At 40.4% G+C, this 72,089-nt stretch overlaps 1 pseudogene; it reads left to right on the top strand.

Moving 5' to 3' along the window:
- The first annotated feature begins 41,108 nt into the window (after positions 1-41,108).
- On the top strand, positions 41,109-41,191 carry LOC132006269 (U4 spliceosomal RNA; annotated as a pseudogene).
- Positions 41,192-72,089: the final 30,898 nt, after the last annotated feature.

The raw sequence follows: 72,089 nt of genomic DNA, 5'->3' as shown, positions 1-72,089 counted from the left end.
AGGGAAGGAGGAGAGGAGAGGAAAGGAAGGAACTGAAGCCCATTTCTCTGTCAGATGATTAGATTTCCAGGAGTGACAGAAGCAATCATTGATTCTGCACACCCTGCATGTTCCCAGAAGGACTTGAGGACCAGAGTGCATCCAAAGTGATAAAAAGCAAATGACCTCCTCAGGACAACTGAGAGGGTTAATTTAAGGTTTTGCCTGGATTCCCCCATGCAGCAGGTGAGCACATAGCATGGACTAAGAATGACAGGTGCTTCTCTGTATGGTCATAATCACGTAAAGGCCAGAGGGGCCAGATGGCCTCTTCTGTGACCCCAGACTGGGCTTTCTGAAAAACCTGCCTAAGGAGAGCCTCTCCACAGACAGGGTGTGTTACAGACTGACAAGCATTGTTCTAGGAATTTTAAAGCCATGAGAAGTGACCTCCAAAAGGGAGAATGCCACTGAGTCTCCAAGTTGGTACAGCCCTCACCATTCATCCTTCACTTCCATTAAAAGCATCTGCATCCTCTGCCTGTGTCTGTTGATACCTCACTGTCAATCACGTTCTCCCTTGTGAACAACATGCAGAGACTCTCACAGACTCCTAAGTGGTAGATTTGGTGGTTCAGAAATTCCAATTGCATATCCAATACTCTTCTACTGCCTGCTTAATATTTAAAGGAATCCTCTAAGACAAACCTGCTAAATCACAGAACGGATCCCAAAGTTTATAATCAGAAATGAATAAATGCTCTAAAGTTGTTGGGGGAGTTCTGCCACTGATTAGAATGTGGAATGGTGCACAAGACCATCATTCCCATGGTAACAACGAAAAAAAAAAAAACAGTTTTCTATAAAGCTATCATAAAGCAGTGGATGAATGCAGGGGGTGGAAAAAAAGCTTTAATGAGCTAAATTCCAGAGAGAGACGACCAAAGAGCTGCAGATGCTTCCACACCTAGCGGCAAATTCCAACCCAACTGCAGATACAGGAAGAGTACGCTTGTCACGGAAGGAAGCAGGAGGTGTGGGGAGAAACCAGCCATGCTTTGGCAACAGTGAAGCCAGCAAAAGGAGGTGAAATCTGTAACAGCTCAAAGTGTGAAATCATTGTTGAGGCCAACATACTCCCCCACTCCCCATTCCCAGGACATTTTTCTGAGAAAGTTGCAGAAATCATTATGAGGACAGGGCTAAAAGACAAAATTTTAGCCATTTCATGGTACTCGGATCCCAGGGCCCCTGCAAAATTTGAATCCATATAGGAATTGTAACCAGCTAAGCTAAAAATCAAACCTCTTCAAGTTCAAATCCTGGGAGGATCAAAAGGTTTTATTTGTCCCTCGTTGTAGCAACAGTAGTAAAGAAAGTGGGGCATTGAGCTGAAGGACAAAGTTAAATCCCCTAAACCATATTTGAAATCAGACATAAACTAACCACAAGCTGCAGCGCAGCCCTGGCCCAGTTCGAAGTCAGTGGAATCAAAAGGGACAGGCGTGGCTGTCTGACTGAAGAAAGTTCTTGTACCCTCTGAGGAAAAAAAAGAAGAAGAAGAAGAAGAAGAAAGAACAAAGATCATATTTCAGTGTTCATCAATGGTATAGATGCTAGGATCACGACCTGAGCCGAAGGCAGAGGCTTTAACCCACTGAGCCACCCAGGCGCCCCTCATCAATGGTATAGAATAAAAATTCGCAATATATGTAAACAGTAGGAAAGTTTGACCTATAATGAATAAAAGGAAATTCAATTAAGACAGACCTACTAATGAATCCGCTATTGAAATCTGCAAGGATTTTATTATTTTTTTTTCTTTTAAGTAGGCTTCATTGCCAAAATGGATCCCAATGCAGGGCTTGAATTCATGACTCTGAGAGCAAGACCCAGAGATTGAGACCTGAGCTGAGATCAAGAGTTGTTCACCCAACCAGCTGAGCTACCCAGGTACCCCTGAAATCTACACAGATTTTAAAACAACTGTTTTAAATATACTGATTCAAAAAAAAAAAAAGATGAATAGGTCAACTGATGGTAGATTTTACAAGAGATGTGTAAACTAAAAAAATAAAGAAACTCAAATTATCAAACTGAAAAGAAATGAGGTTTTTAAAAAAGCAATTGAATCCTGCTGGAGGCTGAGTCGGTCTCTGCCTGGACTTCTCCATGGGGGTCTCTCCATAGTGCATGTGGGCTTCCTCACAGAAGGGTGGCTGGATGCCAAGAACAGCTGTCCCAAGAGACGGGAAGTAGAAGCTTCTGGTTTCTATTGTCAAGCAGCCACAGAACCCAACTTCAAATGTGGAGACAGGGGTGCGTGGATGGCTCAGACAGTTACGTGTCTGCCTTTAGCTCAGGTCATGATCCCGGGGTCCTGGGATCAAGTCAAACATTGGGCTCCATGCTCAGCAGGGAGCCTACTTCTCCCTCTCTGTCTGCCTGCAGTTCCCCTGCTTGAACTGTCTCTCTCTGTCAAATAAATAAAATCTTATAAGAGAAAAAATAAACAAACTGTGGTATATGGATAGATACAATGTATTTCTACTTTGCAATAAAAGGACAGGAGGATTAATACACACACCATGGATGTATTTCAAAAACATAATGTTCAGTGAAAGAAGCCGGACTCAAAGGAGGAGTAAACACTGAATCACCCTATCTAGATGAAGTTTAAGAACAATCAAAAATAAATCCATAAAATGACAGAAATCAGAACAGTGGCTGTCTCTGGAGGAGCAATGGACTGAAATGGGGTGCAGAGGAACTCTGGAAATGGAGAAATATTTTATGTCTTCATTTTCACGTTGCTTTCATAGGTTTATAAATGTGTCAAAACTCACTGAACTTAAACCTAGGATTTGTGCATTTTACTGTACATAAGCTAGACCAATATAGGAATGATCAAAACACAAATAAAAAAATCCTTGAAACACAAGCTATTGTGTAGTTCTGGATTGGATACTGATTTCGACAAATGAGCTATAAAAAACAAAATGAGGACATATGGAAATATTTTGTTGTGTTTATGGTATTAGGTGAGATCAAATTTATTGATCTATAAAGACCAAGATAGCTGAAAACAGCAGATTATAAAACAACGTGTCCACTATGGTATTGTAGCATCAAAAATATATTACAGGGTGCCTGGGTGGCTTAGTGGGTTCAGCCTCTGCCTTGGCTCGGATCGTGATCTCAGGGTCCTGGGATCGAGCCCCGCATTGGGCTCTCTCCTCAGTGGGGAGCCTGCTTCCCCCCCTCTCTATGCCTGCCTCTCTGCTACTTGTGATCTCTCTATCAAGTAAATAAATGAAATCTTTAAAATATATATATGTATATATACATATATGTATCAGAGGATTTTTAGGGCAGTGAAAATATTCCGTATGATACAGTCATGGTGGACCCACTTCGTCATACATTTGTCCAACCCACAGAGTGTGCACCAAGAGCGCACCCTCACATAAACTGCAGACTTCGGGTGATATGATGTGTCAGTGTAAGTTCATCATTTGTTACAAATGTTCACACTCCCAGGAGATGCTGATAGTGAAGGAAGGCATGCGTGTGCTGGGAGAGAGGGTACATGTGAAATCTTCGTATCTTCCTCTCAATCCTTCTGTGAACCTAAAACTGCTTGAAAATGTGAAGTCTTAAATATATATAGAATATTGCTCACATATCTTCCTAGGAAAAGTGCAGGTGGAAATGCTGCAGGGTGCTACCCTGGTAATATCTGTGTCATGGGAAAGTATGCTTTCATTCTGTATTTTTGCTTATATGCTATTTTCTAATCTTACACAATGCACAAGCACTGTTTCTACGATAAGAAACGTTTGTATGAATAATTTGCATTTTGTTTGTGAAAACAGTGCTGGAAAATCATTTCTGCCCCCCAAATATGCCATAGTCACCAAGTGTTCATTGAATTAAAATAATTAAAATGTATTATGTATAGTATCTAATAGAAGATTGAATAGAGCATAACAGCAGGAGAACTGTGGTCATTGCTGTGGTTCATGCCTGTGTTTAATTCTTACTACCTACAGGAAAGGAGCCGTTACAGACTGGGAGTCAGAGGCTCACCCCAGTCACTGAACTGGCAAAAGTCAGAGTCTCCACTTTTCCGTGGTCCTGACTATGTCATCCCTCATGGAGTTAATGCTGCACTTGCATCATCTCCTTCTTTCTCAAAGCACTTTTTTGAGATTGCAGAGGTACAAAAGGTCAAGCCGGGGAGCCAAAAAGAAACTTGCCCAGGATCACCAGCCAGCCGGGGGCACAGCCCAAGAGGAAAGCTGGTGTGTCTGCTCGAGAGCCACAAAGGCCACACTGAATCCCCAGCGCTACCAGCAACATTTCCCTTTGAAGCCCCAGCAGAGACTGTCGCCCCTGTGTCCACTGCACAATTAATTTATGAAAATACCCAGATAAGAGAAGTGATATTTAGGTAAGGGTTTTTTTTTTTTTAAGGTTTTTGTTTTTTTTTAATTTATTTGACATAGAGAGAGAGATCACAAGTAGGCAGAGAGACAGGGGGAAGCAGGCTCCCTGCTGAGCAGAGAGAACAATGCGGGGCTCGAGCCCAGGACCCTGAGATCATGACCTGAGCCAAAGGCAAAGGCTTAACCCACTGAGCCACCCAGGCACCCTAGGTAAGGTTTTTTGAAGGCAATGAGCTCCTCTATTTCTTTTAAATCTAGAGCGAAAGCCTCATCATCAGAACACGGCAGGTTTGGAACACAGTATGTTGGCTTTTTGAAGGATGAGCAGAGAAAACATGCCATGAGTCCCACAGATGTGTTTGCAGTGGAGAAACCCCTTGCCTCTCACTGACCTATCGACAAGGTGAAGCTCCCAGAGGAGAGCTAGCCTTTAATATTAGGTACGGGGGAGGGGTGGAGCGCCTGGCTGGCTCAGTCAGATGAGTTCTTGGGCGTCTGACTCTTGGTTTCCACTCAAGTCAGGGTCTCATGAGTTGTGGGATCGAGCCCCGCTTCTGGCTCCTCCCTCGGGGAAGGGTCTGTGTGAAGACTGTGTGAACGACTCTCTCCCTCCCCCCAACCCCCATCCCTACTTACGAGCTCTAAAATAAATGAATGAAAATAAATAAATAAATCTAATAAAAACAAATAAGTCTAATAAAAATAAATCATAAAGAAATAAATCTCTCTCTAAAAATAAATAAATAAATCTCTCTAAAAAGAAATGAATACATAAATAAAAATAGATTTTATTTCTCTCTCTCTAAAACCAAACAAATAAATCTGATAGATAAATAAATAAAATTAGGTGCTGGCTGAAACTTTACATTTCCTTGAGAAATTTCCTCGGTGTTTATTTTTTTATTTTAAAAACACTTAAACATGGGGCGCCTGGGTGGCTCAGTGGTTAAGCCGCTGCCTTCGGCTCAGGTCATGATCTCAGGGTCCTGGGATCGAGTCCCGCATCGGGCTCTCTGCTTGGCAGGGAGCCTGCTTCCTCCTCTCTCTCTCTGCCTGCCACTCTACCTACTTGTGATTTCTCTCTGTCAAATAAATAAATAAAATATTAAAAAAAAAAAAAAAAGATTTTAAAAAACACTTAAACAGGGCTTACTGGGTGCCAGCCACTGTTCTAAATGCTTTGCTAATACTGGCACTTCTGATTCAATCCTCACCACATGCCTGTATAAAGAAGCTGCTTCTATCATCCACATTGAACTTGGGAGGAAACTGAGCCACAGGGCATGACTCAGGTGCTCAAGGTCATATAGTTCATAACTAGCTTTCTTTCCCCCCTTCACTTACACTGTCCTCTTTGCCAGCGAATCTGTTTTCTTTCTTACAGAGCTTGCTAGGGGGTTCAAAGGCAGAATTTTTACCTGTCTCCAGCAGCTCTGGAAGATCCTTTCACCTGTAAATAGGCATTTTGATTTCCTTTGTAGCTCTGATGTCACAGTACATTTTGCATTCTCTTTGTCCCTGGATGGATGAATATAGGAATAGAAATAAGAGTGGAGCCAATGACTGCGGTCTAGATGAAACAGCAGTTACGTCTGCAGTGTCTGTGTTCTAGAACAAGTCCTCTGTAGCACTAACATCAGGGGAAAGAATGATTTCTGTAACTGATTAAAGTTTAAGCAAGAGTTCAAATTAAATCAGATCAAGAAACAAATATACAAATGAAGTTAACTTAAACAAGAGGCTGAATGCTTTTAGACACATGGGAGGAGAATGGAGGAAGTGGTTGAATCCGCTGAGCAAATGCACTGGGGTTGGAACACGAGGACCAGAGTCTGGGCAGGAGCTCGTCATGGCACTGCCCAGAGCTTCTCTCCTTAAAGTGATTTTTCTCCTAAGGATTCCAGAAAAGCAATATGCTTAACAACACCCCAAAAAGCATTCAGGAGCCCAGGTGCCTAAACCACCTGCTAGAACACAGGAATTCTAAGAAATACTTGTTCTTGGCTTTTGTTGCAGATAAGATCCTTCAACGGTGACAGATTTTCATTTGTAATCATTCACAGCCGATTCCAATTCAGGACTGAGGTGGGGGGGGCGGGGGTCTAGCTTTACAGCTGAACCAAAGCTGCTCCACACGGCAGAGTGTGTCTCAGCTTTCTTTCTGTAATATTCCTTGTCAGGAAATGATGAGAATTGCTCGTGGGCAATGGAGGGCTTCTGCGAAAATACACACTGTGTATTTGGGTGCTATTTCTTTATAAAGATGCTTATTCGTGGATCATTCTTCTGGAAGTCATGCGGAAGGGACTGCCTACATTATGACATCCACATGGGAGTTGAGAAGCCCAGGGAGCCTTTCCCTGCCCACCTGCACAGGGCAATGGCGTACCTTTGCCATTGGTAGTGGGCAATGGCGTACAGTGGGAAGGCAGCGGGACTCTGCCTCCAGGGCCACCTGGATGTTTTCATTTGCTTGGGCTACGATAATAAATAACCATGGACTGGATGGCTTAAACAGCAGATATTTATTTTCTCACAATCCTGGGGGCCAGATGTCCAAGATCTAGATATTGGCAGGTTTGGTTTCTTCTGAGGCCTTTCTCCTTGGCTTGCAAGGTGGCCTCTCCCGTGTCTTCATGTGGCCTTCCCTTCATTCACTCCTGTTTCCTAATTACCTCCAAGAGTCATATTGGATGAGGACCTACCCTAGTCACCTTGTTTTAACTTAATCACCTCTTTAAAGACCCTATTTCCAAATACAGTCACATTCTGAGATACTGGGGTTTGGGACTGCAGCGCGTGAATCTGGGGGGACATAACTCAGCTCATAGCATTGTATCCAGGCACTGACGCCTCCTCACAGCTCTCTACCGTGTTCTGAGAAGATTGGGTATTTTGGGAACGAGACATCAATCGCAGCCGCCCCGTTTCTCAGAAGCCACATCAATGACTTCAAAAGCTGATGATTTTCTGCCTAAAGACATTTGAACAGACTTAAGGAGAAAAGGATTTCAACTACAAAATAAATTAGGATCTCGGGTTTTTAAACTTTTGTGTGACATAAATGTGAATTGAGACTGTACCCCAGACTAGAATCAGAATAATGGGAATAAAACTGACATTTTCATTTCTGAGACCCTGTGTGGGCATTTAGCGAGAGCCAAAGGGGAAAAGGAGTTGAGAAGTGACAAAAGGAGACACGACTCCCCAAGAAAATTTAAAATATGGTGAAAATATACTATAACACAAACCTTCCATGGCAACATCCTCATCAGATCAGAAAATCAAGAGGAAATTGACAAGAGCAGATTATACACATACCTTCATGCGGGCTTTCTAACAGTCAGAGAAGGTACTCTGGGGGCGTTGACATGGTTTGTGAGTGAGCCAGAAGGCGGCTCATTGGCCCCCCCATACTGGCTGCATGCTCTGAACATTGAAGGTTTTCTCACTCTTTGCACAGTTTGATCCACAATAGCTCAATCTCCTGAAATATGAGCCATTGTTGCATTTCACTAAAGCCAAGCCTTTCTGGGGATCCCACAGCCTGTTAGAGCTGAAGAAGACAAACCCAGAGTTCACCAGGTGGCCCCTGCAGTGTTCATAGATGGCTCAGAACAGGGTTTGTCCAAAAGTTTGGGGTATCCACACTTTGCACTGTTAATTTGTTGCCGTAACTTGTTGAGACTCGTGTTGCTAAAATGTAGTTATAGTTTGGATATCCCAAAGAAGTTTGCAGTTTTATATAAATTGCTTGACCCCAGAAGCACTGTTATAAAGACGGTTCTTAGGGCATACACACCATGAGACACACAGATGTAGTCCAGCTGCCTCATTTTACAGACGAAGCAGAGACTCGTGACTGATGCTCCTTTTCCAGGGGCAGTGCTGAGACCAGGACATAAATATCCCAATTCCCAGACTCTTTTCTTGATGCCATTGAACTTCTTCCTAATGAGTACTGGTCTCTGGACTCGGAGAGAGAGCTGTGAAGGTATCTATTCAGAAAATCTGAATCTTCAAGTTGGAACGTAGCTTTTGATATAACTGACTAATCTAACCCTCAAAAAATATGCACCAAACACCATATAAAAATTTGGATTTGGCTTATAATTGGGATGTTCAAATAAAGAAGAGTCGTCTTATAAATTGAACAAGTTTAAATTCTCACGGTTAAAAAAATCACTTCCGCAAATTAACACTAGTTACTCTATATTATTATAGAAGCTCAGAAGTGTGAGGGCACACACAGACAAAGGAAACGCAAAGAAAACACAAAATTCTCAGCTATAATATCTATCTCCTTCTTTCCTAGCCACTTTACAAAATGTACAATTTTAATTTCATTTTCTTTCTTCCCCTAAGAATAGGAGTGCCAGGTCAAATAAAGGATGCCCAGTTAAATTTGAATATTAGATAAACAATCCATCAATTTTTAAAATGAGAAGCTCTCAAATACAGAATAAGGTGGACTGTATTTTTTTTTTTTAATCTGGCAATTCTGCCAACAAAGGATGCTCACACTTAGTGAAAAAGCATTAAGGTCAGCAGTACATGAAAAGTTTTTTATGAAGCCAAGGAAAGGGTGGTCATTATTCAAGAATGGAAGATCAATTCTAAAACATAAACTTGAGATGCCTGGGTGGCCCAGTCGATTAAGCATTTGCCTTTGGCTCAGGTCATGATACTGGGGTCCTGAGATCGAGTCCCGCATCAGGCTCCTTGCTCAATGGGGAGTCTGCTGCTCCCTCTGCCTGCCTCTTTCCCTTATTTGTGATCTCTCTCTCTCTCTCTCTCTCTCTGTCTGATAAGAAAAATAAAATAAAATCTTTAAAAGCAAATGTAAACTCAAGTTGAGGAGATGAGAAACTAAGGGATAATTCTATAGATTAAATTACATGCCCTAGGGGCGCCTGGGTGGCTCAGTGGGTTAGGCCACTGCCTTCGGCTCAGGTCATGATCTCAGGGTCCTGGGATCAAGTCCCGCATCGGGCTCTCTGCTCAGCGGGGAGCCCGCTTCCCTCTCTCTCTCTGCCTGCCTCTCTGTCTACTTGTGATTTCTCTCTGTCAAATAAATAAAATCTTTAAAAAAAAAAAAATTACATGCCCTATATTCTCAACCAGAGCCTCAATGAAAACTACCCTATGTAAGCCTGTGTTTTAAAAGGTAAGTCGAGGGGCACCAGTGGCTGTGACTGATATGAACTTGCATATACCTAGCAGTCATAGTAACAAGAAAAATAAAGTTAAATCTGAATGTCGTGATAAAATAAGTAGGGAAATTTATTTTATTAAAATGAATATGAGGGGCGCCTGGGTGGCTCAGTGGGTTAAAGCCTCTGCCTTTGGCTCAGGTCATGATCCCAGAATCCTGAGATCAAGCCCCGAATCGGGCTCTCTGCTCATCGGGGAGCCTGCTTCCCCCTCTCTCTCTGCCAGCCTCTCTGCCTACTTGTGATCTCTCTCTGTCAAATAAATAAAATCTTTTTTTAAAAAGGTTTTATTTATTTATTTGACAGAGAGAGATCACAAGTAGGCAGGAGCGGAGAACAGGCTCCCCGCTGAGCAGAGAGCCCGATGCAGGGCTCGATCCCAGGACCCTGAGATCATGACCCAAGCCGAAAGCAGAGGCTTCAACCACTGAGCCACCCAGGTGCCCCTAAATAAAATCTTTTAAAAAATAAAATAAAATGAAATGAAAATAATAGGGGCACGTGCATGGCTCCGTCATTGAGCATCTGCCTTGGGCTTGGGTCATGATTCCGGGGTCCTGGAATGGAGTCCCAAGTTGGTCTCCTGGCTCTGTGGGAAGCCTGCTTCTCCCTCTTCCACTCCCCCTGCTTGTGTTCCCTCTCTCGCTGTGTCTCTCCCTGTCAAACAAATAAATAAAATCTTCAATAAAATAAATACATAAAATGAAAATGATATTAAGAAATATAGTCATAGAAAATACACATTAGCAACATCTCTATACTTATTCAAACTCATTTAGGCATGTTTGGTGTGATTATTCGCTCTGTGGAAATAAAACCTACTGAAATGGTAGAAATAGACGTGGCTCAGTACATCGTGGAAATACAGACATGAGAAAGAGGAAGAGAACGTATACTCTGGCAATCTTGAGGCCCAAAAAAGAGGGAGGAGATGGGGTGAAGCTTAGAAAGTGTTTGTGTAGGGGATCACGGATGGAATCATATAGAGAACACTTTGGCTCCAGGAGGAGGAGAATGTGTTCAACCAGAGAACATGAGTATGTCTCAGAGTCGGTGGTACAGGGCTGCTCTTTCTCCCACAGGTGAAGTTGTAACCGCTCTGAACAAGTCAGGGTATATTAAAGTAGGTTGTCTTGCTCAGTTCCTATTGGCCAGCACTGTTTCATGGTTGGGGCTGGGTGTAGAGGAGATATGGGCAGAGGTAGAGCTCACTCTCCAGGAAGCTTTCCCACAATGCCATGGGTTGTCAGGCAGCACAAACCACTCTCCCTGCCCCATACCCACCGCCACTGAGGGCTAGGCCCACCTCGAAAGGTGTGAAATCAATTGGATGGGGATTATTTGAAAAATAGTAAGAAATACATGGCTAAAATAAGTTGAAAACAAGTAGCAATCCTCACTCCAGAAATAGGTACCTGAAATAGTTATCTGAACTATTTTGTTATAAGCCTTCCCTGATGAGTAATTAGATAGGAAACTTGTAGGTACCGTATCATTCAAGACGGACTTTTGTAGCAGCAATGTCCACAATAGCCAAACTATGGAAAGAACCTAGATGTCCATCAACAGATGAATGGATCAAGAAGATGTGGTATGTATACACAATGGAATACTATGCAGCCATCAAAAGAAATGAAATCTTGCCATTTGCGACAATATGGATGGAACTAGAGTGTATCATGCTTAGTGAAATAAATCAAGCATATGATCTCCCTGATAGGAGGAAGTGGTGATGCAACATGGGGGCTTAAGTGGGTAGGAGAAGAATCAATGAAACAAGATGGGATTGGGAGGGAGACAAACCATAAGTGACTCTTAATCTCACAAAACAAACTGAGGGTTGCTGGGGGGAGGGGGGTTGGGAGTAGGGGGTGGGGTCATGGGCATTGGGGAGGGTATGTGCTTTGGTGAGTACTGTGAAGTGTGTAAACCTGGCGATTCACAGACCTGTACCCCTGGGGATAAAAATATATGTTTATAAAACATATAAAAATATATAAATATAAAACATATATTTTCTTGTGATCCAAGAAAAAATCCCACCCAATCAAAAAGCAACAAATTCCAAACACCGCAGTAAGAATTAACTGTATGCATAAATTCAAAGCCAAGTTTCAGTGTGCCCTGGCTAGTAGGGTACATCTAGGTACCCAAGAATCAGACCTTCTTTGAGAACGTGGCATTGTAATTCACTCTTTACTGACTTAACCCCCTTCCTACTTTCTTTTTTTGTTTTTGTTTTGTTTTCTTTGTTTTATTACATCAGGACCATATAGTCATTCTCCATGTAATTTAGAACCAGCTAAATCAGGCAATAGCAGACAAGATTTACACTTAACCTAGATTGTCTTTTTTTAATGAATTTGATATGTAACATTATGTAAGTCTAAGGTTAAGCATGTTACTTTGATATCTTTATTGAAATGGAAAAACAAAAGACCCAGTGCAAGCCGATTGAGTGTAGGGATGTCCTCAACCAATTTTTTTTTTTTTTTGAGGTAGAGAGAGCACATGAACCAGCATGAGCAGTGGGGAGGGACAGATAGAAAGAGGGAGATAGAGAATCTTAAGCAGGCTCCACACCCCATATGGGGCTCAATCTCACCATCCTGAGATCATGATCTGAGCAGAAATCAAGAGTCCGATGTTTAACCGACTGCCCCACCCAGGCACCCCACCCAGGCATGGTGGCATGCCTGTCAATTCGAGCCTCCCCAGAAGCAGAAACCAAGTCAGGGTTAGGCATGAGGGACAAGCCTGTGGTGGATAAAGAGGAAGGGAGCAGCAAAAGGGAGGGAAGGCCTTCAGACTGGGCTGCGGAATGACACCTGCAAAAGAAAAAAGAGGAGGAAGGGGTGGGGCGGGAGAGTCCTCATGTACAGCACGGTTTGAGAAAACTTCAACCAAGCCAATGGCGCATCCCTGATTAAAAGTCGCTTGTTAAAGGGCTCTTGCGTTAAGCCTATAGCACAGTCTCCACGGTGCTCAGTCTAGACTGAAGGCAGCCCAGGGAAAGCCTGATTTCAGCGTGAATGCCAGGGAGAAACCACGGTGGTGGCAGCTGGTGCCATCAATCAACTATGCTCTCAGCAGCAGGTTCGCTTCCTTTTCATTTTTTTATTGAAGTATAATTGTCATACAATATTATACTCGTTTCAGGTGTACAGCGCAGTGATTGACATTTGTATACATTGCGAAATGATCACCTCGCTCAGTCTAGTTACCATCTGTCACCACATGAAGTTACAAAATGTCTATCTCGTGATGAAAACTTTCAAGGTTTTCTTTCTTAGCAACTTCCAAATCTGCGATACAGTATTGTTGACTCTAGCCATCATGCTACACATTAGAGCCCCATGACTTATTTATGGGATAACTAGAAGGTTGTACCTCTTGATGCCCTTCCCCTGCCCCATTTCACCCACCTTCTCCTCTGGCAAATACCCATCTACTCTCTGGTTCCATGAGTTTACATCTTTGGATGCCATGTGTAAGTGAGATCACACAGGATTTGTCTTTCTGGGTATGGCTTATTTCACTTAGCGTGATGTTCCCCAGGTTCATCCATTGTCATTGAAAATGTCAAGATTTCTTTCTTTTTATGGCTGAATCTTATTTCAGTGTGCGTGTGTGTGTGTGTGTGTGCACGCGCGCACATGCACGCATGCGTATGTGTGAGTGGGTGGGTGGGTATACCCTTTTCTTTACCCGTTCATCCACTGATGGACCTTTAGTTACTTTCCATGTCTTGGGTATCACAAACAATAGTTGCAATGATTAAGAGAGTGCAGATATCTCTTTGGGATACAGGTTTCATTTCCATTCCTTTGGATATATATCTAGAAGTGGACATGCTAATCATAGAATAGTTCTATATTTAGTTGTTTGAGGAACCTCTATACTGTTTTCCATAATGGCTGTATCAATTTACATTCCTACCAACGAAGCACGAGGGTTTCCTTTTCTCCAAACCTTGACCAGTGTTTGGTGACTCTTGTCTTTTGGTAACAGCATCCTAACAGCTGTAAGGTGGTGTCTCATCATGGTTTATATTTGTTTTCCCCTGATTGTTAGTGACGTTGAGCACCTTTGTCCTTTGCATGTCTTTGGGAAAATGTCTATTCAGTCTTCTGCCCATTTTCTAATCAGGTTCTTTGGTTTTTGCTATTGAGCTGTTGGAGTTCCTCATATATTTTGGATATTAACCCCTTATGAGATAGATGGTTTCCAAATAATTTTTCTCCCATTCCGTAAGGTGCTTTATCATTTTACTGATCACTTCCTTTGCTGTGCAGAAGCCTTTCGGTTTGATGCAGTCCCACTTGTTAATTTTTGCTCTTGTTGCTTGTACTTTTGATATCATAGCCCAAAAAACCACTGCCAAGACCAATGTCAAGGGGCTTTTTCCCTGTTTTCATCCAGGATTTTGACGCTTTTATGTCTTCCATTTGAGTCCTTAGTCCATTTTGAGTTAATTTTTATAAGTGGTGCAAGATGGAGGACGGGGGTCCAGTTTCATTCCTTCACATCTAAATATCCGATTTCCCCAACATCATTTATTGAAGAGATTGTCCTTTCTCCATTGAGTATTCTTGGCTCCCTTGTCAAATACAAGTTGACTGTGTATGTGTGTGCTTGTTTCTGGGCTCTCAATTCTGTATCATTTGTCACACCTGAGACATAGGCTGGCATGACTCCTGCAGAGTCCATTGGCAGGTGTTGCTGGCGGCAGGATCAAGGCCCCCCAGAACACTGTTTCTGGGACCACAGCTGGCGATTCAAAAGCCCAAGCATGGGCCTGCCTTCTCAAAATAGCCCTCTTAGGTGTTGGCATTTTACTTGGGTCTCACTGTTGGCACTTTACAGTCTTCTACCTGGATCCCAAAGTTCCCATAAAGGCACTTCTGTCCAAGATGGCTGTCAAATGATTGTTGCTGAGCAGGCATGTGGTGGGACCTTCTAGTCTGCCATCTTGCTGGTGTCACTCCCTGTGAAAATATTATTTGTTAGAAATTTGATTTCTCCTTTTAAAATTAGTTTGTGTGTGTTTGCCTTGCTGCCTCATTTAACATCTTTCCATATTCTACCCAAAGAAATCTCTCCAGGACATGTTGATAAGAGAATCTATCAAAATTAAAACAGGATTTCTGCTCAGGTCATGACCTGAGGGTTGTGAGATCGAGAACCCTTCATCAGGTTCCACACCAGGTGTGGAGCCTGCTTAAGATTCTCTCCCTCCCTCTCCCATTACCCAAAAAATTAAAACAAGCATTCTTTATTAGTGAAACCAAGAACATGTTCTTTTTCTACAACTTCTAAAACAACTTAAACTTGTCTGTACCAGGAAACAGAAACCTCTGCAGACCAGCATCATCTAAAGCAAATCTTAAAAGATGAGAGTAGGGCACCATGTGGGTAATGAACCATGCAGCACTGGCTTCGAGAGGCACCCAGTTTGAAAAGAGCATTGTCAGGCTGACGGAAGCATTTGTCTCAGTAAATATTCTTCTTCATCCCTAAAGCACTCAACCATGAGAAGGTGAGCACAGACAGCAGTCTAGAAGTCTCTAATGAATACTTGTAACACACAAGCCAAAAAATTCTTAATCTGTCTAACCTTTGTGAAAAATAGCAAGAGAAGAGGTGGGGTTAAAAATGAGGTAAAGGTGTCCACTCCCAACTACAAGGGACCAGCCCGTAGGAAAATGAACCTCTCAGCTAGGAAATTTTTAAAAGATGAATAAAGTACAGAAAACATCAGGTCAAAGGTGTTGGAGAGTTATCAAGTCAGCCAAGACTCAAGGAGCCAAGTTGATGGAAAGACCAGAAAAGTTAACTAAGCATTCTGGGCCCCCTTCCCTTTAAGCACTTGAGGTTTCATACACAGGGCAAAGGATTTTTAAAAATCCAAAATAGGGGCACCTGGGTGGCTCAGCCACTTAAGTAGCCAGCTCTTGATTTCAGCTAAGGTCATGATCTCAGGGTCATGAGATGGATCCCCCCACCAGGCTCTGTGCTCAGCCCAGTGTGTGCTTGAGATTCCCTCTCCCTCCTCCTGCTCTCTTTCTCTCTGTCTAAATAATTAAATAAAATCTTTTTTTTAATCCAAAATAAAGAGGGAATGTGCCCCAATTTATTTCATGAGGCTGACCCAAATTTCGTATTAAAATCTGAAAAGGAGGGGTACCTAGGTGGCTCAGTGAGTTAAAGCCTCTGCCTTTGGCTCAGGTCATGATCCCAGGATCCAGGGATTGAGGCCCGCATCCTGCTCTCTGCTCAGGAGGGAGCCTGCTTCCCCCGCCCCCCACCTGCCTCTCTACCTACTTGTGATCTCTGTCTGTCAAATAAATAAAATAAATAAAATCTTTTTCAAAAATAAAAATAATTAAAAAAATAAAATCTGAAAAGACATTGCAAGAAAATTACAGATGAACATAGTTGTAAAATTGATTTCAATATACTAATGAACATGGTTATAAAGTTTATTTCAATGTAATTCATAGATATATTTTAAAAATAATACATTCTAATCCATTTGCCTTTATTTCAGAAATGCAACGCTGTTCCCATATTAGGAACATTTAAAAGAAGAAAAAAATAGAAAGAAAGAGAAGAAAGAAAGACCAAACAATTCACCACTCTAGAAGAAGAAAGGGAAAGAAAAAAAAAATCTTTTCAGTAGGTGCCAGAAAAACACTTGAAAAATTTCATTATAAAAATATAAGCAAAGTTGGGGTACCTAGGTGGCTCAGTTGGTTAAACAACTGCCTTCGGCTCAGGTCATGATCCTGGAGTCCCCAGATCAGAGTCCCACATTAGGCTCCCTGCTCAGCGGGGAGTCTGCTTCTCCCTCTGATCCCTCCCTTCTCATTCTCTCTCTCTCTCAAATATATAAATAAAATCTTTTTTAAAAAAATAAGCAAAGTAGACACAGAAGAATCTGACATTAGTTTGATATTGAGGGACTACAAAATGCTTCATGATAAAATGGTATACATTTTTGGTAAAATACAGCAGACTTACTGCCTAAGATCAGGACCATGGCAGAGTACCGTCTATCTTCATGTCTATCCAACACTGCAATTTAGATCTTGGGCTGTGCACCTATGTAAGTAAAAGAACTACGAAAGCATACAGAATGCAAAAGGAAATATACCTGTGATTAGTCACTGACAACATGGTTATTTATATCACATACCCAAAAATATTCCACAGGAAAACTATTAAAATGAATCAAGGAAAATAGCTCAATAAAGTCAGGGTGGAAAAGTTTCATTATTATCTACCAGAAAGAAGTAGAAAACTAGTTTTTTTAATGATCCTTATAAAAACATAAAGAAGGGGCGTTTGGGTGGCTCAGTTGTTAAGCATCTGCCTTCAGCTCAGGTCCTGGGATCGAGCCCTGCATCAGACTCCCTGCTCAGGGCAGGGCCTGTGTCTCCCTCTCCCCCTCCCCCTGCCCATGTTCCCTCTCTTGCTGTGTCTCTCTCTGTCAAATAAATAACTAAAATCTTAAAAAATAATAATAATAATAATAATAAAGCATAAAGAATATTTAGGGATTACCCTCACAGAATATGTACAATCCTTTGTCACAGAAAACTAAAGACAATATTAAGAGAAAATAGAAAAGATCTAAACAGAGGACAAATGTCTATGAATTGCAGGACACAACATGGTAGAGATAACTCCTTCTAAACTGATATATACATTCAATACAACCCAAATGAAAAACCCAGCTCTATTTTTATCATGTGGAAATTGAAAAACTGCTATTAAAATGTATATGTAAATTTAAAAGGTCACAACCTAAGACAGTTCTGAATTCCAAGTAAACAGAATAGAGTTCAAAAGCACAGCTACACAAATATGCCCACGCACATCTTTACAAAGGAGACACTCAGGGGCACCTCAGTAGTTCATTCCATTAAACATCTGACTCTTGATTTTGCTCAGGGCTTGATCTCAGGATCATGAGTTCAGGCGCCCTCTGGAGACTACTTAAAAATAATAATATAAATACATAAACAAATAAATAAAAATAAAAGGGGACACTCCAGTGAAGTGTCAAAAATAATGTTCCTTCCAGTAAAATCTCAATGTGGAAAAAAGTCATTCTTGACTCTTCCTCATACAATACACAAAAGCATTCTAGACTTTTTGAAGATGTAAAGAGTAAAGGCAAAATAATAAATTCTTACAATAAAACAAAGGAGAAAATATTAATGAGCTCAGGGTAGCAAAGAGAACTAGAGAAGACAGTCCCAAAAACAAATGCCACAAGTTCCTCTTATCTACAATGTTTAAATGTGAGTGTGTGTGTGTGTAGACAGACTATACAAAAAGACAGACAATGCTATAGAAAAAAAGAACATACATTTGAACCACTCCCCAAAAAAGATGTCCAAATGGCAAATAAACAAACAAGTAGGTTCAAACCTCATCAGCTATCAAGAACATATAAATGAAAATTAAAACTACAATGATACACCAATGTACATAGACCAGAATGTCTAAAAATAAACAATATGAAAACCACAGACGTCCCTAAAGTGTCAGCAAGGCTGTGAACACTTGGAAATTCCACGCACGCTGCCCATGGGAGTGTTAATTGGCACAACCACTCCACAAAACTCTTTGACACTATTAATAAGTTAAAACTGTTTTGTGTGTACTGTAGGAATAAACAATGAGTAAATATATAGATATGTGAGTCAAGTTTCTCCCGACAGAAGAAGCGAGAGACAAACAATGAATGAGAGAAGCCAAAGGGCTAGAATTAGAAGAGGAAAATACGGTTTCAGTAGTTTCTACGAAGGGGCCCACAGCAAATGACACCCCAGGAGAACTCGACTCCAGGCCATGACTTCTAAATGTCATTCCCCTATCCAAGGAAACAGGGCTCGCTGGGGCGACCCTGGAGTAGCCACCAGATGAATCTGGAACATTTCCAAGCAAGCATTATGAATGGATGCTAAAGTTAAACAGGGGAAAAGCTTTGAAGAAAAGAAGGCTATTTACATAGGCTTTGAGTATCTTCCCATAACTTTTTGCAAATTACAAAATAAAATAAACTCATAATGGTGAAGAGAGATAACAACCTAGCCAACAATTTCAAACTCACAGAAAGAGACAACACATCAACAGAGTCATATGTGCTCCCGGACACAACTGCTTGAGAAAGACGTATCAACGCACGCATCCAAAATGCAGAACCATGATTCACTGATGAGGAAACATCAAACCAACCCGAACTGGGGAACAGTCTACAAAATGTCTGGCCTGTGTTTTTTCATGGAAGGCCAGAGAAGGCTAAGGAACTCTTCTTTTGTTATATACAAATGTTAAGTTTTATTTATTTTAGAGAGAGAGAGCAGGCCACGTGCATGAGTGCAGTGAGAGGACGCGGGAGGTGGGGGTAGAGAGGAAGGGAGGGAGAGGGAGAGAATCTCAAGCAGACTCTGTGCTGAGTGCAGTTAGCGCTCGATCCCACAACCCACAGACCAGAGATCACGACCTGAGCGGAAACCAAGAGTCAGACACTTAACCGACTGAGCCACCCAGATGCCCTGGAACTCCTCTGGATTCAACGAGACTAGACACATGAGAACAAGATGCAGTGTGGGTCCTTAGCACAGTTAGGGAGGATATTATTGAAGCAATTGATGTATTTGGAATATGACCTATAGAATAAGCAACAGTATCATTTGATGTTAAATTCCCTGAATTCAATGACTCTATGGTTGTTATGCAAATAAATATTCTTATTCATATTATAATATTATATTATAATACATAATTCATATATTTCATTATATTTAAAGATTTTATTTATTTATTTGATAGACAGAGACCACAAGTAGGCAAAGAGGCAGGCAGAGAGAGGGGGAAGCAGGCTCCCCGTTGAGCAGAGTCCGATGTGGGGCCTGATCCCAGGACCCTGGGATCACGACCTGAGCCAAAGGCAGAGGCTTAATCCACTGAGCCACCCAGGCGCCCACCTTATTTGTTTTTCTGACTTTCTTTAATGCCGTTTATTAAATTTTCATTCACATCTATTCTCCCTTGACACCATGTTCATTTATTAGCCATTTCTGATGTATCTTATTTCTGACATATCTTATTTCAATTTCTATCCTGAATTCAGCCAACTCTGGTAATATTTTTTCCTGGTTTTTCTCCATCTTTGTTCTTGCTTTTTGAATATCTGATTTTAGGGATTTTTCCCTTTAAATGCTTCATATGTTATTTTTGAGTGTTATGTACAGCTTTATACTGCTTTGCTGGGAATTTTTGTCCGCTGAAATGTGTTGATTCTCAATTTCTGTTTTCTTCTGTTATTGGCTTTGAATGAAGTTGGTCTCATTTTTCCCTTTGGAGAAGCATTTTATATGAAAAGTTCCTATAAGAGTCCCTCCACTGTCAGTAGAATAAGTTATACTTTCACTAAAGATCGATCTGTTTTTGGAGGTCATGAGCGTATCTTTTGAGCGTGGGTAAATTTCCCCACATACCCATACATCCCACTTATCTGCAGTATACTGTGAGGAAGTCAAGTTACTTTTCTTAACCATAGTAATTTTTTAAATATGTATTAAAGAATTGAAATGAAAAGAACGCAAAATAAAATATAGACCTTAAAACACTAGAAAATACAAAATAGAAGGCAAGCTATTCCAGATGGCACTTATACCACGTGTCATTCCTTTGTTGTTGTCAGATCACAGTCTCAAGTGAATTCCTGAGACTAAGCACATGGTACCTTCATTTTTCTAAGTAATTACATGACTTCATATTGTCTCTATTCTATGAGACATTTTGCTTATTTGATTAAAGAATTGAAGGTTAAAAATCACTTCTTCAGAATCATAACAGCATGGCTCATTCTGTACCATGTTATTTCTGTGGTTGAGATTTGTGATACCATTTTAATTCCCTCCCCTCCTTGAAGTGCTCATTTTTCCCCTTCCCAAGAAACTTCTGTGTGGGCTTCTATTTAATCTGCAAGTATTGAAAAATGAAGGCTTCCTTCTCTTCATTTTTTTGGGAACTTGCTACAGATAGACAATCTGAGGACCCAGGTCCTTTTGCAAGTCTTAGTGAGGACATTGCATGCTTACTCTAGTACCTTCTCCTCCACATTTCCTGGAACAACCATTACCTGTGCACTGGAATTCCTAGAATAAACCAATGTGATCACATTCTAAGAGAAAAGAAGCTGACTTTATTCTCAAAAACATATTTAGAAATGGTTTATAGTAGACTCAATAGAACAAAAATAATTATAGAAGTAGTAAAGATTTAAGTTTTATGTGAGAGGACTTCAGTGAGTGACAGGGCTTAACATGCCAAACTTCAAAAACAGAGTAAAACTGAAGATCCAGCTGAAAGGAAGGTCGTATTGAGAACAGTTACCTCTTGGAGGGTTCGGTGGCTCAGGTTATGATTTGGGGACCTGGGATCGGGTCCTGCGATGGAGCCGTGTCCGGCTCCCTGCTCAGCAGGGGTCTGCTTCTCCCTCTGCCCCTCCTTCCGCTCCAGTGCATTCTCTCTCTCTCCCCTGACCCTCATCAAATAAATAAATAAGATCTTTAAAAACAGAGAGAGAGAGAATAGTACCCAAATGCAAAGATACAATAGAGGCCATTTTTAATCTCCAATCCTCCCTGTTTTCAACATATGTTTAACAATAACCCAAGGTCTGTAACATTTATCAGTTAACATGATTCACAACCTATGATAATCCACATTTCCAAATCAAAATGGTCTTTATTAGTTGGGCTCTCATTTAAATAATTTTTCCTTCCCCTGGGATGCCGGCAGTGTGAACAATTATCACAAGGATAAAAGAATATTTATTTCTCTTACCAGAAAGCCTTTAATTTACATGAATAAGTCAATTTTTTTTAAAGATTTCATTTATTTATTTGACAGACAGACATCACAAGTAGGCAGAGAGGCAGACAGAGAGAGAGGAAGCAGGCTCCCTGATGAGCAGAGAGCCCAACGTGGGGCTCCATCCCTGGACCCTGAGACCATGACCTGGGCTGAAGGCAGAGGCTTTAACCCACTGAGCCACCCAGGTGCCCCCTATACGTCAATCTTATAAAGAACCTTCACGGGAAAATACAAAGTCTGGATCCTGGCACAGTATCTGACAAAGGGTGCCCAGCCAATGTAAAGAACTAATGGGTTAAAAAAGAAGCTTCACTTCCCTGCTTAAAACTCTGCAATGGCTTCTCATCTCATTACAAATAAAACCAAAGTCCTTACAATGGCCTACAACATTCTACATGATCTGGCCCGCTTCCTTTGTTCCATTTCTCAGTATGACCACTTCATTTGTACAATCCATGGTACTCATACTGACCTCCCTGACATTTCTAGAACATTCCAGGTACACTTAGGATGTTAACTTTGTTCTTCCCTAAACCCTGCATTCTCTTCCCCTGGACACCTGCAGTTTTTTCCTACCTTCTGTAAGTCTTTACTCAGCTTCTCACTGAAAACTTCCTTCACTGACCTCTCTGTATTTTCAACCTTCCCTGCACACATCCTTCCCTGCTTTATTTTTCTCTTTTGCCTTTATCATCATTTAATGCATTATAATTTTCTTTTCTAACCTGTTTATTATTTGTATCCCATTGACAGATGGCGCTTGGGTACTGGTAGAATATGAACCCCAAGAAAGCAATAATATTAGCCTGTGCTCCTCACTCGGATCCCAGGACAGTGCTCAGTGCATAACTGCTAAATGAGGGAAAGAATTCATAAGCAAAGAATAAATGAATCAATGAATGGCAACTCATAAGCTGAGCCTGAAGAGTTAGTGAGAGGCCAGATGACCCACAGCTCGTAAGTCAGGTTATGGGATTTCGATCTCATCCTAAATGCAATGGCAAATCATCAAAGGTTTTGAGTGGGGAATGATATGATCTAATTTACATAATAAGTTTATAATTTTTTTAATTTTTTATTTTTTATAAACATATATTTTTATCCCCAGGGGTACAGGTCTGTGAATCGCCAGGTTTACACACTTCACAGCACTCACCAAAGCACATACCCTCCCCAATGTCCATAATCCCACCCCCTTCTCCCAACCCCCCTCCCCCCAGCAACCCTCAGTTTGTTTTGTGAGATTAAGAGTCACTTATGGTTTGTCTCCCTCCCAATTCCATCTTGTTTCATTGATTCTTCTTCTACCCACTTAAGCCCCCATGTTGCATCACCACTTCCTCATATCAGGGAGATCATATGATACTTGTCTTTCTCTGCTTGACTTATTTCGCTAAGCATGATACGCTCTAGTTCCATCCATGTTGTCACAAATGGCAAGATTTCATTTCTTTGATGGCTGCATAGTATTCCATTGTGTATATATACCACATTTTCTTGATCCATTCATCTGTTGATGGACATCTAGGTTCTTTCCATAGTTTGGCTATTGTGGACATTGCTGCTATAAACATTCGGGTGCACGTGCCCCTTTGGATCACTACGTTTGTATCTTTAGGGTAAATACCCAGTAGTGCAATTGCTGGGTCATAGGGCAGTTCTATTTTCAACATTTTGAGGAACCTCCATGCTGTTTTCCAGAGTGGCTGCACCAGCTTGCATTCCCACCAACAGTGTAGGAGGGTTCCCCTTTCTCCGCATCCTCGCCAGCATCTGTCATTTCCTGACTTGTTGATTTTAGCCATTCTGACTGGTGTGAGGTGATACCTCATTGTGGTTTTGATTTGTATTTCCCTGATGCCGAGTGATGTGGATCACTTTTTCATGTGTCTGTTGGCTATCTGGATGTCTTCTTTGCAGAAATGTCTGTTCATGTCCTCTGCCCATTTCTTGATTGGATTATTTGTTCTTTGGGTGTTGAGTTTGCTAAGTTCTTTATAGATTTTGGACACTAGTCCTTTATCTGATATGTCGTTTGCAATATAAGTTTATAATTTATAACAAGAGTGATAACTGAAGGAAGCAGAGAGGAGGCAGTAACCCAAGGTTGTTGGTGGCTCCAGTTGGGACGGTGGCTGAGAAGCTAGAACAAGATGGGATATTGTCACACTGGTGTGGTGCCCTGAATGACAGCAGGAGAGATTGCTTGAGGGATGAGAAAGATGTTATCCCTGAAGATAACAAAGATACACACTAAAGAAGTCTCATTGCATTTAACCACACGGAAGTCCCAGCTAAGCTCAGCGGAGAGGGGGAAGCCATAAGGCTACTCACAGAAGACAGGGTCTCAGGAAACCAGCCTGACAAAAATCCATGGAAAATCGGTATTGTGGATAACTTGGCCTTGAGAAGAGATGGCAACGGTTTATAAATCAAAGATATATTGATCTCACGTGGAAGGTGAGGGAAAACAGCTGGCATACCGAACCCTAGTCCCTTCCTCTGCCATTTTACAAACAACCCTCGGCCCAATTCCACTCTTAATTCTCAGCAAAATGCCCTTGAGAAACGGGAAGTAGGTTAACCTTCCCTAAGTAACTCATTCTACTGTTTAACCCCAGCTTTACAAACTAATGCCCTTAAATCCTAGTTAAATCCCCCGTACCGCAGACTATTTTAGGACCATAATCTCTTCTCACTGCATGATCAAACCAACTATCTCTTCAAATACTGTCAACTTTTACTCTGCCTTTTCCGTACATTGAATATAAAACTTGAAATAAGAGGCTGAAAGGGTAATTGTATGTGATTATATTTCTTTGTCACTAATTTCAAAAGACCACATAAACCATAATTCGCTATGTCTTTGCAAATGTTATCTTGTATTACCTATAACCTATCTTTTTTTCTTTTTTAGAGAGAGGGAGAGAGGTTTGGGGGGAGGGCAGAGGGACAAGGTGAGAGACAATCTTAAGCCGGTTCCACACCCAGCACAGAGCCCCACAGGGGGCTCGATCTCATTCCCCTGAGGTCATGACCTGAGCCAAAATCAAGAGTTAAAAACGTTTAACCTACTGAGCCACCCAGGTACCCCATTGCCTACAATCTCTTAATTGTTATGTTGTTCAAAAATTCTGAATCTGCCTACTTGCTTCCCTTGAAAGTTAGCCCCACTTACACTTTCTTAAAACCTCCAATCATCTCCCTGAGTTTTGATGTTACTGAAGTTACACTTTTTCAAAAAGTGAAAGAATATCTACCATAAGTTTTATGAAAGATGTCCTCTGATGTTCCTGACCAGGATACTCTTGTATTTTTATTTTCCTCACCCACATTTCATACTGTATTTGTAACTTCCAAACTTTGCCCTGTTAAGAAGCTCTACACAAATTAATTTGCCTCCCAATTAGAAGGCTCAATCACATAAAAGGAAGAGATTTTCAATACCTACAATACTTACACTTTTAGAATAAAAAAAGAATGACACGTGTCTTTTTTTTTTTTAAGATTTTATTTATTTATTTGACAGAGAGATATCACAAGCAGATGGAGAGGCAGGCAAAGAGAGAGAGAGAGGGAAGCAGGCTCCCTGCTGAGTAGAGAGCCCAATGTGGGACTCGATCCCAGGACCCTGAGATCATGACCTGAGCCAAAGGCAGCGGCTTAACCCACTGAGCCACCCAGGCGCCCTGACACGTGTCTTCTATCCTATTCATTCTTGTGCCTGCCACAGACAAGGTACTTCATAAACATGTGCCAAACGAGGAAGTGAATGAATGAGAGCATTTCACATTCGGGCAGAACGTGTGATGGTCTAAATATTCTGATACTGGGGCGCTTAGGTGGCTCAGTCAGATAAGCATCTGCCTTCTGCTCCTATCATGATCCCAGGGTCCTGGGATCCAGCCTCACACGGGGCTCCCTGCTCAACGGGGAGCCTGCTGCTCCCTCTCCTGACCCCCCACTCTTGTTCTATCTCTCTCTTAAGTAAACAAATAAAATCTAAATAAATAAATAAATAAACATTCTGATATTGAAGAGTAAAGGAAATTACTACATGCGTTTAGAGGTGTGTGATTTGTTCATGTCAACACTATCCTACAGAAATTTCCAAGACGATAGCAATGTTCTACATTGTGTGGTTCAGTATGGTTTCCAGCAGCCACATGCAGCTCCTGAGCCTTTGAAATGTGGCTTGTGCATCTAAGGAGCTGAACTTTTTTTTTAATTTAATTTTAACGAACTTCAATTTAAATAGCCACATACAGCTATGAGAGAAGACAGTGCAGGGGCTCTGGGTGGCTGAGTTGGATAAGAGTCTGATTCTTGGTTTTGTCTCACGTCATGAGATTGAGCCCTGAGTGGGGCTGAGCACGGAGTTTCCTTATCCCTCTCCCTCTGCTCCTTCCTGTCTCTCTCTCATAATAAATAAATCTTTTAGAAAAAAAAAAAAGATGAAAAAGAGGACAGTGCAGTTTTAAATGAATCTGTACATGTTTGGTCCAGAAAAAATATTCCTGTCCCTTTAAAAACTAAAATAATTTCCTGAGAGGCCTCAAACAATGTTAAAAAAAAAAAAAAAAAACTAAGTCAAATCACAGTTTGGGATGTTTATGCCAGTTTTAAACATCAGTGCCAAAGAGGCAAGTTAGCTGGAGAAACACAGCCTGGGACTGTACATCACTTGTAAGTGCCAGGGAAAGAGCACCCCACATTCCTCTGCCTCAGTTCGTAATCTGCTTCAGAATTCACCGAGTTCACAGAATATTTCTATGATCCCTGGAGCTAAATTTTTTCGATCTCTGTGTAGCTACCTCCTCACATGCTGGGCACAGAGTAGGCATGTTAATGTCCAGTGAATGCATACACAGCAAGGCGTATATGCTGCTTTTTTCATTTAGGTACATGTCGGTCTATGCAGCATAATAGTCAAACATCACACATGCATAGACACATCCATAATTAGGGTTACCACGTATGCAGGTTTAACGTAGGCAACACAGGTTTAAACTGGCGGTCCCAATGTCCCCATCTGGTTGTGAGCATTTTGGAGTCGCAAAAGTGTCACTGTTCAGACTCGACCAAATCCCTACTCTTCACCAACAATCCCGAGCTGGATTTATTTGGATGGCTACATTTTGGAATAATCAATGTATGATGATGATGATGATGATGATGATTAAATTCTCTTTCTTGGCCTGATCATTGCAAATGTCTGTTACAGGTATTTGATTAACTATTATAGTATGTTCTTACTAAGTAAAAAAATAATAATAACATTGAAATTAAAAAGCCACTTGGTTTCCATAAAAAACTAAAGATCTTGGCTTAAGTCATAATTAAAAAGGAATTATGTACAAAATTAAGACTGAGTGATGAAATTAAACCCTCGCTGCTGTCCCCCATGTATTACAAGGAACACGGAGGCCCGTTGAAAACCCACTTCAAAACCAGGGAGCGTGTGCTCACACCCGAGGATGTCCCCACTGCTGGCCCCGCCCACGTCACTGCGGATCACACCCGAATTAGAATTCCCATGTTGAACATTGTTTAAGCTAATTTGAAATGTAATTGCATAATCACATCAATATAGTCAAAGAAATGTGGTTTTTACAGACAAGGTATAATCATTTTCTAATTACCAATTAAGAACTCTCCACGGTTTATTAGAAAATAAAAGCTTGGAATAGCTTGGTGAATTACAGTACGTGAATTAACCCAGCGGCCCTCTGGAGCGCCTCAGGTGACAGAAAGACAAATAATTTACTATGAAACCCTAGCTCTAATTTGTATCCTGAAACCAAAATTCACGCTCCCATGCCCTGCACCTTCTCTAGTTTCTGCAATCTTTCTAACCAGTTTCTGTAATCCAGGTGCTAGGGAAGGATGATACAGATCCCAGAGGCTCTGAGCAGTGGCTTTGCTGTAAGCGCCAGGGAAAGACCAATCTTTGCAAATACAAATGACTCGAACAGGGTCCCTTCCTACGATGAGGCTTAAAGTAGCTTCAGAGTTGCTGAGCGGCCAGTCTCAGTGCCTGTATTAATAGAGGCCGTGGCCACTGCATGAACTGTCAGAACATCCTGTTTCCAGCCCCGCTCTCCGTCTGACCACTGAACCCCAGGGTCCTTATCTACAAAATCAGAATTAGCCCCACATCTACCAATTTAGAAGGGCAAAGAAATGAAATACAGCAGGTGGAAATGCTCTCTGAGTCTCACTATGCACATGAAATTAAATATTGAGGGTATTCTTGGAGTCGAATTATCTTTTTTTTTTTTAAGATTTTATTTATTTATTTGACAGACAGAGATCACAAGTAGGCAGAGAGGCAGGCAGAGAGAGAGAAGGAAGCAGGCTCCCTGCAGAGCAGAGAGCCCCATGTCGGGCTCGATCCCAGGACCCTGGGATCATGACCTGAGCCGAAGGCAGAGGCTTTAATCCACTGAGCACCCAGGCGCCCCAAGAGTTGAATTATCTTATAGTGACAGAAAGTCCTTTCTCTAGGATCGGAACGCTTAGTGGACAGATAAACATCCTTTGAGAGCATGGTGGGCCATGTCCTTGGCCTGAAAAGCTCTGTAAGAGAACTTTCTCTGCCTTCAGAGTTTCCAGCCCACACTTCTTAACCTGCCACCTCTAAGAGTTTCAAAATCTGCCCTAAAAAATATGGCTGGAAAGACCAGCTCTTTGCTTTCTCCCAAATTGGGTCTTTATTCCTTATGCACCTCAAGAGTACAGGACACGTCACTCTACCTCTGAAAATATTTTGACCAAGATCCCTAGCTTCCATTACATATCAAAACTGGCTCAAAATTCCCATGAAAAAAGAAAAGAAAAGAAAAACACCCTCTATTGTATTGTGATATGGGCCCTGCATGACCAGGAAAAGCTTTGCTGGTTACTCTTTTCCCCCAAGATAGCATTGGTGCCTGCCCCCCAAGCTCCCAGGTCACATTCAGAATCAGGAAATGCTTCTCTCACAAATTTAAGGGGAAAAAAGGCAAAGGTCACGACCTCACCGTTCTCTCCTCCCATAAGTTGTGGTTCATCTAAACCCTGTGCTTCAACATATCTCTGATATCTACAAAATATTTTTTTATTAGGATTGGGTTGGAGGGCATAAGCATACTTGCTGCGGTGCCCCATTACATCGGTCCTGGGAGCGGAAGTCAGGTCATCTTCCTTTAATTCTGGTCTAATATATTTTGCCCATATTCTTTAAGTAAGTTTAAAATGAACCCTTGTTTTTATTTAAGCTTGGGAGTCCAATTTTCTAATAAATGGCATATTTGACCTTGAATTCTAACTGGTATTCTTGCAGAAAATTTTATTATTTCAATATACTCTCTACTCCAGAGAAATTGATACCAGAAGTGCTTGGCTTTGTTCTTATCCTATAGAGAATGGCCACTCGTGGGATCAGCTAAAAAGTTCCTTTTGACATTGCCTTAGAAAAGATATTAATCATTGAATTCTCTTAAGATCATATGATACCTGTTCCATAGAAATGAAAATAAAACTGGACATGTTATTTATTATGCATTATTAAATATTGTGTGGTAATTCCCTCCATGTATCAAATAAAGAAATACAAGTACAGAGAGGTAAAGTAAATTGCCGAAGAGTACAGCATTACCTGTTGGAAACATTAAAAAAATTAGCCCAGGGATGCCTGGGTGGCTCAGTTGGTTGGGCAGCTGCCTTCGGCTCAGGTCATGATCCCAGCGTCCTGGGATCGAGTCCCACATCGGGCTCCTTGCTCCGCAGGGAGCCTGCTTCTCCCTCTGACTCTTCCTTCCACTCTGTCTGCCTGTGCTCGCTCTCACTCACTCTCTCTCTGACAAATAAATAAATAAAATCTTTAAAAAAAAAAAATTAAAAAAAAAAATTAGCCCAGATTTCAAGGATTATCTTTGTCAGAGTTCTGGCTCCTACCTCTATTTGATTCAATCAGTGCCCCCCTGTATTTACGGTTCAATCCTTCTAGTGTGGATAAGAGATGGGTTCTGGTACAACCCCTTCAAATTGCTAATTCCAAAGCCCCAAGTATGATCAGCAAAAGAAAGGGGTCAGAGAGAAGTGCAGGCTTGAACTCTGTAACAAGTCAGTCTGTTCCCTGATAAGATCCTGAAACAGCAAGAGCACCATTCAAGGTGCTGAAGTATTTGCCACCAGTTGAGAACAATTAAAAACTGACTAATTCATAAAGAGTGACTTACAAAAAGAATCCCTCCTCTTTCATGTTGGGAGTATATTTGAAGAATCCACAAATGAATCACTGTCAGATGCCCCATGGGCAGGTACACAAAAGGAACCTCCAACAGTCACAGACACACAGGTAACTAAGGCCACTACTTGAACTGCCTCAAGTGCTGTGCTTAGTACAGCTATCTATTTAATGAGATAAAATAAATTTCGGGTCACGATAAAAAAAAAATAATACTCTCCATTTTGTATTATCTAGGAAATTGCTTGTGGAAATTGCACAGAAGGAAAACAGATAACACGGGCTTTAATTCCAGCTTTGTCAATAGCTGACTGTGTGAATGTTAGCAAGTCTGGAATTTTTTTTAAAGTCTGTATTTACTTGTCCATAAAGAAGGGATAATGTACACATTCCTTATTTACCTCGTGAGATGCAAATGAGCAGAAATCTGAAACAATCTGTAAACTACATATCACTACACACAAAGAACATGTTAACCTACAAGAAGTTATTTTCGTAGAACTGTAGACCTGTCCAAAATAAAGCCACTTTTTTAATTACCTTTTTAAATTAACATATATAATGTATTATTTCTTTCAGTGGTACAGGTATGTCATTCATCAGTCTTATATAATACCCAGTGTTCATCACAACACATACCCTCCTCAATGTCCATCATCCAGTAACCCCATCTCCCCACCCCCCACTCCAGCAACTCTCAGTTTGTTTCCTGAGACTAGGAGTCTCTTGTGGTTTGTCTCTCTCCTTGTTTTTGTCTTGTTTCCTCTTTTCCTCTCTTCCTCTATGATCCTCTGCCTTATTTCTTAAGTTCCACATATCAATGAGATCATACAATAATTGTTTTTCTCTGATTGACTTATTTTGCTTAGCATAATACCCTCTAATTTCGTCCACATCATTGCAAATGGCAAGATTTCATTTTTGATGGCTGCATAATATTCCATTGTGTGTCTATATACCACATCTTCTTTATCTGTTCATCTATTGATGGACATCTGGGCTCTTGCCACAGTTTAGTTATTGGGGACATTGCTGCTATAAACACTGGGATGCAGGTGTCTCTTTGGATCACTATGTTTCTATCTTTGGGGTAAATGCCTAGTAGTGCAATTGGTCAGTCATAGAGTAGCTCTAAATTCAACTTTTTGAGGAACCTCCTTACTGTCTTCCAGAGTGCCTGCACAGCGTGCGTTCCCACCAACAGTGTAGGAGGGTTCCCCTTTCTCCGCATCCTCGCCAACATGTGTCATTTCCCAACTTGTTAATTTTAGCCATTCTGACTGGTGTGAGGTGGTATCTCACTGTGGTTTTGATTTGTATTTCCCTGATGCCGAGTGATGTTGGGCACTTTTCTATGTGTCTGTTGGCCAAACAAAGCCACTTTTATTTGTGCTGATTTTTCCTCATCTACTACAAATATATGAGTAGAAATAAAATCCAATAGAAGACACACGGATTTTCTTTAGTGCAGTTGGTCACTCCTGCCAGTTCCTCTTTACCTAACGGAGTGGAGAGAGTTTCCTTGACCAACACCTGGATTTACTAATGGCAAAATAACTCATTCTCAGGTAACGCTAGATCAACTGTGTTTAAATACGTTCACATCAAGAGTGATATGGCTGCTTTATGGTGCCGTCAATTCTACCTAAAGTACTTACAGAAACGCATGTTAGTCTTTGTCAGAATAAAAATACCAACAACAAACAAATGGCAGTGTTGAGAAGGTAAGAGAGGTGAGGGGAACGGCAGCTAAAAACAGGGGCTGTTTCAGTGCAAGCCTGTAAAAACATAAAATAGAACAACAAAGGTGAGGCCTTGGGAAAAAAAAAACATGGCATCAGTAAGAGACCGGGGTTTAGGTGACAACTGGTATGGTTTTACTTCTAGGTTCTGCTAACAACTGGCATGAATTACTTCAGGACAGAGTTCAAATCATAAAGCCAAATGAAGTACATTTTTCCCTCTAAGAGGATTATTGAAGTTTGACTGAAAACCCCTGCTTGTTCATATCACACTAGCTATTATGTCTTTAGAGTACCAGGTCCAGGAATGAAGTAAAACAGTTTCTACAGAAAAATTAGTTGGATATTATGCAAGAAGATAAAAAGTAAATTCATGTGGCTTTACACTGATTTATGTACTGAGTCGGGCTTTGCTACTAAATCCTATTCCTCTACTTTAAGGCTTAGAAACTGGAACTGGCCATCTGGTTTTGCTTTGAGAGTGGTGTGTGCAACTTCCTACTGGAAGAACTTAGTTGCCTGTTTTCATCTTTCCAACAAGGCCTGTACTGCCCTGGGCATGTGTGAAGGTGCCAGGCTGAGCCAGGACATGGAGAAGTGACCCAGGAGCGGAGTCCCAAACATGCAGTGGGCTTTCTATGAGTGAAAAATAAATTCTTGCTCTTTAGGCCATTGGAATTTGGGGATTGCCTAGCATCTGATTCATTCTCATGCTAAAAACCTTAAAATATAAATCTTAGCATAGCATTGGCTTAAAGAAGCAGTAAGGAAAATCACATTACAAGCTGGAGAGATAGATAGTGAGCCACGTGATGAAGGAGCAAGTATTTGGGAAGCAGTCATGTCTGAAAACCTTAGAGAGTGTCCATGTGCCTAATCATATGGTACTTGTATGGGAAATAATTAGACAACAGAAGGTTAATAGCATGAGCTGCTTGTTATTGAATATATTTGACAAAGCGTTTCAAGAGAGATTAGCTGAGAAAAGAATTTCCACTTGTAAGCAGGAATAAAAAGGCACAGAGAGAGTCCAAAAATTCTAGGATTTGCAAAGTCAGAACAGACAATAGCACTCCATTCCCAGCTGGTGAAAGATGACAGGTTTTGTCCTCATTCCTCTCTAAAAGCATCTTCTCCCACGTTGGTGTAACAGCCATTTTCATGTGGTCAGTCATTCCCTCAAAACACTTCCTTCATTTGGCTTTCGGGTTATCCCACTTTCTGTGTTTCCTTCTTCCTCACTGATCACTCATCTAAATTTTGTTGATGGTTCTTTCCTACCTCCCTGACCTCTGAACACTAGACTTTGCCCAAGGACATCTTCTCTGTCTGTATGAAATCTCACCCTTGGAGCTCTCTTGTTGTTGCCTGTTTTGACTTTGCAAATCTTAGAACTGGAGCTTTCCAATACTCCGTGTGTAGGACAATTCCCAACGTCAGCCCCAAATTCTAGCTGTCTACTTGACATTTCTGCTAGGATTGCAAATAGCCATCACAGACTTTCTGTGTCCAAAACTGAAGGCACATCTCCCCAAAACAAACACCTGATCTTCCAAACCTGATGTTCCAATAGGGCTTCTCATTTTAGTAAGTGGAAATCCCATCTCTCTGGTTTCAGTGCCATAAACTTTCCCGGAGAGAACCTGCAAGAACAGACAGCAGCCTGTTTGGTCTTTGATTTCTTTATAAACCCAGTATGGAGGCTGGAATCAATAACAACGAAAAATAACCTAATTTTCATCCCAGGACTAAAGAATAAGGTATCTATATTTATATTCCAGTATTGGCTTTAGAATTCAACACAAAGATAGCCATTTGCACCCTTACGCAAATACCACTCTTTGGATCACCTTAAATATGTCACAGGGCCTGCATCTGGCTGAAAAAATCAGCTACTAATGACCCTGTTCTTTCTACCGTATGTTCTCCTGACACCAGGAAAATTATTCTTCCTACTATTTTAAGATTCCCAGCACTCATGTTTTAAGATGTTTTTGCAAATTGCCCCTGTACTAGTTTTAAGATTAGATTTCTATTTCAGAATTCAATTGCAGTTTAAGGAAAACTAAATCCTCTTACAAATCATGTGTCAACAGGCTGAATACCATCATGGCTGAATGTAACCAACTTAGAAAGATAAGTGAGTATACGCTCCTAGAACCTAGTAACACAGCTAACGGCACCCCAGTGATACGATCTGATAGACGGGTACTTAACATTACTTGGAAGATCTCGATCTGAAATATTTTTCTTTAAGATTATTTATTTATTTATTTATTTGACAGAGAGAGAGAGGTCACAAGTAGGCAGAGAGGCAGGCAGAGAGAGAGGAGGAATCAGGCTCCGCGCTGAGCAGAGAGCCCGATGCGGGGCTCAATCCCAGGACTCTGAAACCATGACCCGAGCTGAAGGCAGAGGCTCAGCCCACTGAGCCACCCAGGCACCTATTGACCTGAAATCTTATCTCTTTTGCTAATGGACTCCCTCACAATAAAATGGCAAACAGAATTTGGGACTCAATGAGACACTTTAGTCACCCCTTCTCTTGCTATTCATAGTAGATTTTCTTCCATGCTCCCAACTCAGTATATGCTTCACTTTTATGTACTTGGATATCAGTAAGTCCAAACTCAAGTGCATTTTTCATCAGCTGGGACACTACCTGCAGATGCCCAGGCTTCATTTAGAGTCAGCCACCCAAGCAGACCAAGCCAGAGTCCACCCAGTTATGCCAGCCATCCTGCGTATAAATCCCCCTCTATACACTGTTTGCCACGAACACTGCTGTGCTGGAATCAGTGACCTAGAAATGCACATCCACTGCAAGCAAGTTGAAATAAACAAACCTCACTTGCACCCTGTCATTTCGGCAGTCTGTGCCCAATATACACAGTGCCTCAAAAGAAAATGCAACGTGAATATCCATTTGTCCCAATTCTGGGCTCCATTAGGGTAATTATAAATCAGTGCCCCTGGTGTGAATGGAATACATGACACTCAGAATGATGCTCATTTGGGGGGACAATTAAATTCATTTGGAACCACCCCATCCACATAGAGGAAACATCCTTCCTTTCATTAGTCTGGGAAAACGACCCATCAAACTCTCTCTCAGTTGAACCAGTGGAAACATTATACTCTAATCCACTGCCTTGGTGTTTCCACCTTCAAAGCTCGAACATTTTCCCATTAGGAGCACTCATGCACTGCCGACATCCACATTCTCACGTGTCCCTTTGTCCTATCCGGGTCTTGGCAACTCACCTTCTAAACAATCCATATAGAGCTATGGCAAGCTTGCAGAAGCAACCAATGCAGCTGGTAAACAGGAATTGAGAAGTTCATTTTCTGTGAGCCAGTGAAATCCACTTGGTGCTCTATTTCCTTTTCCCTGTCCTCAATCAAGCACAAACTTGTTCGTTGCATTTCTCTGGCCACTAGAAGAAAGCTAAGGTATAAGTAACTACATTACTACCTGCCTGCCACCTGTGGGCTTTTTCCATGGACCCAGGAGTATCCTACTGCATGTTAAAGACATTAAACCATTGACTTTTTAATTATGATTTAATATTATACATATGGAAATATTACCCAGATTAATCCTAGTTTCTTAAAGATATTCCATCATTTTATTCCCATATTGTCTTCTTAGTGCACAGCATTGATTAGGAAGGGGTTACATAAATATTGAAAAAAATGAAAGCATGAATGAGTAAATGAGCAAAAAAACTGTGTGCCTTTGTTGACTTCTAGAATGTTCTATTTGTGTTTTCTTCAGGAATACTCTGCTTTATGGGATCGAGTCCCGCATCGGGCTCTCTGCTCAGCAGGGAGCCTGCTTCCTCCTCTCTCTCTGCCTGCCTCTCTTCCTACCTGTGATCTCTCTCTGTCAAATAAATGAATAAAATCTTAAAAAAAAAAAAAAAAAAAAAAAAAAAAAAAAAAAAAAAAAAAAAAAGAAGGAATACTCTGCTTTACTCGCTGGCTGTGTGTGAGTGTGACTGGGTGCATATAAACACGTGTATTGAAATTATTTTGTATTTTCACCTCCTACTACAGTTTGGTTCTCATCTGCAAGACGGCCTGCATCTTATCACAAGTGACAGCTTGCCATCCTCCTGGCTGACCCCTTCTACCATCTCTGCTCAGCTTCTTCACAGTTTCTAACAGCAGAGGACATCCCAACCTGTACGACCGGAGAGTCAGACAAAGTATGGCACGAGCTTAGTCGACAACGGGGATGAGAACATTGACAAGAGGGAAAGATGGTTGTAAAGCTGCTCGTGATATGTGGCCATCACTACACTGGTATTTTTCCACTGCTATAGCCTTTTTGTCCCTAAATTATTTTTGTGGGTATCAATTAATTAACGTTCACAGTGCGCTGAGTCACATCACGTGATTTCATGTGTGCCATCTCAACGATTGTCAGATGAACCAAATACTGGAGTTTCGCTGGCTGTATCTCTGAAGTAATGTGGACCACATCTCAGTTTCCCATTTCTGGAATTTTTTTCCCTATTAATAAAAAACACTGCATCCCAAGAGAGGAGTGGAGAGAGGGGACACACTTCCATTCTGCATGGGTCGAAACAGGAGTCAAAGTCCTTTAAAGCAGTCAGAAAAGATGAATTGTTTTGTCAACCAGGTATGAAAATCTTGAAACATTTTTTCTCAAACAAAGGGGAAAGACTCTTTTTCTTAAGATATAAGGAAAGGAATATAAAGTGAATTGTTGATTTTACTACATGGATAACTGTGCCATAAGAACACTTATACATAAACTCCCAAATGTCTTACCCCCCACCCCGCCATGCAAAAGCCCTATTTAATTAAGGTTGCTGTCTTTGTTTTGTTTGTTTGTTTGTTTGTTTGTTTTTTAAGAAATAGAAACATGAACCCAACAAATAAATAGCCACATTTGGATGACTTTAATGTGTTCAGAATGTTGAGAATCTATTTATATTTTAATAAGATATTTCCTCAGTGCAGGTCTTAGATAAATCTCCATAGAGATGAGGCTAGGACACAGAATTAAGAAGAAAGAGGCGCCCTTGACAATTTGGAGAAAAGGAAAGATAAGCAGAGTGGTGTTTAATAGAAACAGATGTGGATGTAATCCCTTTAGGAAGAAAAAATCGGTACAAATATAACATAAGAGGAGGAGAAATGGCTTTAGACACATATAATGGAAAAACCTGGGGAGCTTTGAGAAGCCAAGCTAAGAATGAGTTCATGACTCAGACTCTCTTCTAATTCACAGCCCAACAACTGGTGCGTTATGCGGGTAACGTGAAGAAAGACTTGGTGTTCAGTGCAATATGTTACTTATAAGAAAGATTAACAGGAGTTTCTGGAAGTGGCATGAAGGGCTGAAGGAAGGATCTGTCAGCCTAAAAATGTATAAATTATATTTATATAGTCACAGATACATAGGTTGGTCGGCCCATCTCCAACGGATGACCAGTGACATTAGTTTCTAGTTTCCCAGAAGGAAAGATTTGAGTTAACTTTAAGGAAAACCTATTGACTAAAGGTTGAGCATTAAAATACATTAATGGAAGTCAGAGAATTCTATTAACCCCATTTTTAAAAAAGGACCATCTATTTAGTTTGCAATGCTTTGCCTAGTTTGCAGGAGTATAAAATTGACCTTGAGTTACAGTCCCACCAGCAGCTGATAAATGGTTAATTATTAAAGGATCAGGAGAATCTGGGGAGAAGCCAGGAGATGAACACGTGTCCCAATGTGCCCTAAGCCAAAACAGCCCCCTCGCTCTTCAAGGGTATTCTCTCTCCCTCTGAGAAAATATTTCCTATTTTCCCTCCTTGTGCTTTATGTTTTCCTCAATTTTAAGGACTTGGACTGTGTGACTCCTCCCCTTTGCTCTTTAAAGAAAAAAAGATTAGCAGAGACGCTGCCAAGGAAAACCTTTACCTGCGGAGTACTGAGAGGCAGAGGTATGCAAATCTCTCTCCTAAAGGCAAGGAATAAAAAGTAACCATTTTGACTCTAAATCCTGACCCTTGAGCCCCTTGTCTCAGGCAAGAACTTGAACAGAACTCTCAAGATAGCTCTCAAAGCTGAACCGCGTCATTGATGGTTACGACAAAAAAATTGCGAACAGCATCACAGTAAATCAACTAATCGCAGTGACTCAACGAATCCAAGCTTGTGATCGCTTTAAATAACTCGCTTCGAGGCGAAGTAAAATTTCTCCACCAAGAAATTTATTCTACACGGTTGTGGCTAGAATGTAATACAAAAGCAAGATCCCTCGGCTAAGTGAGGTTGCGGGGGGAACAGCACAGCAGCCTGGTGTGGGATATAACCTCCAGCTGAATCCAGCAGCAAGCCACGCTTTCGGCCTCTTAATAGGGGCACAGGGAGAAAAGATTATTTGGAGGAAAAAGACAACTGCCAGACCTCACAAACTAAAATGTTCCCTCAACTAACCAGGAAAGGGTCAGCATTTTGTGACACGTATCATAGAGGAATAAAGACTCTAGCACACAATTTTTAACAAAAATTCATCAAGTTTAACTTCAAGCATACACAGATTCAGAGTAAATTCTCCACACGTGGTCATTATTACTAAGATTAATATTATAAAAAGATTCAGAAGCCCTAAAGAAATGATTTCAAGGGGCGCCTGGGTGGCTCAGAAGGTGAAAGCCTCTGCCTTTGGCTCAGGTCATGATCTCAGGATCTGGGATCCAGCCCCGCATCGGGTTCTCTGCTCAGCAGGGGGCCTGCTTCCCTTCCTCTCTCTCTGCCTCCCTCTCTGCCTGCTTGTGATCTCTGTCTGTCGAATAAATAAATAAAAATCTTAAAAAAAAGAAAGAAAAAAGAAATGATTTCAACATCATCATAACATCTCGCATGTAAAACTTCGCTCAAGCTTTTGAAAATACAGAGTGGATGTTATTATCTATTATAAAGTGAGATACGGGTATTGGTAACGGACAAAACTAGACCAAGAGCACCTTTTCTAGACTCTGTATTAACAGAGGCTATCCCTCCCATATAATTTTTCTCTGAAGTATCCTGAGTTCTTCATATTTCCATGGTAGTTCATTTAATTGATGGTATGGTATTATCTGCTGGGCCTAACATTTTGCTAATTATCATAAGCAGTAGTCAGGAAAGCAATTTTTTTTTTTAAGATTTTATTTATTTATTTATTTATTTGTCAGAGAGAGGACACGTGCCCACAAGCAGGCAGAGTGACAGGGAGAGGCAGAGAGAGAAGCAGGCTCCCTACTAAGCAAGGAGCCTGATGCAGGATTCGATCCCAGGACCCTGGGATCATGACCTGAGCTGAAGGCAGCAGCTTAACAGACTGAGCCACCCAGGCGTCCCAGCAAATGGCTCCTAAGCTAAAAGTCTACCTATAAGAGCCTAGATGAGGGCACACACACACACACACACACACACACACACACGGCTGTGTGGGGGTATGTGTAGTAGTGCTGATGTGTTGTGGTTGGTTTTGCCTAGAGGGATGGGCACAGAAATGGAAAGCCTTCCTTTCTTATTTTATTTTATTTTATTTTTTCAGTATTCCAAGATTCATTGTTTATTAATTAAAGTACTTTGTGGGGGCACCTGGGTGGCTCAGTGGGTTAGAGACTCTGCTTTTGGCTCAGGTCATGATCCCAGGGTCCTGGGATAGAGCCCCACATCAGGCTCTCTGCTCAGCAGGGAGCCTGCTTCCCCCTCTCTCCCTGCCTGCCTCTCTGCCTACTTGTCATCTCTGTCAAATAAATAAGAAAAATCTTTAAAAAAATAAAAAATAAAGTACCTTGTAAAACAAAACGGAAGGCATGTGGTGATGGGAAAGAGAAAGATCAGAGACTTCTGTGACTTCCGGGGCTGGAAGCAGGAGCCGCTGCCCTGGGGGAGGAAGTAACAAGGTCAGCTTTGGACAACCTCGGTTAGTGACAGAACCCCAGCTCTACCCAGAGGTGTGACACTGCCATTCTCTGCTCCCCAGAGAGCTCGAGCTCTGAGGAGAGGTTCCTACAAATAGAGGAGTGCCTGAAACCATGACCACATTAGCCCAAGGGGGTTATTATCTCACAAAACGAGACATCGTGGCATCATATTGCTGCCACGTAAATAGATCCTGCTTTACGTTTACACGCCCAGGAAAATCTAAAAATTTAACACTTGACTGCATATGTGCTCTATATGCACCTTCGATGAGCCTGTTCCAGAAACTCTCATTTCCATTCGCACCTCTTTTCCATTCCTTCCTCTCCGCTTCCAATAACAATCTCATTCTGAAGCTCATCCCAGAACAAGAGCAGCGCCCAGCAGACGCACCTGATTTGTATTCTCCGCAGAGCTGGTGGGAAAGTGGCCACAATGATTGAAACTTATTAAATACCTGTTGTGGTCTTTAGAAATCACCGGGGAAAATATCACACATAAAACTATCACCAAATATTTCAATTTAGTAGTTACAAGTACAGGCTTCCCATCAAAATGTATTTTTTCTTCTTAGAAGGATACTTAAGGCAGGATTCCTAATTCATATTCATCCTTCCTCAAAAACAAGTCGATCTCGACAAGCAGTGCTGCTCAGGTGGGGAAGGACCTCTGATAAGGGCTAGCTCCTGCCTGTCCTTGTCGCCTGCCTCCCCTCCCCCCACCCCCCACCCCAACCTGGGGAGGACTGAGTGAGCACCATGTTCCCAAGCAACTCTCAAAAGGCTTTTGAATCTTATTAATTAAAATAATTAATTAAATTACTCTGAAGGGCACTTGGATGACATGGGCAGATCCTGTCCAACCGAGGCAGGGGCAATACTCAACAAACACCCGCAGGACCCAGCATGAAGACCAATCACAGAAGGGGCTCAGTAGACAGTGTTTCCCCAGGCAAGATTTCCTGACATTCTGCAACAACACAGAGAAATTGAGGGCATCATGCTAAGTGAGATAAGTCAGAAAGAGAAAGGCAAATACTATATGATCTCACTTGTGGAATCTAAAAAACCTGAACTCATAGAAACAGAGTAGAAGGACAGTTGTGGGTGGGAAAACCGGGGAGATGTTTAGAGTGCAGACAGGCAACTAGGAGATCAGTAAGTCCTGGAGATCTAATACATAGCATAGAGATTATGGCCAACAATACTGTACGATAAACTTCAAAGTTTCTAAGAGACTAGATCTGCATTATTCTCACCCCAAAAAAGAAATGATAATTATGTGACATGATAGAAGTGTTAGCTAAAAGCACACCAGTAATCACACTGCAATTTATAAATGTATCAAATCAACACATTGTATACCCTCAAGGGACACAATATTACATGTCAATTACACCTTAATATTTCACATTTGAAAATTAAAAAATAGGGGCGCCTGGGTGGTTCAGTGGGTTAAAGCCTCTGCCTTCAGCTCAGGTCATGATCCCGGGGTCCTGGGATCGAGCCCCGCTTTGGGCTCTCTCTGCTCAGCGGGGAGCCTGCTTCCCCCTCTCTCTCTGCCTGCTTCTCTGCTTACTTGTGATCTCTCTTTCTCTCTCTCTCTTCCTCTCTCTCTCTGTGTCAAATAAATAAGTAAAATCTTTTTAAAAAAAGAAAATTAAGCTTTGCGCAGTGGCAGTATCATAGCCAATGAGGTTTATCCGAGGAGCGATTATTGCTAATTAAAAAAAAGAAAATTAAAAAATAAAAGAGACAGAGAAACAAAGGAGTATGAGAAAAAGTCAAAGCACAGATGAGTATCTCATATCACGGACTGAATTCTCCTGAAAATGTCACATTTCGGGGGAGTATCATCTTGTCAGAATTGTAAGACTCAGATATCCGATGGGTTTCTTGAACTTCCTCAGCTTTGCCATTTTTCAGCAAATATTCTGAATAGACCTGAAGCGGCCTGAACTGGCAGAAAGACTGTGTCTTCTCTTTGGAGACCCCCTTCCCATCACTTTAGTGCTTCTGTTCGAATTCAGCTGAGTGTACCCTGACTCTGTGGTTGTCGTGTTTTATCTTGTTTTCATGAGTACTTTCCTCACGCTTTATTCAATTAAAGTAAATATATGTTAAAATACTTCCCTAATAAAAACAGAATCAGTTGTTTTTGTTTCTCTTTTCATCACTGTCAGTAAGTAATCACATCATTTTGTACATCGATTTTCCTCATTTTTGGTACCTTTTATTCCTTTGTGTGGGTCCAATTTCCCATCTGTTACCATTTCTACTACACTTGAAGAACTTCCTTTAACATTTCTTGTAGTGCAAGTCTGCTGGTGTCAAATCATATACATATTTGTCTGAAAAAGCCTTTATTTTGCCTTCACTTTTGAATACTTTTTGTGGATTTAACATTCTACATTATAGGGCTTCTTCCTTTTCTTTAAGGACTATGAAAATAGAATTCCATTGCCCTCTGATTTGCCTAGTTATTGAGTAGACATCTGAAATTATTCTTATCTTTATTGCCCAATATGTAATGTATCTTTTTTCTCCAATTGTTTTTAAGATTTTTTTTAATCAATGGTTTTCACAAATTTTATTATGATGGGACACCATCTGTTTTCTTTTTTTGTATCTATCTCACTCGGTTGGGTTCACTGAATCTTTTAGATCTCTGGGTTTAGAGAGTTCATTAATTTTGGAAATTTTCCAGCTATTATTTGTTTAGAAATTCTTTCTGATCCCATGTTTTCCCCAGAACTGAATGTAAATTAGACCTGATATTGTCCTACAAATCATGGGCTCTCTATTCTTTTTTTATATGTTTACTTTTCTCTGCTTCTTGTCTTAATTGTATATTTGTATATAATATATATATCTGTATATATATACACATATATGTGCATACATATGTGCATAATGTATTATGTATATTTAACATATAATATATAAATATATGTACATATATATAATGTATATTCAATACATTTAGATTTTTTGGTATTGTTCCTTTGTATAATTCTTTTTGTACATCTTCAGGTTCACTGAGTCTTCCTTTTTGGTAGCTGCTCTTAGTCCCATCCAGTAAAATCTTCATTTTGTATATTGTACTTTTATGTCCACCGGTTCATGGTTTATTTTTATATCTTCCATTCCTGTCCTAATCATATTTAAAGTGAAGATTTTTATCATAATGATTTAAACATAATGATTATTTTAAACACAAAGATTTAAAATAACCATTGTAAAGCCCTTAAGCTAATTTTCTCACCTTTGTATTTCTAAGTACCTATTGCCTGATTTATTTCTGGGTTAACTAGAATTATACATATGTATGTAAATACATATGTATATATACATATGTTTATAACATATATAGTTATATACTTTATTATGAATAATATTTTATGTGTTTATTTTATCTCATTATATAGACTTGCTTCTGCATGTCTTATAATTTTGTAATAGATATTAAATATTATGAGGTTATCCAGGTTTTGCCTTTCTATAAAGAATACTGAAATTTGTTTTGGCAGGCAGTTAAGTAACTTTCAGGTTGGCTTATTTTTAAGCTTTACTGGGTCTAGATTAGGATTATTATTATTAGGCTTATTAGAATAAGTATTATAATTATTATTAGTTTGGCCTCATTACTAAAGCCTGACCTTTCAGCTCTCTCCACTGACTAAGCAGCCCGGTTCCATGGAACGTGTCTCCCAGCCAATGGTGAATTCTGGGAAGTGGCTGAGCTTCTAGCTGCCTCGCTCATCTTCATGGTGCCTCATAGAGTTTCACATCCCACATACGTGAAGCCCAGTATTCAGTGACAGATTCAAAAGGACCCCTATTCTGATCTCTGGAGCCATTTTCTGCATGACTCCCCCTTCTGGCAAATTCCACCCACTTCCTCCTCCCCAGATTCTAATCTCTGTCTTCTCAACTCCACGGAAGTGTTATACCCTGCCTGGTTTATCCTTTCTGGTGCAGAGGTGCACAAAGGCTCTCCAGGTAGTTGTAACCAGAGCAACGGTAGGGATCGCATCATCTCTTATCCCTCCTCCCCCTGGATCCCAGTCCTTTGCTGCCTGTTGCCCAAATTCTGAAAAACCATTGTTTCACACGTCTTTCCAGTTTTTAAAATTTTTATAGCAAGAAGACAAACAAACCTAGTACCAGTTACTTCAACATGGCCAGAAGTGGAAAATCTACGATTCCGGTGGCTAAGGAATTCGGGACCACCGGAATCGGTACATCTCACTCAGGGTCTCTCACAGGCTTGCAGTTGACCTGTTTGCCCAAACTACGATAACATGAAAGTTCAAGTGGGGCTGGACAATGAACTCTAAGGTGACTCCCTAATGCCAGATCCAAGCTGGAACTGGTTGTTTGCAGGAAGTCACGCACCCTCTACTCATGGATGTCTCTGGCGGCTGCTTGAATGTCCTCAGGGCAGAGCAGTTGGCTTCTCTCAGAGCAAATGATCCAAGAACTACCTGTGCTTTCTACAACCACCAGAACCCTTAAAACACAAGGAAAGGTTGCCTTAGAGTCCTAGAAATTGCCCAACCATTGGCATTTCCTTAATACAAACCACTATGGACTGCATACAGCACACCGAAGAACCAGAACCACCCCCAAATTCTTCAATGAATTACTTCTATTATGAAAAAAAAAAAAATGACCCAAGTTCAACTCGGTAGAAATAGGTAAAACCCACAACGAAGTTTGCCCAGCATTCCGACAGTCACTGCCCTCCCTCCCTTTCCCAGAAAGCTTGTCATGCTCTTTCCGAGGTCCTAATGGAGAATGTTTCTCCAAGACTCTCAAGAGGGCCAAAGGGCACTTTCCTTGGCACACAGCATCAGCACCCCCAGATAACAAGAGCCTGGGTACAACACTCCCTTTGCCCATTGCATTGTGCTTGGCTGCCTTGCTTCTTGTCTCTCTCCACAAAGCTAAAGCCAGCAACCTCTTTCTGAGACTTCTGCCATTCCATGCCAACACCCCAAAAATACGGTTAAGGAAAGGTAGGAAAAGAAAAAGGCTCTTCTCTTTAAGGGGTATTCCGAGTACGAAGGAAAAGATGATGAAGCCACATGCTGGCTTCTCTGTCGCTGCAGACATGGTTGACTTCGTGAAGGACAAGGTTGCTTTTGCTTCTAAATAAAGGCAACTTGCAAGTCACATAACATTTTAAAATACACGCATTTCTTTGGATTTTACGTACTCCTTCCAGAAAATCTACTTCTCTGCCAAGTGTGTGAAACTCACAGCTCTTAGTAATAAATTTAGCATTTAACATGCAGAAGTCTAAACCAGGAAGTCAACAGAGGGGAGAGAGACACTGAACTTTTCTGGCTCACACAAAAATGAAAGCATTTGTATGTGTGTGTGTGTACGTATACACGTGCATGTGGTGATGTTTATGTATTCATATTCATATTAAACACAGGATTTCCATTCGTTTTTCTTGATGATAATTAGAGAAATAGGGCACCTGGGGGGCTCAGTTGGTTAAGAATCTGCCTTTGGCTCTGGTCATAAGCACAGGGTCCTGGGATGGAGTCCTGCATCAGGCTCCCTGCTCAGCGGGGAGTCTGCTTCTCCCTCTGCCTGCTGCTCCCCCCACTTGTGCTCTCTCTCACTTTCTCTCTGACAAATAAAAAAATTAAAAATCCATAAATTAAAAAAAAGATCTAGAGGAATAAACAGGTGCCAAGTCTAGCTGTCAGTTCACAGGCATTTACTGTTGCCTGCTCTGCACCACTCACTGTGCCACTTGCCAGGCGTAGATACTGAGCTACTTGCCTTTGAGAACCACAGACTAGGCAATGTGCGTACAACTAACATACTTCCAGCTATTCATCATATATAGAATTACACCCACCATACGGCAGACTCTCTGTCAGACAATGAGGTTTCAAAGTACAAGACAAAGAGCCTGACAGTAAGCCGGAAATGGAAATGCACATTGGGAGAGGTGTTGATTTCTATGACTGTCTAGTGTTTAAACATTTGTGTAGCACGTTTTTTAGTTTAATATCTCAAGCAACATTAGCAACGCTTATTGGTTGGAGGTCTAAAATTTGATAATTATGAAATACCATACAGATTCTCTGTTAAGAAAGTGTTGAGGAGGGGCACCTGGGTGGCTCAGTGGGTTAAAGCCTCTGCCTTCGGTTCAGGTCATGATCCCAGGGTCCTGGGATCAAGCCCCGCATCAGGCTGTCCGCTCTGTGGAGAGCCTGCTTCCTCCTCTCTCTCTTTCTGCCTGCCTCTCTGCCTACTTGTGATCTCTGTCTGTCAAATAAATAAATAAAATCTTTAAAAAAAAAAAAAAAAAAGAAAGTGTTGAGGAAAAAAAGAATGTCATCACTTAGCCTTACTTCCATTTTTATTAATGCGCTCTGTGGAGTTTATAGTCACAATTGATAAATACTCCTCTAAACATCTAATGATCACGCCTTCTTTCAGTGTCTTAATTTTTAGGGTATAGCTGTGTTCTCTAAGATGGCAGTCATATGTATCTACCTAAACTTACATGCATATTGATTAAAGATTAAAAAATAATAAGTTCCCCTCCGCAGTCCTACTATCCTCACTTCAAGTGTTCAGTAGCCACTCTATTATAGACTATTTCCATCATTATAGACAGAACTAATTTATCAATTTCTTTAATTTTTCTTATTTTTTATTAACATATAAAGTATTATTAGCCCCAGGGGTACAGGTCTGTGAATCGTCAGGTTTACACATTTCACAGCACTCACCATAGCACATACCTTCCCCAATGTCCATAGCCCAACCACCTCTCCCTACCCCCTCCCCCTGGCAACCCTCAGTTTGTTTTGTGAGATTAAGAGTCTCTTATGGTTTGTCTCCCTCCTGATCCCATCTTGTTTCATTTATTCCTTTCCTACCCCCCAAACTCCCCAGATTGCCTCTCAACTTCCTCATATCAGGGAGATCATATGATAATTATCTTTCTCCGATTGACTTATTTCACTCAGCACAATACCCTCTAGTTCTATCCACGTTGTCGCAAATGGCCAGATTTCATTTTCTTTGATGGCTGCATAGTATTCCAATATATATATATATACCACATCTTCTTTACCCATTCATCTGTTGATAGACATTTAGGTTCTTTCCATAGTTTGGCTATTGTGGACATTGCTGCTATAAACATTCGGATGCACATGCCTCTTCAGATCACTACGTTTGTATCTTTAGGGTAAATACCCAGTAGTGCGATTGCTGGGTCATAGGGTAGCTCTATCTTCAACTTTTTGAGGAACCTCCATGCTGTTTTCCAGAGTGGTTGCACCAGCTTGCATTCTAACCAACAGTGCAGAAAGGGTTCCCCTTTCTCTGCATCCTTGCCAGCATCTGCCATTTCCTAGCTTGTTAATTTTAACCATTCTGACTGGTGTGAGGTGGTTAGTTTATCAATTTCTAACATTAAAAAAATCTTCCAATGTAAAACATACTTGTTTGCCAAGCACATTCTCATAGCATTTCATTCATTTATTTTTTTAATGTTAACTTTTTGACTCCTACAGAAAAACCTAATGTTATTCATTTTATGGTAATTTAAAATAGCAGTTGATTAATAAACATGTTCCCTATGCTAAGTCTGTTCTCTGCCCTATAGCTCTGTCATTGGAGGACCCCATATTAAAAGTAACACTTCAAGTTTTTTAATATTAAATTTGAAAAATATAATTTGAAATTAAAAATTGATTACCACAAAATTAAATCAACTACTTATTTCTGTTATGAAACTCTCCATGGAGGATATACTGAAAATACAGCCCTTCCTCCCTAGATACTTGCAAACTACTTGCTAATAAGAATTTAAGAAATTTGGAATTTTGTACAATATGCTTCTAGATTTTGTTTTCCACAGTGAGAGAGAGGGAAAGAAAGAGATTTGCATATACTACTTCAATTAAAAGAAACTCCGGGTCACTTTTGAAAACTCAAACTGATAGAACATCAAGGGCAGAGATAATTTGCTTGTTATTGGGGAAAATATTATTAGATTTGATGATGATTGGACTCAGTGCTCCTCCACAGATATTTTATTAGAATGCTTCATATTGCTTAAAAGTCAACATGATACATTCAACTATTCCACTATAACTTTTTTCCACTAAAACTTAAACAACCATCAGCTTATTATAGACAACTATACTCAGAAGAAGTTATACACAAACCTATGGTCACCATATATCAAAACCACTAATAAGTATGCAAAGAATAAAGAGAAAGAAATCCAAATATATCACTAAAGAAAATCAGCAAAACATGAAAGAAAGATAAGAAAGGGTCAGAGAAAATCTTCAGAAACAACCATAAGTCATAAAATGTCAATAAATATTTATCTGTCAATAATTACTTTGAATGTAAATGAACTAAACAATCCAATCAAAAGACATAAGGTGACAGAGTAGATTAAAAAAAACAAGACCCATCTATATGCTGCCTATAAGAGACTGGTTTTAGACCTAAAGACAACTGCAGGTTGCAGGTAAGGGGATGGAGAAACATCTGTTATGCAAACGGATGTCAAAAGAAAGCCAGAGTTGGAGTGCCTGGGTGGCTCAGTCAGCCAGGCATCTGCCTTCAACTCAGGTCATGATCCAGGAGTCCAGGGATCAAGCCCTGCATCGGGCTCCCCCCTGCCCTTCTCCTGACTTGCACTCTCTTTCTCTAATAAATAAATAAAATCTCCAAAAAAAGAAAGAAAGAAAGCCGGAATAGTCATACTTACATCAGACAAAGAGTCTTTAAAACAAAGACTGTAAAAAGACACAAAGAAGAACACTATGTAATAATAAAGGGGACAATTATACAAGAAGATATAACAATTGTTAATATTTATGTACTTAACATAGAAGCACCTGAATACATAAAACAGCTAATAACAATACAATAATAGTAGGGGATTTTAACACCCCACTACATCAATACACAGATCATCTAAACAGAAAAGCAATAAGGAAACATGGCTTTGAATGATATACTGGAATATATGGGTTTAGCAGATATTTCAGAATATTCCATCCTAAAATAGAACAAGACACATTCTTTTCAAGTACACATGGAACATTCTCTAGAATAGATCACATATTAGCCCACAAAACAATTCTCAACAAATTGAAAAAAAGATCAAAGTCATACCATGAATCTTTTCTGACCACAATGGTATGAAACTACATGTCAACCACAAGAAAAAATAACCTGGAACAAGCACAAATACATGGAAGTTAAATAACATGCTACTAAACAATAAATCAGTTAATCAGGAAATAGAAAGAGAAATCAAAAAATAAACAGAAACAAATGAAAATGAAAACACAACCATCCAAAATTTGGGATGCAGCAAAAGCAGTTCTAAGAGGGAAGTTCTTAGCAATACATGCCTACCTCAAGAAGCAAGAAAAATTTCAAAAAAACAACACAGAAATACAAACAATTATGAAACAATATGAAAAACTATATGCCAACAAATTAGGACAACCCAGAAGAAATGGTAAATTCCTAGAAACATATAAACTACCAAAACTGAAACAGGAAGAAAAAGAAAATTTGAATGGATTAATAACCAGCAAAGAAATTGAATCAGTAATCAAAATACTCCCAGCAAACAAAAATCCAGAACCAGAAAACTACAGAGGTGAATTCTACCAAACATTTAAAAAGCTAATACCTATTCTTCTCAAAAATAGAAAAGGAAGAAAAACTTACAAATTTGTTCTATAGGTCAGCATTACCTTCATACCAAAACCAGATAAAGACGTCACAAGAAATAAACAACTATAGGCCAGTATCCCTGATGAACATAGATGCAAAAATCCCCAACAAAACACTAGCAAACAGAATCCAACAATACGTTAAAAGAATCATACACCATGATCAAGTGGGATTTATTTCTGGGTTGCAAGAATGGCTCAATATTAAAAAATCAACCAAAATGATATATCACATCAATAAGAGAAAGGATAAAAATTGTATGATCATCTCAATAGATTCAGGAAAAGCATATGATGAAGTATAACATCCATTCATGATAAAAACCCTCAACAAACTTGGGGGGTGCCTGGGTGGCTCAATGGGTTAAGCCTCTGCCTTCAGTGCAGGTCATGATCTCAGGGTCCTGGGATCGAGCCCTACATGGGGTTCTCTGCTCAGCGGGGAGCCTGCTTTCCTCTCTCTCTCTCTCTCTCTCTCTCTCTCTGCCTCTCTGCCTACTTGTGATCTCTGTCTGTCAAATGAATAAATAAAATCTTTAAGAAAAAAAAAAAATCCTCAACAAACTTGGTTTAGAGGGAACATACCTCAACATAATTAAGGCCATATACAAAAAACCCACAGTGAACATCATACGCAAGGGGGAAAAACTGAGACATTTTCCCCTGATGTCAGGAAAAGCATAAGGATGTCCACTCTCATGTCTTTCATTCAACATAGTACTGGAATTCCTAGCCACAGCAATCAGACAACAGAAAGAAAGAAAAGGCATCCAAATTGGGAAGGAAGAAGTAAAACTTCCACTCTTTGCAGATGACATGATACTATATAGAGAAAACCCTAAAGACTCCACCAAAACACTGCTGGAACTGATAAACAAATTCAGGAAAGTCACAGGATACAAATCAATATGCAGAAATCTGTTGCATTTTTATACATCAATAATGAAGCAGCAGAAAGAAAAATTAAGAAAGCAATCCCATTTATAGTTGTGCCCCAAATAATAAGATACCTAGGAATAAGCCCAACCAGATAGTGAAAAGCCTATATTCTGAAAACTATAAAACACTCATAAAAGAAATTGAAGATGATTTCGATTGGAAGGACAAATATTGTTAAAATGTCTAAGTACCCAAAGCAATCTACACATTTAATGCAATCCCTATCAAAATACTAACAGCACTTTTCACAGAACTAAAACCAAAACACTCCTCAAATTTGTATGGAACTATGTAAGATCCCAAATAGCCAAAGCAATCTTGAAAAAGAAAAGTAAAGCTGGAAGCTTGACAATTCCAGAGTTCAAGTTCTATTACAGAGCTGTAATGATCAAAACAGTATGGTATTAGCATAAAAATAGATGCATAGAGCAAGAGACCAGGATAGAAAACCCAGAAATAAACCCACAACTGTCTGGTCATTAATATTTGACAAAGCAGGAAAGAATATCCAGTAGAGAAAAGATAGTCTCTTCAACAAAAGGTGTGGGAAAACTGGACAGCTACGTGCAAAAGAATGAAACTGGACCACTTTCTTATACCACACACAACAGATAAAGTCAAAATGGCTTAAAGACCTAAATGTGAGACCTGAAAATAAAAACCCTAGAAGAGAACACAGGAGTAACCTTTTTGTTTTTTTAATTATGTTCAATTAGCCAACATTTAATACATCATCAGTTTTTGACATAGTGTTCATTGACTCATTAGTTGTGTGTGACAGTATATAGGCAGTAACCTCTTTGACATCAGCTCTAGCAACTTTTTTCTAGATATGTCTCCTAAGGAGGCAAGGGAAACAAAAGCAAACATAAACTGTTGGGACCACATCAAAATACAAAGCTTCTGCACATCAAAGGAAACAATCAACAAAACTAAAAGGCAATTTACAGAATGGGAGAAGATATTTGAAAATGACACATCCGATAAAGGGTTAGTATCAAAAATACATAAGGAGGGGCACCTGGGTGCCTCAGTGGGTTAAGCTTCTGCCTTCAGCTCAGGTCATGATCTCAGGGTTCTGGGATCAGGCCCCACATCAGGCTCTCTGCTCAGCAGGGAGCCTGCTTCCTCCTCTCTCTCTGCCTGCCTCTCTGCCTACTTGTGATCTCTCTCTCTCTGTCAAAAAAAAATCTTTTTTTAAAAAAATACATAAAGAACTGGTAAAACTCAACGCCCAAGAAACAAATAATCAGAATAAAAAATGAGCAGAAGACGTGAACAGACATTTCTCCCAAGAAGAAATCCAGATGGCCAATAGACATATGAAAAGATACTCAACATCACTCATCATTGGGAAAATATAAATCAAAACAACAGTGAAGTATCACATCACACCTATCAGATGCCTAAAATCAACAACACAAGAAACAAGAAGTGTTGATGAGGATACAGGGGAAAAGGAACCCTTGGGCACTGTTGGTGAGAATGCAAACTGGTACAGCCACAGTATGGAGGTTACTGGAAAAAAAAAAAAAACAGAACTACCTTATGATCCAGCAATCTCACTACTAGGTATTTATCCAAAGAATACAAAAATAATATTTCAAAGGGATACATGTACTCCAATGCTTATAGTAGCATTATCTACAGTAGCCAAGATATGGAAAGCCCAAGCATTCATCAATTGATGAATGGATAAAGAAGCTTCAGTATATACATATAATGGAATATTACTCAGCCATACAAAAGAATGAAAGCTTGCCATTTCCAAAGACGCGTATGGAGCCTGAGAGTATAATGCTAACTGAAACAAGTCAGTCAGAGAAACAAATACCATATGATCTCACCCGTATGTCGAATTTAAGAAACAAAACAAATAAGCAAAGGGGAAAAAGAGAGAGAGGGAAAGAGGTAGAGGCAAACCAAGAAATAGACTCCTGGCTATAGAGAACAAAATGATGGTTATGAGAGGGCAGGGGGGAATGGATGAAATAGGTGATGGGGATTAAGGAGGGCACTCGTGAAGAGCACCAGGTGTTATATGGGAGTGTTGAATTCCTACAATGTACATCTGAAACTAATAACACACTTTCTGTTAAAAATAAATAAATAAGAAATAAACAAATATTCCACTAGACAAGGAGAGCAAAATAGTTCTGAGTGGTCACTGCTTTTTTGTGAATAGCCTTTTTCTCTGGCTTCACCCACAAAACATCTTTTTGACAAGGATTTAACATGACCTCACTTAATTTCCTTAGCAGACAAAAGCAGTTTCTCTATCCTATATCTGATCTCAGGTTTGCCTAGATCTTCTTCTACACTTGGAGGTTTCTCAATAGAGTTTGACAGTAGATATACCCTGGGGATAGTTTAAAACCCTCTCCCTGATATGGAAGACTGTGCTCCCTGAGTCCTCTGACCCACAATTACATTAAAATTTTAGATACACTACCAATATTACCAGCTCTAAGAGAAGATGAGCCTCACTTCTCAGTCTTGGACACCACGGAGTTAACTGTGGCTCAGCTGGACATAGAGGTGATCTTGGAAAGAGATATGTTTCTCTTCTGGGGAATGACCTCTTTATACTTACATCATTCTCATTATCATTAAAAAACAGAGTTTACTAATAACCGAACAATCCTGGACCTTTGCCCTCCCATCATTCTATCCATAAACTTTCTCAGTTTCTGATCCACGTAGATCATGCTAAAGTCAAACACCAAGCCTTTGATCAAAATGGTCACAATTCTCCTGCTACAGTGACTCCCCCTCACTCTACCTATGGGCTGATCTGATTTCCCTATCAAATGTGTCAAGTAAATCTCTAAAGGTGTCCATCAGTTGCCAACATGAGGTCTGGCAGACAAGAGTGCTGCCTTCAAGAAGGAAGAAGAAACCTCCAGAGTAACAGTATAAAAGGCAGTGAGGCTCTGAATATCCGGGGCAGTAACACTACCAACTAACTGAAATTCAAATCTAGATGTTCATAAGCTGTGGAAATACAGGAAAGCAGTTTTACAGCAGACTTGAAAGTGGGGGATATTCCTTTATTTCCATAACAAGACTAATTTTTCATTTATGGGGTAGAAAAAGCTCCTCGTGAATTTAAACATCATTCCTTGCAGACTTTCAAGGAGCTAGAGAATTTCTACTAAAAATTTTGGATAACCTATTTGAAGTCAAAGCTGTAAGACTCTTTTTTTCTTGTCTCGACTCTATAGAAAGCAAGCCTATATTTAGTGTGAGTTATTGAATAGGGGAATGGCTATTCTAAAGCGGTCTAAAGACTTCTCAATGGCTAGATGTCCCATCTTATCATTCCTTAACAGGGAAGGCTAATGAAGAGCTGCCTCAAATAGTTGATCTATATAAGTCTCATTTCAGCTCTGCTGCTGATTCATCAGATACATTTCTCACTGTGTGCAGGGGCTTTCTGTCTGACAAGATGAAATTTGGCTTAGTAACTAGAATTCTGATTGCTATATCTTCTACTTTCATAATATGTTCTCCTAAAGGTCTTGAAATGAATAGACCAACTCCCCTTGCCATCATCCTCTTGTGCCCTCTAGCAGAAACTAGAGAAACACATATCTGAGATTTGTATCAATTCTGCAAAAAAAGTTGAGAAAAAGAATGCAATGAATGTAATTTTAAAGTAACGGATAAATGATAAGTTCCAAAGGGTCTAGAGTATGACTAACAAAAATTGGAAAGTAATAGAATATGTGGGAGAAATATTACTGGTTTCTTTTGAGATGACAATAGGTTAATAGATTACTTGTTCAGAAAATGTTCAAGGATTTTTGATTGCTTAAGAATAAATTAAAGTGGAATGCTTGCTTTATGAAAGGAAAAATTGAGATAATTATCTGAAAAGTATTACACATTTGAATAAGTGAAAAGAATTTGGCATATTGAAGAATTATAACATAAAGTCTCTTCATTCTGTCTATACAACATTTACTCCTAATATATTTAAATCAAACTGAATGCCTAATAAAGGAAGAGAGTGATTTAACATACACATACACATGTGTTTTATATACATCTATATATATGTGCACATGTATATATTCCAATGAAATACACTTTTTTTGTTTTTAAAGATTTTATTTATTTATTTGAGAGAGAGCGGGCATGAGCTGGGGGAGGGGCAGAGGGAGAGGGAGAAGCAGACTCCCCACTGAGCGGGAAGCTGGATGTAGGGTTCCATCCCAAGCCCCAAGCTCACGACCTAAGCCAAAGTCAGACGCTGAACCGACTGAGCCCTCCAGGTGCCCCCTTTTTCATTTGTATATACACATATATCCCATGTGCACATGTATGATTTATTTAGAATTAAACTACACTTCTAAAATAATACATTGGAAGTTTTTTTCATTACATTGCAAACCACCAATATACCAAATGAAAAGGGTACAAAAATATTTTTAAACTATGCAATAGACTAAAAATTACCCAAAAAAGTCATTATGTCGGGGCGCCTGGGTGGCTCAGTGCGTTAAGCCGCTGCCTTCAGCTCAGGTCATGATCTCAGGGTCCTGGGATCGAGCCCCGCATTGAGCTCTCTGCTTAGAGGGGAGCCCGCTTCCCTCTCTCTCTCTCTGCCTGCCTCTCTGCCTACTTGTGATCTCTCTCTGTCAAATAGATAAATAAAATCTTTTTAAAAAAAAGTCATTATGTCATATGTAAATTACCTGTAATGTATACAAGATATAACTGCCATAAAAATAAGATGGTTGAGAGATACTGCAGCACAGATTTCAAAGACTTTTTATAACTGTGTTCCTCATTAAGGAGATAATAAATGTCCATTTTGAAAAAAGTAAAAGGGTTTTTTTTAAGATTTTATCTATTTATTTGACAGAGAAAGAGAGACAGCTAGAGAGGGAAGCACAAGCAGGGGGAGCAGAAGTGGGAGAAGCAGGCTCCACTATGAAAAGAAAAGCAAGGATCCCGCTGCGGGGCTCGATCCCAGGAGCTCAGGATCATGACCCAGCTGAAGGTAGACGCCTCACAACTAAAAACTAACAAATAAAAGGGTTTTTAAGCTAAGTTTTTTTTTTAAGGTTAAATTACAACAAATTATTTTTTTCCCTAAAGATTTTATTTATTTATTTGACAGACAGAAATCACAAGTAGGCAGAGAGTCAGGTGGGGGGTGGGGGGGAACAGGCTCCCCACCGAGCAGAGAGCTTGATGAGGGGCTCGATCCCAGGACCCTGATCTCACGACCTGAGCTGGAGGCAGAGGCCCAACCTTCTAGCCACCCAGGCACCCCTACAATGAATTATTTTTAAAGAAAACAAAAGATCACCAGAGAAGACTATGAACACAATTTGACATATAATCTTCCAAACTGGTTTTCAAAATGTATCCTAAAACATTGCTATTTTTCGGAAAGATTTGTTCATTCACTTTGATTCAAACTCAAAAGAAGGAAGAGGAGAGGGTGGAGGAGCAGGAAGTGTTGAAGAGTGTCAACGTTGAACCCTCCGTACTGCATACCCTCATGCTTCACTAGCACATAGTTAATAGAGAGTTTCTGTAATCAAACAGGTCAGTGCATTTATTTACATGTGTTAGTTCAGGAGGCCTATGTCTCAGCAAACAAGACACATCATGTAATTACAAACACATTTGGAGACCCTGAGGTTCTAGGCAATCCTGCACCACCAAGGTGCAAAAAGTTTCCCCTGGGCTGGATTTTTTTTCCCCCATGAAACATGCATGTTTATTTACACTAATACTGCCAATGTGTTCCTGGATTCTGGTTCCCTTGTGATAAGGAGAGGGTGTAAATATCATTAACATACAGGAACACCAAGGAAAGTGAAGGCATCGTTGGTATGCATGTCAGTAACACACTGCCACCCCACCACTCTGCTCGAAGTCAGCCACTTCTTTTTTAATAACTGAGCGCCACATGGTTTTCTTTTCTTTTCATAGAAAAATGGAAACTCTTCTTGGACGCTCTTCCAGTCAGTCAAGACCACACACACTTACTGAACAGCATCTATGTACGTGCCAGCCACTGTTGCTGGTGCGGGCACTTGTGATAAATTATTCTATCTCTGTAACATGTTATTTGGAGGCAGACTGACACTACTGACAAGGAATTTAGGGTTTAATTCTCATCTAAAAATTTTAAATACCCATAATTGTGGATGGCCAGGAACATTACCCGTGGTTAATTTGCATATTGTTCCTGTTGTCCCTAAAATACGAGGACATTGAGCAAAACTTTATGCCATGTGACATAGCACACCAAACTGAAGGCAAAGATCATTTGATGGATGCTTGGTATGGAGGACTGGTGGGGTCATGATGAGTCACCAGGTTCGCGTCATGCACACTGAATCTCACCTCTGAGCTTACCTCCTGCCTAAGCTCTTGCAGATTCATCCCAGAGGTGTCTGGCTCAGTTATCTTGATCGTAGGTTGCTGTAAGCAGAATTGTACTTCAAGAGGTTCAAAGGGCTCAGGGGTTATCCTTCAGGCCAATTCCATTTCAAATATTAAAAAAAAAAAAATCTTGTGCGCTCTGGTCAAATTGACATTTTCCCCATCTTACGTGTCAATAGCACAAAAGCTAAAGCTCCTTCCATATTGAGATTCTGAACTTTATTCTCCTTTAATGTAACAGTCCTTTCCCTAAATCCTTTCTCAGGCTCACTGATTGCTTCTCTTGAAAATACTCTAACCTTGTATCCCTTTCTTATAATGAGTAAAACAGTCATCCAGACCTCGAGAAATTTTCCTACATCTCTAGCACTTTCAACCTGCAACTCTGTGCCAATAGTAAAAATTGAATCAAGGTTCTGTAGGGGAAAAAACTGCGCTTCAAAGGGAAACGATGCGTCGACTATAGAGCACGTATCTTCCTGTTACCTAATTATGATTCTATGACAACTCTTCCCCATCTCTGCAAACTCTAGATCACTGATAGCAATGAAGAATAATTCTTATCTACAGACATGCAAACGTGCCCTGCCCACAGAGAGCCAGCTGGCCTCTCACCCCAGCTGTGTAGAAGCCAGGATTTTCTTTCTAATCTATTAAATGTCTACTTGATTCCCTCATTGATTCACCAATTAAAGAAAATCTCTAATAATTATTCATTTTATATCAGCACAGGAGTCACAATTTCATCTTGTTTTGGAAAGTATTATTTAACAGCTCCAAATGAGCAAAAAGAAACATAACTGGATTACTAATCAGGGAATGTATAAATATGAGATGAGGAAAGAGGACATATCCAGCAAGAGGGGACCAAGAGTCATATTCTCTCATGCTTTGCTTGCTTGCTTGCTTTTTCAGAGAGAGAGAGAGCATGAACAGGGAGAGGGGCAAAGGGAGAGAGGTAACTCTCAAGCAGACTCCCCACTGAGTACAGAGCCCATCATGGGGCCCGATCTCAGGACCTTGAGATCATGACCTGAGCTGAAATCAAGAGTCAGATACTCAACCAATGGAGCCACCCAGGCACCCCTCACCCTTTTTTAAGCATAAAAATATCATAATTTAGAGGGGATGAAAATGAAGATTTATTTAATAATTTTCTCTTAAAGTAATAACACTTTTACATTCATACTGAAGTCTTGATGGAAATGATTAAAGGGTGATGGTTAGTGTATGAAACCATTGCCAAAACCACTACACCAGACAAAGTTAAACAGGCAAGGAAGACTTTACTCAGGGCGGTTGCAGTGAGGGAGAAAGACCATTCTGAACTTGATTCCAGTAAAACTACAGGCAGGAGGGTTTTTTGAAGCTGGGCTGGGTGTTATCATAGGTCACCTGTGTTCAAATATTGGTTTTTCCAAAGGGAAAATGGAACCAGAAAGAGATTTTAACGCTGAGAGGAGAAGGTGATACAGAGTGGTATCCACCAAAACCCAGAAAACAGAAGGAGATTTTCCCCTCTAAGGCCACCAAAGTGAGCACAGCCTTGCTAACATCTTGACTTTGACCTAGCAATACTGATTTTGGACTTCTAGCCTCCAGAACTATAAGTGGAAAAATTACCTTTGTTTTAAGCCACCAAGTTTGTGGTAATTTGTTATAGCAGTCACAAAAAACTAATACAGGTGTGCCTGGGTGGCTCAGTCAGCTGGGAGACTGACTCCTGATTTCAGTTCAGGTGATGATCTTGGAGGTCACAGAATAGAGCCCCATATTGGGCTCTGCACTCATCTGGAGTCTGCTTGTTCCTCTCCCTCTGCTCCTCCTTCTGCTTGGATGCTCTCTCTCTCAAATTAAATAGATAAATAAATAAATGAATAAATAAAATCTTTTTTTAAAAAAAAGAGTACAGATTTTGGTACTAAGAAATTGGGTGTTGCTGTAACAAATACCTAGAACTGTGGAAGAGACTTTGAAATTGATAATGGACAATGGCTGGAAGAATTCTGAGGCAAAGCCTAGATTGCTTTAAATGGACTATTGGTAGAAATACAAACATTAAAGACAACACTGGGACCACTCAAAAAGAAATGAGAAGCATAATACAAGAAGCCTGGATCATCTCAGAAAATGGCTATATTGCCATCAGCAAAATATTGGAAGCAAAATGGTCACTAAAGATGCTACTCAGGAGTCTCAGAAGAAAATGGTAAATGTGATTCTGGAAAATGGAAAGGCAATCCTTGTAATAGAGTGACAGAGAGCTCACTTCACTGAGTTGGGATGTAACACTGCATGGGAAATAGAACTTGCGAGTGATGAATGCGGGTATTTAGCTGAGGAGGTTTCCAAGCCAAGCACAGAAAATGCAACTTGGTTTTTCTTGCTGTTTATGCTAAAATGCTAGATGAAAGAGATAAAGTGAGGAAAGAATCATTAAGTGAAAAAGATCCAGGACTCGATGACTTGGGAAATTCCCAGACTGTCTATATTGCAAAAGATACTAAAATCAGGAGATTCGATGTTATGAAAGCGTGCTCAGGAAAGAAGGCTGGAGAGGGTGCTCAAGAGATGAAGCATGAACTAAGAGGAGCAACAGTTGGGGGACTGGAGCAATCTAGGTGAAAAGAAGGGTGCATTGGTCCACCACTACAGGTCCTGAAAAGTGGTTCTGGATATATGGGGTTTTTTTAAATATTTTATTTGTTTATTTGACAGATCACAAGTAAGCAGAGAGGCAGGCAGAGAGAGAGAGGAGGAAGCAGGCTCCCCACCTAGCAGAGAGCCCAATGCAGGGCTGATCCCAGGACCCTGGGATCATGACCTGAGCTGAAGGCAGAGGCTTTAACCCACTGAGCCACCCAGGCACCCCAAGTTCTGGATATATGTTGAAGACAGAACCGATGATATTTTCTGATTGAATGCACATAATTTGTGAGAGAGAAAGGTTGGGGATTGTTTCAAAGCATTGGGTCTAGATAACTGGAAGGATGGAGTTCACATTTCCTAAGATAAATTTATAGGAAAATACCAGGAGGTCAGTTTTTAGCATAATAGATTGGTATTTCCATTTAAAAAAAAGTGGAGATTTTGGAAAGATAATTGAATTGAATATGGGAGTTCAGAGATCAGCTTCTAGGTCCAGACAATAGCTATAAATTTGGTATTATCAGTATAGAGATGCCATCTAATGGATAAGACTGGAGGAAATCATCTGGACCGGACTGTAAAATACAAAATAGAAAAGGCTAAAAAAAACGTAATCACGACAGCACTCAAAATTAAAAGGTCTAGAAGAGAAGAGACTGAGAAGAAATGTGGTAGGAGAAAAGCCAGGAGATTGTGGAGTTCTGTTAAGCCAAGTAAAGACACTTTCAATGAAGGGGAGATCCAAAATGTCCAGTCCTGCTACGCAGGAGAGTTAGAAGAAGTCTGAGAAGTGTCTATGGGATTTAGCAAATGCAAGTCCTCAGAGACAGTGTCTAGAGAAGTTCTAATAATGGAGATGGAAGATTAACATGATGACGGCAGAGAGGGGAGGGGATAAGAGAGAATTTAAATATAGTAGCTACAGGAAGTGAAATGAAATGGACTGGAAAGTCAATTAATTTTGCTTTGAAAAAATCCACAAATTTGGCCAGATTAAGCTCATTACTAAGTAAAAAGAGAAAACTTATGCTGAGAGACACCAGACGGCTAGAGGTATGGAGGAAATGAGTAACCAACATGACTCATTCAATTAGAGAATTTGCTAATTAAAGAAAGAGGTAGTAAGTGCAGCGTAATTTGCAAGATCTAAGGGGAAAGCAAATGTGATTGTTTTAATCTGTTAAATCTGTGTGGTAAAATGGAGACAGAAGAGGCTGAGTGGGGTTCTTGAAGGATGAGAGGCGATGTGAACAGCAGGCAAAGGTGAAGGAAGGAATTGATTTTTGGCAAGAAGTACCTTTTCCTTAGAAACCATAAGGATAGGCAAGAAGGGAAAAGTTCACCAGGGTTTCTCAGTCGGAGCACTACTGACATTTTGAGCTGAATGATTCTTTGTTGTGGGAGAGCTGTTCTGTGCACGACAGGACAATTGGCATCCCTGACCTCGACCCACTAGGTGCCAGCAGCACTCCCTCCCATCGTGACAACCCCAACTACCCCCTTAGAGAAAAGCCACCTTGGCTGAGATCCGCTGATAGAGAGATATATTGAAAAGAGAGAATTTCCCTGTTGAACTTAGAGCACTAAGAGCGTACAAAGCCTGAGAAGGGGCTGGGTGATTAAGAGAACTTCTTGGAAAGACATTTTTAATAACAGCTGATACTGTGGTGGCTTTGTTCTGTATCGATTTAGCTGACCGCAGACTGTGTTTGCCGGAATCCCTCTTCCTGTGTGGTTCTAGACTCCTGTGGGCCACAGGGGATGTTTTGCATGAGAATTGGAAGGGGAGGGAGTCAAGCCCATTCCTTCCATACTCCGAAGGCTCCGTGGCAGGCCCCGGTGCAGCCCACGGAGCACCCCTCATCTGTTGATCCACCTGGGAGTGAGGTCACAACCACACAATTCCTCCAGATACCTCCAAGTGCCCTCCTGCTGTCTCTCCCACTTGGGGAGATCCATCTCACTGAAGGGGGAGACTTGGAAGCAGTGCGAGACCTGTGAGCGTTCCCGTTCGTGTCTGAGGGCTCCAGCCCATCCTTGGATTTCCAGTTTGTGCCTACTCGCCCTTGCTTCCCATCCATCTTTTTTCCTAACTGCCAACCCTACTGACTCCAAGCTGTAGCATCATGCCATAACTGTACATAAACTCTTTAACAAGATCTCTCAGTTGTCAGAGGTGAAATCCCCCCAACAAATCCCACGTTCTATACCGCTTCCTTACTACTGCCTGTTCGTCTGGTATAATAGCACTATAAACTGTGTTTTAGCATCCTTATTTTATAGAGGAGGACACTGACGCTCGGGAAGACTAACTCCCTCTAGGTCCCACGTTCAGTAAGTGGTGGACATAGAATGTGATCCACATTCACTTTTCTTTAAAATCCTCTCTCCTTCCACTGCATTGGTCTATCATGCTGTCAGTGGCTTTAGGAGGTGAAAAGGAGTAGAACTTTTCAAATGCATTAACCTTGACCTATGGATCAGCGACTCTCTACTGTATTCTAATAATGGTAGCAACTAAATAAAGGCTCCTTCCAAGATAGCATTTAATGATTACTAGAGGTAGGAGGCACAGAATTCCAAGATACAATTTACTTGCTCTTCACAGATAGAAAATAAGAAGAGTTAAAGTTTCCCATCTTTTATGACTGCGTAATGCTTATGAGACACTAACATTTGGTGGCAGCAGATGTCCTAGAAGTTTAGAAGGGACCGTAATCAACCCATCAACATTCAGTTTAATCTGGACTAGGAAAGAGTGATCGGGGTTTAATGGCTGTACTTATGCCACCGTCAACGCCCTGGTTCTAACTTCCTGCCTCTAACTACCACAGGCAGAGCTTCTAAACCTCTCCCTCCCCAAGTTACACTTACAGTAACAAAGCAGCCATATACACAGTACACATGGACGGTGGCAGTAGACCAAGATAGAACGAGTCTTTATTTTTATTTGCCGGTGTTGTACAAATCAGCGGCATAACCAGCCAGGCGTTGATGAAAACATATTAGGTTCTCCGGGTGAACGATCTCAGATGTACATCTCTCTTGTGTCTGCTGTAAAGTATAAAGTCCTAAGGTACAGGGACAAATCTATGAATTGCTTTCCCAATAAAGCTAGACTCACAGAATATCAACATTGGAAGAGATTTTTTTTTTCAGGTCACCTAACCCATTTCCATTCCAAATGGTTGAATCCATTCTAAAACAAGCTAGCCGTCATCCATGCGCTTTTTGCACTCCAAAACACCAGACAATTACCCAACCCAAAAGAGAGCCCACATTCTCCTCTGACAGCTAAAAGCTAGGATGCATTTCTTGCTTTGAGCAAGACTCAAATATGCCTGCCCATGATTATGACCCAAAGGTGTTAGAAGAGTCATTTTGCATCATTCAGAGTATATTTCCTCTATCCACTGTGTGCCATATTTAGTATTTAGTGCATGCTCTGTTGTTAGAATAATGGCAATAATAACGAGATTGACATTAAACTAGCTACTTTGCAAACCAATTTGTTCCATCAGTAAAATCTTCATTAGAGTGATTACTAGAAGCATAAATGATTATTGTTTTTGCCATATTTTTTCACTTTATATCATAGTAGCATGATGGTTATAAAAGCTCAAAAAAGGTAATAATTGTTTTAGTAGTCATTTTGAAAAGTCTCTTTTTCATGGTTTGGACAGAAAACTATTCACTTGAACAGTTTATTTTTAAGTCATAGTGAATATAAGATATGTGGGTGTTGTTTTTTTTTTTTTTAATCTTCTAAAAATAAGCTTAGTGTTCCAGGCCACCCTAAGATCGCAGTTGTATTACCTGAGGACAGGATAAAATTTTAAAATTGAATATCTTCATCAAAGAGGGAGTGTAAGTTGGCAGAGTAGCAGAACTCCAAGCTCAATTCATCCCATGTTTATAACTAGATATCGCTCACATCCAAGGAAATAAACCAGAGAGCCATCCAAAGACTGGCAGAACAAGCTCCACTACTAATTGTCGAGAAAAAGCCCTATCAGAGAAGTTAGGAAAAACAGAAACAGTGGTTGAGAGCTGCTCACAGGCCAGAAGGAATTGGGTCATAGACTGGCGAAAGCATCAAGCAGTCCACACAGGCAAAGTATCTGGTTTATCTGGCCTTTATCATACTCAGTAGGGAAAAACTGAGACCTTTTCACCCAAGGTCAGGAACAGGATAAGGATGTCCACTCTCACTGCTTTTATTCAACATAGTACTGGACGTCCAAGCCACAGCAATCAGACAACAGAAAGAAAGAAAAGGCATCCAAATTGGGAAGGAAGAACTAAAACTTCCACTCTTTGCAGATGGCATGATACTATATAGAGAAAACCCTAAAGACTCCACCAAAACACTGCTGGAACTAATAAACAAATTCAGGAAGGTCACAGGATACAAATCAATATGCAGAAATCTGTTGCATTTTTATACATCAATAATGAAACAGCAGAAAGAGAAATTAAGAAAACAATCCCACTTACAGTTGTGCCCAAAATAGTAAGATACCTAGGAATAAGCCCAACCAGATAGTGAAAAGCCTATATTCTGAAAACTATAAAACACTCACAAAAGAAATTGAAGATGACACAAAGAAATGGAAAGACCTTCCATCCTCATGGATTGGAAGGACAAATATTGTTAAAATGTCTAAGTACCCAAAGCAATCTACACATTTAATGCAATCCCTATCAAAATACTAACAGCACTTTTCACAGAACTAAAACCAAAACACTCCTCAAATTTGTATGGAACTACGAAAGATCCCAAGTAGCTAAAGCAAACTTGAAGAAGAAAAGCAAAGCTGAAAGCTTGACAATTCCAGAGTTCAGGTTCTATTACAGAGCTGTAATGATCAGAACAGTATGGTATTAGCATAAAAATAGCACATAGAGCAACAGACCAGGATAGAAAACCCAGAAATAAACCCACAACTGTCTGGTCATTAATATTTGACGAAGCAGGAAAGAATATCCAGTGGAGAAAAAACAGTCTCTTCAACAAAGGGCGTGGGAAAACTGGACAGCTACGTGCAAAAGAATGAAACTGGGTCACTTTTTTATACCATACACAACAGATAAATTCAAAATGCATTAAAGACCTAAATGTGAGACCTGAAACCATAAAAACCCTTGAAGAATACACAGGCAGGGGCGCCGGGGTGGCTCAGTGGGTTAGGGCCTCTGCCTTCGGCTCAGGTCATGATCCCGGGGTCATGGGATCGGACCCCGCATCGGGCTCTCTGCTCAGGGAGGAGCCTGCTTCCTCCCTCTCTCTCTGCCTGCCTCTCTGCCTATTTGTGATCTCTGTCTGTCAGGTAAATGGATGAAATCCTTTAAAAAAAGATATTATAAAAAAAAAAAAAAAAAGAATACACAGGCAGTAGCTTCTTTGACATCGGCTGTAGCAACTTTTCTCTAGTTATGTCTCCTGAATCAAGGGAAATAAAAGGAAGAATAAGCTATTGGGACCAAAAATAAAATAAAATAAAATAAAAATATTCACTACAATGAAGAAAATAGTCCACAAAACTAAAAGGCAACTTACGGAATAGGAGAAGATAGTTGCAAATGATGTATCTGATAAAGGGCCGGTATCTAAAATATATAAAGAAATTATAAAACTCAACACCCCAAAAACAAATAATCCAATTAAAAAATGAGCAGAAGACATGAACAGATTTGTCTCCAAAGAAAACATCCAGATGGCCAACAGATACATGAAAAGAGATTCAACATCACTCATCACCATGGAAAGGCAAATCAAAACTACAATGAGATATCACCCCATGCCTATCAGAATGGCTAAACTCAACAACATAAGAAACAACAGGTGTTGGTGAGGATATGGGGAAAAAGAAACCCTTGGGCACTGTTGGAGGGAATGCAAACTTGTGCAGTCACTGTGGAAACAGTATGGAAATTCTTTAAAAGTTAAAAATAGAACTGGGGCACCTGGGTGGCTCAGTCACTTGAATAGAACTGGGGCACCTGGTTTTGGCTCAGGTCATGATCTGAGGGATGTGAGATTGAGCTGATTGGGATTTTCTCCCTTTCCCTCTGTCCCTCCAGGACCCCCCCGCCTCTGTCTCTCAACCTCTCTTTCTCTCTTCCTCTCTACACATCTAAAATATATAGATAGATAGATAGATCTTATGATCCAATAATCACACTACTAGGTATTTACCCAAGAAATACAAAAACACTAATTCAAAGAAATACAAAGGTCCTGATGTTTATTGCAGCATTGTTTACAATAGCCAGACTATGGAAGCAGCCCCAAGGGTCCATCAAGTGATGAATGGACAAAGAGGTATATATATATATATAATATACATATATAATGGAATATTATTCAGACATTAAAAAAAAAGAATGAAATCTTGCCATTTGCAATGACATGGACGGAGCTAGAGAGTACACTGCTAAGTGAAATAAGTCAGAGAAAGACAAAGACCATATGATTTCATTCATACGTGGAATTTCTTTTTAAGATTATATTTATTTATTTGACAGACAGAGATCACAAGTAGGCAGAGAGAGAGGAGGAAGCAAGCCCCTTGCTGAGCAGAGAGCCAGATGTAGGGCTCGACCCTAGGACACGGAGATCACGACCTGAGCCGAAGACAGAGGCTTTAACCCATGGAGCCACCCAGGCGCCCCTCATATGTGGAATTTAAGAAACAAATCAAATAAGCAAAGAGGAAAAGAGAGAGAGAAGCAAATCAAGAAACAGACTTTTAACCATGGAGAAAAAACTGATGGTTACCCGGAGGGTGGCAGGGGGTTTTGGGTGAAACAGGTGATGGGGATTCAGGGGTACACTTGTGACAAGCACCGGTTGTTACATGGGATTGCTGAATCACTGTATTGTAAGCCTGAAACTAATAACGTACTGTATGTTAACTATACTGGAATTTTTAAAAAAAAATTTTTTTAGGGGCGCCTGAGTGGCTCAGTTGGTTGGACGACTGCCTTCGGCTCAGGTCATGATCCTGAAGTCTCGGGATCGAGTCCCACATCGGGCTCCCAGCTCCATGGGGAGTCTGCTTCTCCCTCTGATCTTCTCCTCACTCATGTTCTCTCTCACTGTCTCTCTCTCAAATAAATAAATAAAATCTTTAAAAAAAAAATTTTTTTTAAAGAACACCTTCATCACCTTCATCAAAACTAGGAACAATTAACTCTTGCGTATTATCTTCTGCTAGTGCCCGAGGGATTTTGATTCATGTTGTACCCCTTTCAAGATTGGAGAAATCAGTCACAAAGGGCTCTTACTATTTTTGAAATCTCACAATCATCTGCCAGATACAGCAGGAAGGGCTTTCAGTGGCCCGTCTCCTGGTACCGAGAGCCCAGTCCCTCCAGGAATGCCTGATTTCACCTCATCAGGCTCTGTCTCTGCTGGAAAGTGGATAGTGCGGGTATGGACAATATAAATGACCTCAAGAAGAAACTTGTAGGCATGACCAACATGTATTAAAGCACAGAGTTTATCAGGATTAAGAACTGATTCATGGGGCGCCTGCGTGGCTCAGTCAGCTGAGCGTCTGCCTTGAGCTCAGGTCATGGTCTCAGGATCCTGGGATCAAGGCCCACATCAGGCTCCCTGCTCGGCAGGAAGCCTGCTTCTCCCTCTCTCACTGCCCCCACTTGTATTCCTGCTCTCGCTGTTTTTCTCTGTGTCAAATAAATAAAATCTTTTTTTTTTTTTTAAAGAAAGAACTGATTCATCAGTTCAATTTCTCAGTTACTGGATTAGTATCTGTCTTCTGAATAAATCTGCTTCAGGGATGCCTGTGTTCTGCTCAGTTTCAAGTAAAATAATGTTTAATATGAAAATGAATGAAGGATCACTTCTTTCAGATAAAAGAGTGAAAAGTCCTAAAGGGGAAAAAAAAAACTAGAAATAATAAGAAGCAAATTTAATGATTCAACTTTATATAGCAGTACACAATGGAAAAAAATGCAATTTAGTAAAATTCAATAAATAATTCTTTTAAATTAAATTATTTGTTAAAATTAAGCTGTGCTCTGGGTTTTTAAATCAAAATGAATATACTATGGTAATTGGGGATATGAGAAAAAATAAATTAGCACTACTTGGAACATAGTTAATGTGTCTGAACGGATGCCAATACCTGTTTGTGAGAGAGAATAATATTCTAGTAGATGAAAGTTGCAAATTATGTTTTAATAGGTTCATATACAATGATAGGCACATTCTGATACTCATTTTCTTCTGAATACTTCAATTTGCACTGTTTTCTTCCAATAATTTCTGCTTCAATGATTGTATATTGATCTTTACTATGTATTGTTTTTCCTTAAATTAAATACTCAATTTTAAGTTGCAGGGGAGGTAGGGGATGACACACATGAAGACTCACCCAGATTCTCGTGAAACCACCCAATCTTTCATCACTATGGTGTTTCATTTTCAAAAATAATTCCTGTGGGGTTTTTTTGCCTTGAATATTCAGGAATTGGCTGTCCAATTCATTTGTATTTATTCATCTTGCTTTTTCTTCATATTTGATCTTTGTTTCTGCCTTGAGTCATTTCACAGCTAATTAATTTCTCTACCTCCCAAGTGAGAAAAAGGCAAAATAATGTAAGCTATTCTGGTAGTGTCGAAGGAGAAAAAAATTAGAAAGAGACTACGATTGCTCCAAATGTCTGTGCCCGCTGACCCTGGGTCCACTTCCTTCCTTCCGCACTGCCCTGAGTAGGAACAACTTTTGACATGCAGCTCTACCTCTGCCCTACTCAGAGATGCAGCCAATCCTGCCAAGCCTGGCTATATATATGGAAATAAACATGACAGCTCCATGCCTGTGAGGTTACCAATAATCCTGGTTCCCTAATACAAGATAGCCCTGGAAATGGCATGCTTACTGAGAATTCCCTCCATTACCTCCAAATCCATTTCTCCTAAAGAATACAGTTCTACCTCCTTTTCCTGACTAATAATCTGTCTTCTCTGAAGGGTCTGGAGTTCTCCTCACTCTTGCCCTCATGTAGCTAATTTCCAACCACACACCAGCTGGCTCCTCCTTGCCTGCTCCCTTCTCCCAGGGATGAGAATTTGAGCCTGTAACATCAGACACTGTTTTGAACTAGAGATACCCTTGGGAAATCTGTACCACCTAGAGATCTCAATAAAGCAGCCCTGTAGAAAGCCGTAGCTGGCTAGAATATGGTTCTCTTCAGCACTTCCCCCACGAATAATGTTTGGAGACTTAGCCACTTCATTGAAGGCAACTCAGCCTTTAATTCGTCCTACTAATTAGTTATCCCCTGACCTTTCTTGGTTCTCTCTGCTCCCCCACACCAGCCAACATTCTAAGTCCTATAACAGCTCATATAATTTAGGTTAATTTCATCTTTTTGTCATTATGTTTCTTACTCCAAATAACCAAAATTTGCCATCAATTGTAGTAATGGCTCAGAACTGATGTCAGGTCTCTCTATAGTAAGTTTCTTTTTAACAAGGTTGATAAACTCTACAACAAAACTGGTATAAAATATTGACCCACTCTCTCTATGTGTCTATGAATGTTTTAACTACTATGAAGAAGGCCTGGAGAGATACCCATTAACTAAAAGGATTACCCATACATTGATATTTTAGTTGGCCTCGTGTTACAGAACTGAAGGATCCCCAACAATACAGAAGCTTATTGTCTTAATCATTGCTGCATCCCTAGGACCTATTGCAGTACATTACTAAAGGTGGGTTTCTAAAGCTTTAGTTAAATAAATAAGTGAATGGATGAAGACAGGACCTTGTATCTGAATTCAAGGTATCAAAAATAACTCGAATAAACATCAGGTATGAAATAATAGTGCAAAAATAGTGAGTACTAACAAAATCAGAAGAAAAGAGAGAATGGAATTTAATGAAGAAGTTGGAAGAGAATACATAGAGAATTTGGAACTATTCAGCCTTAAATTTTGGGTAAGATTTAGCATTAGGTAAGGGGAAACATGTATTCTTAGCCCAGAGAACAGAATACATGAGAACCCACAGGTGCATAAGAGAAAGGACCAACAAGGAGGATGACTCTTTGGAGTGAAGAACGTGCAGGAAATACAGTTAGTTGGAGAGACTGAGGCTAGAACATGGAGATCTTGAAAATTCAGGCTAGGGAGGACTGGAAAAGCACCAGTAAAGCTGAGTCTAGTCAAGAAAGATGTTTGTTGTGCATCAAGACAAAAACTTCCTCTCCATTCCACTAAGTCCATTTTACCCAAAGATGCTTATTTCTTTCTCATGCTCTGTGTTGAACATAAAACTCCCAGATAAACAGGGGGTACAGAGTTCATGGTAGACTGAAAAGAGAAAGCCACAATCAAGTACACGACATAGTAACTTGGGCAAGGATGTTGTCAAGTGCCTCTTTCCCAAACTGTCACCAAAGCATCTATTGATAAAACAAAGCAGTTAATTGCTCACCATGGTACCGGAGAACACTAGGTCAACAGAGTCTAGTAATGTCCTAGAGAGGGAAGGACAAAGTCGGGATGTTGATTGAGATTTTGGAGTCTGCTTAAGGTGGGTGTTTCAGTGTGGAGGCTTGATGACTACTGAGCATGAGTCATGATGTAATGGCTTAGACTAGTGGGCACAGCAATGTGAGACCATTGAGGTGAGGGGTCAGGGTCTGGTGTAAACTGTCCACAGGTGCTTTCGATTCATGAGCTGATAGAACTATCTGGAAGTCCTTGGCATTAAAAAGCTAGTTACATGTTGTATCTTTCTGGGAAAGAGTCTCACGAAATATTGACGTCATGTCAAAGACAATGGAATAATTAAGTCACGCTGCAGAGATGGTGAGCCACAGAGATGGTTTTGATTCTCAATGTACATGCACGCAAAGAGTAGAGGAAGCAGAACCAAAGGAAGAGGGGCCATGCTGTGCTAAGTAGATTGGGAAAAGTCTTCAAAGAAGACATGACCTCCATGCTACCTCCTGAAAACTGAGCGGGGAGTTTGACCCGTGTACAGAAAGAAGAAAGAATTTCAGTGCATATCACTGTGTACAAAAAGGTCTGGAAGAATGTGTTTAGTCCAAAGGACTCTAAGGAGTTTCCATAAGCAGAAGGCTTTTCTTCTGGTTCTAAAATAGCAATTGGTATACTTCTATTTTATTAATTTTAATGATTCAGAATATATTATTGGGAATGATCTTTGTGTATAAGAACTAATTTTTTTTCTAATTATTCCTGAAACCCCTTTAGTGTTTTAAGATTAGTTCAAAACAAATATAATTTGGAGAGACAAACTTAAACTCAAGTGGGTTTTTTTCAAAATAGTTGTTTTTTTTTTTTTTAAGAATGAATTGTTAAAACATATAGAACCTCGCTCTCACCTAGGGAGAGCTAAAAAGAAAGGAAGCATGGAGCTTCCAACAGGGTTCGTAGTTTCTCTGATACAGTGCGATAGCATTCTAACCCTCCAGGAGAGAAAAGGAAATATTCTGTCCTACTGAAAGCCAGAGTTGAGACCATTTAGATCTCTCTCCTCCTGCATGTCAGGGGACTCTCGGTAAACTAACTTAGAAATAAAACCACATAGGAAACGACTGCCATGTTATATAATAGAAGAAATGGCTTTGAAAGAGATTTAATCAGAAAATAAATTTCAAAATCAAAAGCATGTTTTGCCTGGATTCACCATTCCGGACTTAAACTCTGGTCCACAATGGAGCCCAACAACAAGGAACTAAAATCCCTCTGTGAACCCAGAAAGAACCTCAAACTAGTCTTGAAGTGACTAGATAAGTCTTCTTAAATGTTACTTTCCCTATATGCCATCAAATCATAATCCTAAAAAAAAAAAAATCATAATCCTTAATGCACTCCTTTCGCCTGCCCTCTCCTCACAGCATGTGGGAAGTTCACTAAAACAGCCTCTGTCTCCTTCTGGACCCCTGGCTGTACTCTGTCTTGCATCGTGCTTTGGGCCTTGCCTTCTAAATGCCCTAACCTGCTTTATATCCTCCAGAATAAAGGTCATCAAACTCCAGATGGTGGTTCAGATGGAGTCTCCCATGGACGTCAAACCAAACATCGACAGGGAACCCCTTAATAGATGGGGACAAGGGGAACCCTGACTGCTGCCCTATACAATCACTGCCCCTGCCCAGCAGAAAGTAGCTACAATCAGTGGTCACTCTTCTTCCCTACCAGCAGTTAGGGTTACCTCTTCAAGGGGGGAAATGATGCAGGATAGTTGGAAGGCAGGCAGTCAGGGACAAGGACCCCCACCCCACCCTAAAAGGAAACCACCCTTAAAAGGATTTTGCACCGGGCACCTGGGTGGCTCAGTCGTTAAGTGTCTGCCTTCAGCTTGGGTCATGATCCCCAGAGTCCTGGAATCGAGCCCCACATCGGGCTCCCTGGTCAACGGGAAGCCTGCTTCTCCCTCTCCCACTCCCCCTGCTTGTGTTCCCTCTCTCACTGTGTCTCTCTCTGTCAAATAATAAATTTAAAAAATAATAAATAAATAAATAAGGATTTTGCGCCACATTGTACGTTAACTTAAAAAAAAAAGGCTTTTGCACCAGGCTGGAAGGAGACCTCCCCCCTTTCCCACAAGATAGATAAATGACAAAAACCTGATTGGATGACAGGCGCCAGGAAGGTTCATCAGATTAAAACAACCTACCAGCAAGCCCATAAAGACCCCTCGACTGAGAAACTCCGGTGGCAAACCTCTTGGGTTCCCTCCCTCCTTGGGAGCTTTGTACTATCACTTTGCTATGGCTCAGTAAACCTTGCTTTGCTCTCCACCAAAAGAAAAAAGGCATGCTTTGGTGCCAACCAGCATTTGATCTCAGTAGCCTCACCTATAAAACTGCATCCTTAACTCTTTAGTG

This window comes from Mustela nigripes, chromosome 17 (assembly GCF_022355385.1).
Source record: "Mustela nigripes isolate SB6536 chromosome 17, MUSNIG.SB6536, whole genome shotgun sequence".
NCBI lineage: Eukaryota > Metazoa > Chordata > Mammalia > Carnivora > Mustelidae > Mustela > Mustela nigripes.
Note: the sequence above shows the minus strand (reverse complement) of the source record. Positions and strands in the feature narration are given on the sequence as shown.